Source organism: Ovis canadensis, chromosome 8, assembly GCF_042477335.2.
Source record: "Ovis canadensis isolate MfBH-ARS-UI-01 breed Bighorn chromosome 8, ARS-UI_OviCan_v2, whole genome shotgun sequence".
In the NCBI taxonomy this organism is placed as follows: Eukaryota; Metazoa; Chordata; class Mammalia; order Artiodactyla; family Bovidae; genus Ovis; species Ovis canadensis.
Genome location: NC_091252.1, coordinates 56,290,011 through 56,362,099, shown reverse-complemented (window position 1 = coordinate 56,362,099; position 72,089 = coordinate 56,290,011).

Sequence of the window (72,089 nt, the reverse complement as noted above, 5' to 3'; positions counted from 1 at the left end):
CAATGATACCCTTTGTTATCAAAAACTTTATTCAGTATAGAATCGTTTTCCATGACTGGGCTTCTTGCCCATCTCACTTTGAGGGCTAAGCTAAAGCTACCTAAAGGGCCTATCTCCCTGAGATGTGGTTCTCCCAGGCAGAGGTTTGTATATATATATATATATATATATATATATATATATATATATATATATATATATATAAAATTATGCATTTATTCACTTATTTGGGGCTGTGTTGGGTCTTTACTGCTGAATGGATGTTATTCTAGTTGTGATGAGATGGGGGCTACTCTTTGTTGCAGTGAGGAGCTTCTGACTGTGGTGGCTTCTCTTGCTGCAGAGCATGGGCTCTAGGGCACGTACCGTCAGTAGATGTGGTGTGTGGTCTCAGTAGTTGCAGTTACCAAGGTCTATAGCACAGGTTCAATAGTTGTGACTCATGGGCTTAGTTGCTGTGCAGGAAGTGGGAGCTTCCCACATCAGAGATTGAACCCATGTCTTCTGCATTGGCAAGCAGATTCTTTACCACTGAGCTACCCCGGAGGTTCAGTCAGAGGCTATCGCACATGTGGTGGGTGTCTCTGTGCGACCTGAGAGTTTACGCTCTGATGCCAATCTGCTCAGGTTCAAATGTGACTCTGGCACTTAGTAGTCCTGAGAGAAAAAAGACCAGTTCCTTAACCTTTCTGTGTCTCAGTTTTTTCAATGGAGGATAATACTGAATCTATCTTGAAAGGCTGTTATAAGGAATAAATCACATAGTATAAATGAAGGACTTCAACTCTGAGTAACACTTAACTGAAAGTATTTACACACTATAGGTGTGTGCACTTATATATATATATATATATGCATGCATACACACATAAACATATGCATATATGTATATATGTCTGTGAACAAGTGTGATGCTGCTAGTGACAAAGCTTTTTTATTTATAGAGGGTATTTTATGCATCTGGCATGTGAGAAAGTGGCCTAATAAAGAAATCTGTGTTCTTGAGAATATCTGGAATACATAGAGCACATCGTAAGTAGTACCATTTCCCCTTGTTTGCTCTTAGTTACTATTGTGCTGTTCCGGTGCCAAGGAGAGCCACATTTTATCACTATTCCAGGCTGAAATTGTTCAAAGAGCTTTGCTCCCTATGATTTTCTAACCTAGGTATCATTATTTCTAGATAATTGGAAAAGTATAGGCTACATTTCAGATGATGAGCAGGATTTTGCCTTCTTATGAGTCACTTTCAGAATCATTAAGACATTTAGAGATGGAGATGATATTTTATCAGACAAATATTAATCAATTTCTTGTACTTATATTTTTTTAATGAAAACCCTTCTCACTATTTTCTGTCACTCTTCTTTTAAAGGCTCTACAAATATTTATTGAGGATCGACTAAGATACAATCATTCTGATGGATAATGAAAGTTCACAGATGAAACACTTGGTCTCTTCCATCTCTGAGATGTAGAGAGCAATAACATAACGCAGTGATTATTGCAGTGTGACTGTGTTCCTTAGAGTACTGATCACATGATGCCTGAGAAATAAGTCTCAGCACCACATTACTTAAAACACTAGAAAGTATCCAGTGGAACATGATCAGCTGTGCACTTATAAATAAGAGTGCTTTGGAATAACCCTGTACAATATGTGATACCAAAGTACCTGTGGTAAAATAAGTTGCCAAACTTCTGTTTAGATAATCTTGTGATTACTTATTCATAGAAGTTAACAATGATCAATTAATTTATATTTGTTTTCATCTCCTAAAACTTGCTTTCACTGAATGAATAGCAACATATCTCTTATACTTAGAGGTTGGATTTTTTAAGAGACCATGTTCACAAACATATCGCCACTCCCTTTTCAGGTAAGGTATTAGACAGGAAAATAATTTTTGATCCTGCAATGTTTCTGTTCTATTTTAAATTGTCTATTTTGCGAACTCTCATTTTTTTCAACTTTTAAAATAATAGTTTCCTATAGGAAATCTCATTTACTTTTTGAAAAACTGCTCTATGAACATTGAAAGGCTGTTGTGTATTTAGTACAAAACTGAAAATATACACAAGGGCAATTGCTAAGTTTCATTACTTTCCCTGCTTCACGATTTAGTGACTCTGTAAAATGGATCTCTACCAACAGTTTTTTTGTTCATCATTTTAGAAATCATCTAGGAAATAACTCACATACACACAAAATTATTAAGCATAGCTGATCAGAGTGTGTGCGTGCTCAGTAGTGTCTGACTCCCTGTGATCTCATGGACTGTAGCCCACTAAGGCTCCTCTTTCCATGGAATTTTCAAGGCAAGAATACTGGAGAGGGTTGTTATTTCCTTCTTCATGGGATCTTCCCAACTCAGGGATTGAACCTGCCTCTCATGGGTCTCCCACATTGCAGGAGGATTCTTTTCCAATGAGCCACTTGGGAAGCCCCAAAACATAGTTGGTAGTATATTTTAAATATGATTCTACATTTTTGTACTGAATAATATGAAAATTTGTCCATGAGTTAGAATAAGAGAGAGTACCTCATTCATTTTAAAGTTCACACAGTGTAGGAGGACATACCTTAGGCTGATCCTGGATAAACGATGCCCTCATGCCATCTACTGTGCTTGACTATAGGCAGAACTTGCCTCTAACCAATAGAATATGTAAATGTGATGGGATGAAACTGCCTTGGTCAGGTTCCATTATGTGGCAAAGGTGAAGGAATGGTGCACCCATAGTTAAATCCCTTAGTATAAGATTGTCTCTCAGAAGGCTGAAGTGAGAGAGAGTTCGTCTTCTGGCTCTGAGATGTAAGCTGTGATGCTGTGAAAGGCTTGCGGAGGAGGGTACATGATAAGGACCTGAGAGCAGTCCTAGGACCCTGGCGAGGTCTCTGACAACAGATAGCAAAAGCAATGGGCCCCACTGCTGCAGCTGTGAGAAAACTACTTCCGCCCATGATGCAAATGAACTTGGAAGCAGATTATTTCCCATCAAGCCTCCAGATAAGAACAAGGCTCTTGGGCCTCAGCACCCTCCTGGGAAAGAACACTTCCACAGGAAGAGTTCAGATCAGATCAGATCAGATCAGTCACTCAGTTGTGTCCGACTGTTTGTGACCCCATGAATTGCAGCACGCCAGGCCTCCCTGTCCATCACCAGCTCCCGGGGTTCACTCAAAAAGAGTTGATAAACCATAAAGCTGGAGCCAAGCTTGAGTCCTAAGTCTCAGAGCAGCAAAAGAAAGACAAGAAAACAAACCAACCAACCTGGTGAGTAACATAGACAATGGGGAAGGTTATGCAGATTTAAGGGCAGGGAGTATGTGGGAAATCTCAGTACTTTTCTCTTAATTTTCTGCTAAACTTAACATTGATCTTTAAAAAAAATCTAATTTTAAGTGTGGCTATTGACTGAATAGTCTTGAAGTAACTTTCTGAAAGATTGAAATTTTTGTATCTCCATGCTAAAACAAAACTCACTGAATTGTGTGTTAAGGTCTATGCATTTGTTTATATGTAATTTTATCCTTAAATAAATGATGAAAATAGGGAAGCTGAAAAAACAAAGAAACAAACAAACAAAAACACAACTTTGCAGACATTTTGACTGTAGCCTTGTGAGACCCTAAGCAGAGAATTCAGCAAAGCCATGTGTGCACTCCTGACTCACAGAAACTGTAAGATAAGAAATCAGTTTTAAGCCACTGAATGTGCATCATATTTTTACAGCAATGGCTTTAATATATTTAGTGTGTTATCAATTGATTTTTTTATCTTTTTGAACTTTGAGGGCAAGCAGAAAGTTGAATTAATGAAACTCCTTGTTTTATGGAATGCTATGACCATTGGTCCAAGGTCCTCTTCCTTTTATATTGGTAAATTTCTTTAAACCATAGCCCTCATTCACATTCTTCTCCCACCAATAGACAACTATTTAAATGAGTTTGATATAGACCTATTTTTGTTAGATTGTATTTCTGCCAGTTGTGTACATGCATTTGAAATTGATGTTAGATGTTTGTTGACTATAGGTCTCAAGTCACTGTTCCAAGTAAACATGTTTTATACCACTTCACTTCAGAGCTAAGAGTTAATTTGAGCAGCTCATGTTCAAAAAATAAATCAAATACAAGGTCAAGGTTCAGGTTAAGAGGCAGAAAACAATGAGAGTGAGGTTGTGAGCTGGAGAATTCTACAGGAGCCAAAGTCCTGCTGTTTTGTCTTCAGAGTGGAGCTAGGATACAGGTCAGTCTGCCTGGGAGTGGGAAATGATCCATTTAAAACATGAAAGCTATTATTTCCTCAGTGGCTGAAGGATTTCCAAAAATGTCAACTTGGACCTAATTTTGATGCTGCTAGAATGAAAACTACAATACTACAATGCTACACATAAAGAGGAGAGAAAAATTAAGGTTAAGTATGAGCAAGAATTGAGTGACTTTATGGAAATGTCCTCCATATAAAGTTCTGCTCTTTGTACCTAGAAAGTGGACAGAGGGTAGACCACATGAAAAAGGTTGGGATCTAGGTTTGAAGATATGAGATTCAGTCCCAACAGCCCTCTAAATGGCTATGATGCCTTGGAGCATGTAGTTTGATCTAAATTTCATTTCCCTTCTGCTTATCTGGTAGCTCAGTGACAAAGAATTTGCTTGCCAATGCAGGAAACTCAAGTTTAATCCCTGGGTCAGGAAGATCTCCCGGAGAAGGAAATGTCAAGCCACTCTAGTATTCTTGCCTGGGAAATTCCATGGATAGAGAAGCCTGGTGGGCTACCATCCGAGGGGCTGCAAAAGAGTCGGACATGACTTAGCAACCAAGAAACAGCTCATTTTCCTCAGAAGTAAAATTAGAGTTAACCAGATATCGATTTTACAATATCATGTAAGAAATTATTCATATAGTTTCTAGTTATAATCATCTCTATTTGTTCTGACATTTTTTTTTAATTTTTATCTTGCATTAAATATAACATATATGAATTTACTGCTGTAGGGGAACACAAGATTCATAATATAAGCAGCATATTTCCTAGGCTGTAATCACTACAAGGAATAAAATGTCCATGGATAGATAGTAGCAGAGTAAATGAATTCAAGTCCTTCTTACCAGACTCTGTTTTGAAGTCTAATCCAAAGATTTCTTGGTAGCATTAAATTTTTTTTAAGTGTTTCTTTTTTCCATTCAATTATTTATTCAACAGTAAGCTTATACTTTTCTCAGGCCTCACAAGCCATGCATATAAACGAAGGTCACCTTTGCCAATACCTTCCTGATTTACTTTTCCTTTTGGAAAGTTCATTCTTATACTAGTTTCTTTTTGCTATGTAATTTTTGGAAACCCCAAAGGAACACTTACATTTTCCAGAAATCTGTATTGGTCATTAGTTTTCAATTCTGCAAAATATTCTAGCAATAGTTGTAGAAATGTTAAAGCTACCTCCAGTTTCATTACCTACTCCTGCAGGCAACTCTGTTTCTGCTTACTGATATGTTTCAAATACAGTCATACTTACTGTTTCCAGTGCAAATAAAATCAGACTGTATTATTTTTTTAAATTTACCAATTGACTTAAAGTAAAACATTACAGCCCAGAAAAGCATCTGCAAACTGCTCTTAGATATGACTAAGATTAGAGTTTATAGAGCTCTCTTTTGGTCTGTCCCCCAGACCACCACTATTGTGCAATGTCTTTGCCTACCAGTCCAGAAAGAGATCCTTCCATTTTGGACCCCAAAACTTTTTCCATTTACAGAACAGTGAGACTTTTCTGCAGATGTATGTATTTTCCCATATCATGAGGTAGAAACCTATGTATATCTTCAGAGTGAGCACTATTCTGTCCCCCATATTTTTAGAAATATTTGAATCCAGAATCTTCTCAGAACACTGTGGTACAATCACCATTAACGAGAACATACTCTGAGATCCTAGGATTATTCCTGTTACTGTTTATGTGCTCAGTCGTGTCTGACTCTTTGTGACCCTATGGACTGTAGCACACCAGGCTTCCCTGTCCTTCACCATCTCCCAGAGCTTGCTCAAGCACATATCTTTAAGTCAATGATATCATCCAACCATCTCATCCTTTTTCATCCCCATATCTTTCTAGGATCATTATGTGCTCAAATTCCTCACATTAGAGATTCTGAGTCACCTCTCCTGCTCTTTGCATGCGTGCTTAGTCACATCAGTCATGTCCAACTCTCTGCGACCCCATAGGCCACGGCCTGCCAGACTCCTCTGTCCACGGGATTCTCCAGGCAAGAATACTGGAGTGGATTGCCATTTCCTTCTCCAGTGATAAAGTAGGAAGTGAGTGAAGTGAGCTGTCCATATTTTATTTAGAAAGACAGACATGAGCACAGATGAAGGCCAAGCAACATGTGACTCTGGAAAAGAAACAGTTGTGCTCAGAGGAAAAACTAACTATCCTCAGGGTGTCAGGAATAAAATCCATGCCTGCAAAACATGTGCTTTTGGAAAGATGTAAATTTATTTTAGCCAAGGGTAAATGAGATATCACAAGCCAAGAGAATATCTTGAATAAAATTACAAAGTGTATGTTGCAATTCATGATTTGGGGAAAATGATAATTTGATGCAACATTTTGTGTTTAGAAAGTGGCAGCAGAGTCAGTTTAGGGAGACAAAATGGAGGATCTTCTAAGTTACACTTAGGAGCTTGGCTTGTGAACTATAGCTAATGGGAAGATGGACCACAGTCTGCTTGAGTTCAGATGTTACATGCTTGCTATGTAACAATGATATTGCAATCAATGATATTTGATGAGAATAAACCATAACACTTTTATTTCTTATATTGATTGTCATAGATAAGTGAGGGAAGACTATGTTGGAGCTATAAGAAATTGCATTGTTTGTTTTTTAAATTATTATAACATATTTGAGACACAAGAATACAAAGAGTAAATAGATAAAAACTATAAGAAATACAACATTACAAACATAATATCCTTCAAATGCCTGCTTTATCCCTCCTTGATAACACTTTCTTCAATCCTCATCCTGAGATTATAACTAATGTCACTAATTTAAAATTTAAGCTAACTTGAATTTGGTATTTTTTTCCCAACATTTATTGACCCTTCCATATATACAAATATATATATATATGCAGCTGCACACATAAATATGTACATAGATACATATATAATCTGTGGATGGTTTTATAAGCCACCAAGCTTCCCAGGTGGTGCAGTGGTAAAGAATCCTCCTGCCAATTCAAGAGACGCAGGTTTAATCCCTGGGTCGAGAAGATTCCCTGAAGAAGGAAATGGCAACCCACTCTGGTATTCTTGTCTGGAAAATTCCATGGAAAGAGGAGTCTGGCTATCTACAGTCCAAGGGGGTCACAAAGAGTCGAACATGACTGAGCAACTGAGCATACATTACATGTTTTCAAAGTTTTGAGTTACGTTCTTCTACAAACTCTTTTTTGAATTTTCTCAGTATTCTTTAATATGATTCGTCCATTTGGATAAATGGGTACATAACATTTTATGTGCATAAATGGTATGGTACCTAATGGATAAATTGTATATAATAGCTTATTAATTTTCATAGTATGCCATAGTATGATTATTACAAGTTATTTATCTTTTCTCTTGTTTGTAGAAATTTGTTTCCTTCCAGTCAGCCACAAAGTTGCTGTGAACATTCTTGAAGAGATTTCTTTGCACTGCTGGCTGTATTATTTTTTTGCTACATCTTATCAAAATGTATGGATCCTATATAGTGGGTGACTATTTTTAAATCCAATGCACTATAATGCTAGAACAGGAAGACCAATATTTTTCTTAAAATTGTGTATTCACATTCATCCATGTCCACAAAGCCTGGAACAAAAATTAGAGATATTGAACAATGGCTTTTAAAGCTACCAAGAGGTTATAATCAAAATTCTATTTTAATTTCATTGAGTAAAATGAGTCACAAGTCCACTTCCCACAGTGTAGCTGAAAGCTTATCTTTTTATGAAGCTTACACTTATTTATTTCTAGGATCATTATTTACAATGTTCTTAAGCAGTTACTACCTAATTCTATAGTCAATGAAGTCTAAAGACAGTTAAATGCTTACTGTTTCAGTGGTAACTGATAAATTTATAAGACAAGTCTCATCACACATCAAAATTCAAGCTAGTGAGCTTGTAAATTACACATTTATGGTCTATAAAGCCTAAGATGATACAGATTTCAGGGTGTTTTTTATTAAAATATTTTTACAATATCTTTCTACATATATCTAGCCTTTAACTATTATGATGACCATCTGAAATGCCTTCTCTGAAGAATAACAACTGCCTGTTATCATTTTTTTCTAAGTAGCATTATGAGAACAGGGTGAAATATCACAAAGATCTTCTTCAAATATCTACCGCAGGAGATAATTTGACACATGCCACATTTTGGGAAGCATTAATCTTTTCTTTCATATCCCAGAGGGAAAGAAGCTAATGGAAATATTATGACTAACCTCATCCAAAATGCTCATTTGATTTTCAGGCACCCACAGTTAAACCACAGAGAGTTAAGCATAAAATGCAGGATTAACTAATTCAAAGTCAATAAATATTTAATGAGCAACTTCTTTGCACAAAACTCTATTTTAGGAACCCAGAACACAGGATTATAAAATAAAATCTGGCCACATGGAGCTTATATTCAAGAATACTGCCTTTCATGGCATGATGTAATCTTAGATAATATTCTAGGATCCTGTCTTATGTACTATGATAGTTTTAGAAAAAATATATATTTTTTTCACATAAATAAGAGCATATGTGAAGGTAAATATTTTTCAAAAAATGTTCTACAAAATGTATCATCTGTCATTGCATTTAAAGTATAGTAATGGTTGCTGAAAATACTGACAATATGTAAAATAATAGGTAACCTAGAAACCTCAAATAGACATAACAACAGATTTAACAACACTCAATTTTAAAATTCCAAAACTATATACAAATATGTCAGAAAATACATCCCATAAAACTTTGTTTTAAAATGGTTTAGTTACAATTGAAAACATTATGATGACTCCTAAGAGAACTTAAACATAGAGTTATCATGTGACCCAGCCATTGCCCTTTTAATTATGGCTCCAAAAGATTTAAAAGTGGAACTCAAACAGAATATTTGTACATCCTTGTTGAGTGGCTTATTCACAATAGTCAAAACGTGAAAAGAATCTGAGTATTCATCGATGGATGAATGAGGGGAAAAAAAGGTAGATAAATACTGGAATATAAGTAAGCATCAAACAGCAATGAAATTCTAATACAAAATTCAACATGGATGAAACCTGAAGACATTATGCAAACTGAAAAAAGTTAGAGATAAAAGGACAAACGTTGTTTGATTCCACTTGCATGAGTTACCTAGAATTGTCAAAACCAAAGATATAGAATGTAGAATAGTAGCAGTCAGGGGCTAAAGAAAAGAAATGTAGGGAGTAATCATTTAAAGGGTCCAGCCTTTCGGTTTAGGATGAAAAAAAGTTCTGGAGATTGTTAGGGATAATAGTTGTACCAGCAGTATGAATGTACTTAATGCCGCTACACTGAAAATTTAAAGATGGTGGCTCAGACAGTAAAGCGTCTGTCTACAATGCAGGAGAGCCAGGTTCGATCCCTGGGTGGGGAAGATCCCCTGGAGAAGGAAATGGCAATCCACTCCAGTACTATTGCCTGGAAAATCCCATAGACAGAGGAGTCTGGTAGGCTACACTCCATGGGGTCGCAAAGAGTCTTACACGACTGAGCGACTTCACTTCACTTTAAGATAGCCTATTTTATGTATAGCTTAGCACCAAAAACAAACAGACCATGAGAAACTACAGAAAGAAAATCTTGGTAAAAAAAAATGGAGAGAGAAAAAGATCTAGAAGACAATGAGTAGTCAAAAGAGGTTTGTAAAATCAGCAGATGTTTGGAGCATCCAGAGAACAGGGAGATATTGATGGTGAAAAAAAGAAAATAAGTAACGACCATTAGAGCAGAGTCTGTGTGTGTTTGTGGGGCGGGGGGTGGGGGTGCTGGAAGGAATGGGAAAATAAAACCGTATTTGGGGAAGTATAAATAGGCAGCACAACTATAAAAATATAAGGGACAATTAATGTGAGAGTAGTTGATATGAAAGTCAAGATAGTGTGCCTCATCACTGAAAGAGGGATGTGATACATAAGGAACATCAGGGTGACTGCTCTGTTTAAGTGATAGTAGACTTTTGATAAAGTGATGAGTGTACACTTTAAAATTACTTTCCATATTTATTTATGTACATGCTCTATTTGATACTATCAAAAGTCAAATAAATTACAACAAATAAAAAAGAGGGCTAATATTCCAAGCCTATGTGGAGTACTTATAGATAAATAAGGGAAAGATGAATAGCCTGTTTTTTTTTAATAGGAAAATTATGTGAATAGCAAAATCATAAGAGAAGAAACACAATTGATCACCAAACATATATTATAATGGGCTTCCCAGGTGATGCTAGTGATAAAGAACCAACCTGCAAATGCAGGAGACATGAGATACAGGTTCAATCCTTGGGTTGGGAAGATCCCCTTGGAGGAGGGATTAGCAACCCACTCCAGTATTCTTGCCTGGAGAATCCCATGGACAGAGAAGCCTGGTGCTGCTCCAGTCCATAGACACAAAGAGTTGGATATGACTGGAGAAACTTAGCATGCAAGCACAGTATGACGTTCAGCCTTACTAATCATCTCAAATGCTAATTAAAATGAAAAATTGTACCTTTTTAAAATGAAGAGCATAAATTTTAAAAGATTGATACTTTTACAAGTGGTTGACCAGTTTTCCCAGCACCACTTGTTAAAGTGATTGCCTTTAATCCATTGCATATTTTTGTCTCCTTTGTCAAAGATAAGGTGTCCATAGGTGCATGGATTTATCTCTGGGCTTTCTATTTTGTTCCATTGATCTATATTTCTTTGTGCCAGTACCACATTGTCTTGATGACTGTGGCTTTGTAGTAGAGCCTGAAGTCAGGCAGGTTGATTCCTCCAGTTCCATTCTTCTTTCTCAAGATCACTTTGGCTATTCGAGGTTTTTTGTATTTCCATACAAATTGTAAAATTATTTGTTCTAGCTGTTTGAAAAATACCATTGGTATCTTGATAGGGATTGCATTGAATCTATAGACTGCTTTGGGTAGTATACTCATTTTCACTGTATTGATTCTTCAGACCCATGAACATGGTATATTTCTCCATCTATTAGTGTCCTCTTTGATTTCTTTCACCAGTGTTTTATAGTTTTCTATATATAGGTCTTTAGAATGAAACTAGAATACTTTCTAACACCATACACAAAAATAAACTCAAAATGGATTAAAGATCTAAATGTAAGACCAGAAACTATTAAACTCCTGGAGGAGAACATAGGCAAAACACTCTCCGACATAAATCACAGCAGGATCCTCTATGACCCACCTCCCAGAATACTGGAAATAAAAGCAAAAGTAAACAAATGGGATCTAATTAAAATTAAAAGCTTCTGCACAACCAAGGAAACTATAAGCAAGGTGAAAAGACAGCCTTCTGAATGGGAGAAAATAATAGCAAATGAAGCAACTGACAAACAACTAATCTCAAAAATATACAAGCAACTTATGCAACTCAATTCCAGAAAAATAAACGACCCAATCAAAAAAATAGGCCAAAGAACTAAATAGACATTTCTCCAAAGAAGACGTATAGATGTCTAACAAACACATAAAAAGATGCTCAACATCACTCATTATCAGAGAAATGCAAATCAAAACCACAATGAGGTACCATTTTACACCAGTCAGAATGGCTGTAATCCAAAAGTCTACAAGCAATAAATGCTGGAGAGGGTGTGGAGAAAAGGGAACCCTCTTACACTGTTGGTGGGAATGCAAACTAGTATAGCCACTATGGAGAATAGTGTGGCGATTCCTTAAAAAATTGCAAATAGAACTACCTTATGACCCAGCAATCCCACTGCTGGGCATACACACTGAGGAAACCAGACTTGAAAGAGACACATGTACCCCAATGTTCATCGCAGCACTGTTTATAATAGCCAGGACATGGAAGCAACCTAGATGTCCATCACCAGATGAATGGATAAAAGCTGTGGTACATATACACAATGGAGTATTACTCAGCCATTAAAAAGAATACATTTGAATCAGTTCTAATGAGGTGGATGAAACTGGAGCCTATTCTACAGAGTGAAGTAAGCCAGAAAGAAAAACACCAATACAGTATACTAACACATATATATGGAATTTAGAAAGATGGTAACGATAACCCTGTAAGCGAGACAGCAAAAGAGACACAGATGTATAGAACAGACTTTTGGACTCTGTGGGAGATGGTGAGGGTGGGATGATTTGGGAGAATGACATTGAAACATGTATAATATCATATATGAAATGAATCAGCAGTCCAGGATAGATGCATGATACTGGATGCTTGGGGCTGGTGCACTGGGACGACCCAGAGGGATGGTACAGGGAAGGAGGAGGGTGGGAGGTTCAGGATGGAGAACACATGTATACCTGTGGCGGACTCATGTTGATGTATGGCAAAACCAATACAATATTGTAAAGTAATTAACCTCCAATTAAATAAATAAATTCATATTAAAACAAAAGATGGATACTTTTCCAGGCTGGTGAATATTAAAGAACAGGACATTTTCTTTTAATGGTAGATGTGAATTCTGTTCTGATTAAAAATGAACAAAAAATGTGATCAAGCTATTCTACTTACAGGGATTTATTCTGCAGTAAGTAAGAAATTATCTTACAAATGTGCAAGGGTTTTCACTGCAGAATTATTACACAGCAAAACAAACAAACAACAACTGAAAAGAACCAATCTACATATCCAAAAGAGTAAACTGATTAATTATGGTTTGTATACAGAAGAATCCAAAAAATAAGTAGACTATATCTCTGTGTTAAGATATATTCATACATATTTAGCAGAAAATCTGTAGTCTAATTTTAGTTAACAAATTGTGCATCTATGGATCCATTTGTGCGTGCAGCATAAAGGGTGGAAAATATATATCTGAAGACACAAAAAACTACAAATATTTATAAGTTCTAAGGATTATAACTCCCCAGGGTGGAAGATTAACTTCTACCTCAATTCTATTACCTATCATCTACGGATGTACCTCTCCCTCTCTACCCATCAAGATACTAATCAAATACGTGAACTGAAGAAACTATTGAGGAATTGTACCTTCTTTTTGTGTTGGTTAATATGTTTCAAATATTATAAAACAGAAAAGTAGTTGAGAATTTGTATGTATTTAGACACTGCCTCTTTTGTTCTCTTTTTCTTCACTTATTTGAAAGACTAGTACTGCAATTTTTAAAGATTCCAATTTCTGGATTTAAGTTCAAATACACTATTTTTATAATGCTATTTATATTGTTTTAATTTTCCTCTGAAATTAAAGATAAGAATCCAAAGTTATTTATCTTTCTTTCTTAAAATCTAGAGTTAATTTTAATGTCCAAGATAAAGAAAATCCCTCTAAATTAGTTAGCAATGTTTCTTAAGTGGCTGAGAGAATTGTAGACAATTCTATTAAGAAAATAAATTATCTATTTCTAAACAGTTTTCTTGAATTTGCTTTGGAAGGTACTAATTTTATTGATTGTTCAGGTGCTGATTACAAATAAAATTTTTAAAAGACACAGTAAACAATGGCCAAATAAAACAGTGCAATCAGAAGTGACAATTTACCTCTGAGAATATTGAGAGGATAAAATTCTCAATGTGTTATGCTTTGAGTGCTTCCTTAAATTATATTAAAAAATTATGTTTCAAAAGCCTGATTATTAAACAACCTGCTGATTATTTATATAAGGATAATACTATTAAAATTAGAGCAAAATTTTCCAAATTTCTCTGAAGCTTGCCTGTATTCATGATTAAATCACCTATTCTGATGATCAGCTCAGTAAAACATGAAACTGATTTGATTACTAAATCAAATTAACTATTCTGATGGTTGTTCTCATCTTCTGGCTTACTTTCTAGATTATCAGAATGTTGCTCTGCAGCATCAAAAATGTTCCTTAACCTGATTTTAGGAATACAGCTTTCACTATTTCTGAAGAGACTTGGAAAATTGCATTAGGAGTAGCAAACTGTGGTTCAGTGCAGAATACTAGATGTAGTGACTTTGTAATGTGTATCTTTGGCTAGGCTCATCTTCATTTCCCAGAATTTCCTTTTCTGTACGTTTCCAATTAGGGTGGACCATAAAAAGGATTCTGGTGAGAGGTTTAGAGAGAAAAGAGGAAGCAGCAACTGTTTTTTAGTTCACACATTTTGTCAGTAAGTGTTAACTCACCTTCTTGGCTATAGCCAGGCCTGTAAACACTCAATCTTGGCTTCAGTTTCTTTGGTACCTGGGCCAGGTGTATATTGCATAGTTCAGTGATAAAGGGCTTCAGCTTCTGCGGGAAACCTGTACCATCAAAGTCAGAGGCAACAAATGTTAAAGTGGTATTAGTCTGTCCTAATGGGCCTCAGAGCATTCTTGAGGGCTCTAGCTTTCTCTTATTTTCCTCCAATTCATATCTATCTTCTCAACTCAACTACCCGCATTGGAATGTCAAGATTCATCTTCAGATACAAAGGCAGCAGCTTTGTAGAGACTGTTTCACAACTATCCCAACGTCATGAGGTCAAATCCCTCATCCGTCTCACAAATATAAATCCATAGATAGATAGACAGATGGATAGATAGGTAGATCTCTGAATGGTTCTGCCTTTTTAAATGAACCCAGACTAATAAATATTTTAACTTTGATCTCAATTTTTCATCATAAAAATGATTTTAATATATTTAATAAATTATTCATGAACATTCAATTTTAAACTAGGCAAAAATAACTAATACCTGTATTCTTTCTGAGCTCATGCTCAGTTTTGTCTCACTCTTTGTGACCCTTTGGACTGTAGCCCACCAGACTCCTCTGTCTGTGGGATTTCCCAGGCAAGAATACTGGAGTGGGTTGCCATTTTCCTCTCCAGGGGATCTTCCCCATCCAGGGATTGAACCAATGTCTTCTGTGTCTCCTGCATTGCAGACAGATCCTTTACCCACTGAACCATTGGAGAGACACTTATTTGGTACTAAGTGCTGAGTAGCATCAAATGTGTGTGGAAGAAAAGGGCAAGTTCAAAAACAATACTGAAAATAAAAGCCCACAAAATCATTTTGCTCTGTTCCAAAAAATATCTGTTCTAATAACTGGGGAAAATGGCACAATTTAAAATTTGCTTGAAACTGTCACTTTCAGACTCACTGTATCAAGGACCAGGACATTGTTTCTAGATGTTCAATGAGAGTATCATTCAATAGCTGTTGCTCTAACCCCCTCCCATCCATACAGATAACTTTATCATATTAGGTGGCTCACAATTTGTAGTATCAGAATTCTGACTCTAAGTGTTTAGAGGAAATGGTTTATAGTTTAGTGAATTTGGGGCATACAAGCAATGAGCCCCAGATGGTAGAAGCCGGCCTGTGACTGTGGGTTGAGAAGGACAGGTTCCTGGTGATGGTGCCATTAGAGGGGTACATGGGACAGAGAGCTTGAGAGCCAGGAGTCCGTATCACAGCAAACATTCCTTAGCAGAGCCAATGGTAGTTTGAAAGTACTTTGTCTGCAAGATTACCGAAATCCAAGAGTCCAGAACATAAAGAAAATATTTGAAGATTTGAGTAGATTTTATACCATTAATAATTTTTGAAAACACATTTATTATATCTTTATTATGCTTATAATTTCTTATTTTGTGCATATTTTACTAAGCACATAGAAGTGTGATATAACCAAAATTTAAGATATAATTTTTTATTAATTTCATATATCACTATGCATATAATTAATTGGGAATGTGTTCCATAATCTTTAATCTTTTTCTCTACAAGTTTAAGATATACTGGTTTTGAGTTTTTGATGAGGCCTCATTTTTCTTTGATGATCTCTGTAGTCTCCTAAAGCATTGCACAGTAGGTTATATATAGATATGGCACAGTGATAAAGAATCTGCTTGCCAATGCAAGAGATGCAAGTGATGCAGGGTTTGATTTTTTGGTCAGGAAGATCTCCTGGAGTAGGAAATGGCAACCTGCTCCAGTGTTCTTGCCTGGAAAATTCCATGGACAGAGGACCCTGTTGGGCTACAGTCCATGAGGTCTCAAAGACATGGATACCACTGAGTGCGTGCGCACGCGCACACACACACACACATACACACATACAAACATACACTAAACATTCAGCTCAGTTCAGTTCAGTCACTCAGTCATGTCCGACTCTTTGCATCCCCATAAATCGCAGCATGCCAGGCCTCCCTGTCCATCATCAACTCCTGGAGTTCACTCAAACTCATGTCCATTGAGTTGGTGATGCCATCCAGCCAACTCATCCTCTGTCATCCTGCCCCCAATCCCTCCCAGCATCAGAGTCTTTTCCAGTGAGTCAATTCTTCACATGAGGTGGCCAAAGTACTGGAGTTTCAGCATTAGCATCATTCCTTCCAAAGAACACCCAGGGTTGATCTCCTGTAGAATGAATTGGATGGATCTCCTTGCAGTCCAAGGGACTCTCAAGAGTCTTCCCCAACACCACACACAGTTCAAAAGCATCAATTCTTCGGTGCTCAGCTTTCTTCACAGTCCAACTCTCACTTCCATACATGACCACAATCAATAAATATATAAAATGAGTAATTTTTATATGTGTTGCTAAAAAGCACCCATGTTATTCAAATATTTTACTGTCACAATAATTCTATTAGTAAAATACTAAAAAAGGACACTAGAATGCCTTCAGGAAGGCGAAGAGTTTTTTCCCCATTTTGTTGTATCCTAAATGCCTAGAACAGTGCCTGGAATATTGTATCTGACAGAGTCAGTGTTGAATGTTGCAGCATCAAAGTTTACAACATATTTTATTTTGCCAATCAGCTACTTTCTTTAATTTTCTTTCTGTTTGGTCTAGTCATCTCCAGTTATATATTGATAAAGTGAAAGGGAAAACAACAACAACAGGAACACTGGACTTAGATGGTTTGGCGCACAGGATGGAGTCTCCCTACTACCAAATTTTGAGGATGATAGAAAGCATTTTCAGAAAGTTTATTCAGAGCCTATTACAAATAGACAGCAAGGTTTTGGTGGGATAAGAACTCTAAAATTCAATTTGGGGCTGCAGAAATGTCCCAAAATAGCTGGCACAAAAGATAAGAAAAATGGCGAGCATAAGAGGAAACAGATACATGAAATATAAGACCCAGAGCATCTTGATTTTCAATAGGAATAAAGGGATAGAAAGAGATATAATGAATATAAATGAATACTTGAGGAAAAAAAAAAACACCAAAATGCTCATACAGTCGAGTAAATAGATATGGAATACATTTCCAAGACAAAATATAAGGAGAAACCTCAGAAGTTACTACTGTCAGAGAAAAATAAAGCAGGTCATCTCCAAAGGAAAAATGCTGGGGTCCAGCCCTGGTGGATCCAGGGAATTCGAAGGGGAGACAGAGTAGGGGAGAAAAAAGTTACTTATTTAGAAATGTAAAGAGAGATTAGGAAAGAATAGTATAGTAGGAAAATTGGTGGAGAAAAGATTCTGAATAACTTGGTTTACGCGGAAAGCTAATAAAACCTCAAGACAAGAGGTCTGCACCATCTACGTAGGCCACCAGCACCTGCTTGAATAGCGGAGGGTGCCCTGCCTTGGGTTGCCTCTTGCGTGGGTCTTAGAAGCCAGGGCAAGTAAGTAGACGTGGTAGGCCTCCACGCTCCAGATGGGAATTCAGCCTGAAAAGAACAGAAGGAAAAAAGACCACACAGGGGAAACCAGTCTTTCCAGTGACTGGCCCATCCTTTATTGTCCAGGAAAGCATTTTATACTTTTGGTTGTACATAGAGATCAATGGATAATACAAAGTTATGCAGTGTCAGAAGCCCTGACTCTTATCGAGACCAGGTTTTCTCTCTGCTTACCTAGCTGTATGCACAAGCCTTAGGTGATTTACATCATCTTCTGGCCAGAAGGCCAATTAACATTTTACGGCCCTTTTCTGATGAGGGTCTGTCAACCAGAAAACTTATTTACCTTAATAGTGTTGTTCTTCCCAAAGTCTGGTGCCACTCTCAGAAAGTACTAAATAAAGTTACATTCTTACATAATAAGGACACAACAACTTATAACAAAGAAAGAGGAGTACAGTGATTTATAACAAAGAGAAAATTAATTAACTCAGAAGTCTAGTGTTGCCAACATCAAAACTACTACATTCCTTTTTCTATATCCCAATTACATTGATTAATATCCTTCAGGTGCCTAAAAGATAAAGAACATGGAGGCCTGGCAGCAAACATTAACTCAACAATGAATACCTTCACCAAACTAATTCTTAAAAGCTCTAAGAAGCTCTATATCTTTAAGGTGTTTTAAGCTTCCTGCCTCTCATGGTTGGGGGGCTGTAAACCATCACAAGTTGTAAATGTCCGGGGAACCTGTCAGGCAAGTTAGAGAGCCATCAGAGGGATTTGAGCTGAAACATTCTTTTCATATGCAGGAAACCAGTTGGAGCTCTAAGTTAACTTTTTCCAGAGAAAGTTGGTCGGGGATAGCACCCTGTAATGTCAGAAGTGTATAGTATAGCAGACAGTAAACAGACAGATTTTGGTTTCAGGGTAGATGCTCAGGCAGAGGACCCCTTGAGACCTGACTCTCCTTGCCCATCAGGTCTCTCCACATGACCTTGTCATGGGTGGAATCTCCCGTGCTGGCTCCCGGGAGAAAAACACTCACTGACCACAGACTTAATAGCAATGCTGGATGTAGAAAGATAAAGGAATGTCGTCTTCAAAGTGCTGAACCAAGAATTTTCAAACTGGTCAAGATCATTCAAGAGTGAGAACAACAACAACAACTAAATCAGCTAAATAAAAAACCAGGAAATTTTCCTCACTAAGAACATTTTTTAGAAAAAAAAATCACTAAGGCAAAATAATCAGTAGTACATTTTCTTCAAATAAATATTACTGAAACTAATTGAGAGTGACATTGAAATGGGCATCCCAGATGGCCCTAGTCGTAAAGAACCTGCTTGCCAATGCTGGAGACATGAGACAAACCAACTGAAGTAAGAGTCAAATACAACTGAAATGACTTAGCATGTATACATGCAGCATTGACATACATGCACTACTATGCATAAGATAGATAGCTAGTGGGAACCTGCCCTATACCACAGGGATCTCATCTCCATGCTCTGTGAAGACCTAGAGGGGTGGGATGGGAGGGAGGCGCAAAAGGGACAGGATATACATATACATATAACTGATTCACATTGTTGTACAGCATTGTAAAGCAACAATTATACTAGAATTGAAAAATAAACATCAATTGCAAAAAAGTACATTCAAAATGAGACTACACAGTTGAATTCAAGATAATTTAAATGTAGCAGATAGGAAGAAGCCTAAAGAGTAGAGAGAAATAAAATCTAAATTAAATGTTTTCAAATATTAGGAAACAGTATGTTTAAGTATGTTACTGAATATTTCATAGGAAATCACTAGAATATAAAAAAGAAAGAATAATTTTCAAAAAAGCAGAACTGATAGAAAACAGGACCTAAAAAAGAAATCTTTAGCTCATATAATTTTATAGAGAGAGAGAGAGAAAAAAAAAAAAAAAAAAAAACCTTGTTTACTTCCTTGGCCAATATATCTCCATTCATACCTGAAATTTCCTTCTTGTAGTAAGAAAAATCACAGACTCTGCCCCAAAGAGGGCAGGCATTTGTACATTACATAAACTTTGGAGCAATAAATCTTTTCCTGTTCTCTTTTCATAATGAGGGAGACCAATTAGCATACTCTCTACCTTGACACATACTGAAAACATGCCACCAAAGAGCAATCAGTGGAAAATCAGGATGTAATGTAAAAGAATGGAGATAACTTTAAAATACAGTTATCTTGTTTCTGATAGGGACATTTTAACTTACAAATATTGCTTCTGAAACCCCCATTTCTCAAAATCATTCAAATCACACTGCAGTTGTCACACTTCGTTGAGCCACTTCACTGAACCCATTCCTGCCCTGACTCTTTTAATATATAAATGAAAATTCAAAACTAGAAATTTAGATTTGCAATAATAAAGAAAGAAGCAAGGAAAGCAATTTTTAAGAAAATAAACATGCTAGGATTTTTTCCTGAATGTGTCTCATAATGTAAAATATAAATATATGGGATCACACTGCTATTTGATATAATACTTCGATATTAACAAATATGGCTGTGAAATATTTGTAGCCTTGAGCAAAATAATATGAGCTACCATTTTAAATTCCACAGGAAAAGATGACTTTAAGCATTTTGAATATTGAGCTAGAACCATTTATATACTTCTAAATCTGTTTGTAATTGGGCATTTTTCCAAATCTATTAATTTGGCCTTTCTCAGTGTCAAGAATTGCAGGGAAGATAAGTCTAAATAAGAGACTGTGGCATTAGAGTCAGTGTTTCAAATGCAGATGTAACGTTTATTTGAGTCTGCTAATAATGTCAGAAAAGACCTTAATGAGTTATTTGAAATGGGATATGTGTAATATTAAAATTTCAGAATGTTAAAAGTTGATCAACAGGAAATGCTGACATAAGCAAAATCATTTCTACTTAGACTAAGAAGAGACAAGGACCTTGTTTTCTTTTTCTCTGCACTGTACCCTTTTCTGTTTATCTTTTAATTGTTGATAGTACTGAGAGGCAAAATATTAGTAAGTGAAAGTCTTTCAGGTGTGTCTAATCCTGAAATCCCATGCAATCCCATGGACTATACAGTCCATGAAATTCTCTAGGCAGAATACTGGAGTGGGTACCCTTCTCCAGGGTATCTTCCCTACCAGGGAAAGAACCCAGGTCTCCTGCATTGCAAGTGGATTCTTTACCAGCTGAGCCACAAGGGATGCCCAAAATATTAGTTATTAGCTAATTGTTGAGCTCTTAGAGAAGTAAATGGCAACCCACTCGAATATTCTTGCCTGGGAAATCCCATGGACATAGGAATCTCATGGGCTACAGTCTATAGGATCACAAAGAGTTGGACACAACAAACAACTGAGCACCCACACGCACACACTTGAGCACTTCTGGGCTATGCATTCTGCTAAGGATTTTATATTGACGAATTCATTTCAGAGTTCTATCTTTGCCTCAATTTGCCTTAGGAGGAAGCAGTGTACTCTGCTGCCTTCTAAAACATCCACAAGAATGGCAGAGATCACACTGAAGGGGAAGTGTGGGATTGGGAGTTCTCATGGACCACTGGTGAGAATGTGGATGCTTCCACTGTCACCAGTTTAGAACACAGAGCATCTGCTTCTGGGTTTGTCTGTCCCTAAGGAATTCTCAAGAAATTTCAGAGCAGGGCCTTATGAAGTTGTTCACTGCAACATCATTTGAAGTGCCAGATTTTACATTTAACCTTGTTTCAGCACTAGAAAACTTTGTGGATAAAGGTGATGAAATTTCACTGTGGAGCACAGCAAGTTGAAGAATGAATGATAAAAACAGACATAAATATTCATAGGTCATAAAAGTATAATGCTAAGTAGAAAAGAAACAAAGTATCTTGAAAGAGCATGCAACAAAAACCCCACAAACACAAAATAAACACATTAGAATTGTCTAATTAGAAAGGGAAATGGGTGGAAGAATGGGGAAAGGAAACATTCAATTTAAATTTTAATTTGGAAAAAGAGAATCAAGGAATTCACATGGTCCAAGGAAGATAGAATGCCATACCAGAAAATTAACCAGTGTTTTGAACTTAAGCCCTAACATGAAAATATATATATAAACCAAAATACTCTATTCCAACGTTATTGAAAAACATTGTCTCTCACTTTAGAAAGAAAGATAACTCCACATGGGCTAGGGAGTGAGGCAATAAACTGTCAAAAATTCTGGAAGAGATGGGAATAACAGACCACCTGATCTGCCTCTTGAGAAACCTATATGCAGGTCAGGAAGCAACAGTTAGAACTGGACATGGAACAACAAACTGGTTCCAAATAGGAAAAGGAATGCGTTCAAGGCTGTATATTGTCAACCTGGTTATTTAACTTATATGCAGAGTACATCATGAGAAACACTGGGCTGGAAGAAACACAAGCTGGAATCAAGATTGCTGGGAGAAATGTCAATAACCTCAGATATGCAGATGACACCACCGATGGCAGAGAGTGAAGAGAAATTAAAAAGCCTCTTGATGAAAGTGAAAGAGGAGAGTGAAAAAGTTGGCTTAAAGCTCAACATTCAGAAAACGAAGATCATGGCATCTGGTCCCATCACTTCATGGGAAATAGATGGGGAAACCTTGGAAACACTGTCAGACTTTATTTTGGGGGGGCTCCAAAATCACTGCAGATGGTGACTGCAGCCATGAAATTAAAGACGGTTACTCCTTGGAAGAAAAGTTATGACCAACCTAGATAGCATATTAAAAAGCAGAGACATTACTTTGCCAACAAAGGTCCATCTATTCAAGGCTATAGTTTTTCCAGTAGTCATGTATGGATGTGAGAGTTGGACTGTGAAGAAAGCTGAGTGCTGAAGAATTGATGCTTTTGAACTGTGGTGTTGGAGAAGACTCTTGAGAGTCCCTTGGATTGCAAGGAGATCCAACCAGTCCATTCTGAAGATCAGCCCTGGGATTTCTTTGGAGGGGATGATGCTGAAGCTGAAACTCCAGTACTTTGGCCACCTGATGCGAAGAGTTGACTCATTGGAAAAGACTCTGATGCTGGGAGGGATTGGGGGCAGGATGAGAAGGGGATGACAGAGGATGAGATGGCTGGATGGCATCACTGACTCGATGGACACAAGTCTGAGTGAACTGTGGGAGTTGGTGATGGACAAGAAGGCCTGGCATGCTGTGATTCATGGGGTCACAAAGATTCGGACACGACTGAGTGACTGAACTGAACTGAACTGAACTCAAAGTTGTACAACCATTCTTGGAAGAAATTTTGTAAACACACATTCTCTTTGTCTAGCAATTTATCTTCAAGGAGTTTATAGCAAATAAGTGATTAGAAAAGTAACCAAAGATATATGAGAATGAATTGAAAAAGCTATAGAAAGAATAGCAGTTGATATCAGGTATATTTGAAAGATTGTAGACAAATCAGATATATGATAGTCAGGCTATTGATTTGCACATTATATGAAGCAAGGCAATTCCTCACACATAAAAGGTGTTGGAAAAATGGATAATTATAGTTCAAATTTTAGATAAGCATTTCACATTTGTTCTTTGGAATAGATTAGCATAATGAAAACTATCACTATATTGAGGTGAAATAGATTCGTTTTTTGCAGCTTGCATAATTTCCATCTCAAAATCCATCCATGTTTGTGTTGCCTCTGTTATTATTAAACTACAAATGGTGAAAAATTCAATAAATTGATAGAGTGATTTTATAAATACATACACAAACACAAGATATAAACAAATGTACTTCAAAAATGTGAAAAAACAATTATACTTTCTAGTGAAATTATTTTTTGTCAGTTTTACTTCTCTGTGTTTTCTAATTTTTTCTACAAAGAGCATAAATAGTCTGTGTAATATAATACGCTATGTTAATTTTGATTCTTTGAGGACATGGGGACTTTGGGTAGATAAAGGGTAAATAAGAATGAAGTAAGAATGAAGATCTTTCTCAGTACCAGGGAATTTTCTAATGAGTCTTCTGTTTGCTGGGAACGATCAAGAGCAGAAGGAGAAGAGGATGTCAGAGTATGAGATAGCTGGCAGTCAGAGGATGAGATGGCTGGACGGCATCATCAATACAATGAACATAAACCTGGGCAAACTCTCGGAGATGGTGAGGGACAGGGAGGACTGGCATGCTGTAGTTCATGAGGTGGAAATGAGCCAGACATGGCTGAGCAACTGAACAACAAGAATGAAGATAGGGATTTTCCTTACAAAGAGTCACAGTTCACTAAATTCATGAATTTCCCTCTGAATTAAGCTGCAAAGTTTCTAAATTAGAGCCTTCTAACACCACCACTTCGTTAGTTCAGTTCAGTTCAGTCGCTCAGTCGTGTCCGACTCTTTGTGACCCCATGAACTGCAGTATGCCAGGCCTCCCTGTCCCTTACCAACTCCTGGAGTCTACTCAAATCCATGTCCATTGAGTTAGTGATGCCATCCAACCATCTCATCCTCTGTTGACCCTTGTCCTCCTGCCCTCAATTTTTCCCAGCATCAGGGTCTTTTCCAATGAGTTACCTCTTTGCATCAGGTGGCCAAAGTATTGGAGTTTCAGCCTCAGGAGCAATCTTTCCAAAAAACACCCAGGACTGATCTCCTTCAGAATGGACTGGTTGGATCTCCTTGCGGTCCAAGGGACTCTCAAGAGTCTTCTCCAACACCACAGTTCAAAAGCATCAATTCTTCGGCACTCAAGTTTCTTCATAGTTCAACTCTCACATCCATACATGACTACTGGAAAAACCATAGCCTTGAATAGATGGACCTTGTTGGCAAAGTAATGTCTCTGCTTTTTAATATGCTATCTAGGTTGGTCATAACTTTTCTTCCAAGGAGTAAGTGTCTTTTAATTTCATGGCTGAAGTCACCATCTGCAGTGATTTTGGAGCCCAAAAACATAAAGTCTGACACTGTTTCCACTGTTTCCCCATCTATTTCCCATGAAGTGATGGGACCAGATGCCATGATCTTTGTTTTCTGAATGTTGAGCTTTAAGCCAACATTTTCACTCTCTTCTTTCACTTTCATCAAGAGGCTTTTTAGTTCCTCTTCACTTTCTGCCATAAAGGTGGTGTCATCTGCATATTTGAGGTTATTGATATTTCTCCCAGCAATCTTGATTCCAGCTGGTGTTTCCTCCAGCCTAGCATTTCTCATGATGTATTCTGCATATAAGTTAAATAACCAGGGTGACAATATACAGCCTTGAACGTACTCCTTTTCCTATTTGGAACCAGTCTGTTGTTCCATGTCCAGTTCTAACTGTTGCTTCCTGCCCTGCATACAGGTTTCTTAAGAGGCACCACCTCATAGGCACCACTTCTTATTAAACACATTCTTTTCCAACAGTGGTCATATCTCAGTATTTCTCCCTGAGAGAGGAGACAAATGGACAGCTTTTTTTTTTTCCCTCAAGTAACAGACAAGTCAGAGAAAATGGACTACAAGTGTTCATCAGTTCAGTAATGTACAATACTATTGATTAAAGTTAGTTAAATGTTAAATCGCTCAGTCGTGTCTGACTATTCATGACTCCATGGACTGTAGCCTACCAGGCTCCTCTGTCCATGGGACTTTCCAGGCAAGAGTACTGGAGTGGGTTGCCATTTCCTTCTCAACTGTTGACTGAGAAAATGTAAATCTTAATTTCTCTTTTTTATTTACCATTTTATCTAAGCTTTGAAAGAAAAGGATTTAGAGAATTATTTGATTTTTTAAGTTATAGAACTGGATTTAAATCAGTGGTCATTGCTGGAGCAAGAAAGAAGTGTGTATCTAAGCAGAAGAAAGATTATATTTACCAGTAAATATAATCAGTAATGGGCTTCCCAGGAAGCTCAGTGGTGAAGAATCTGCCTGCAGTCCATAAGACATAGGAGATGTGGGGAACCCCTGAACCTGGTGGGCTACAGTCTATGGGTTCAAAAAGAGTTGGACACAACTGAGGCAACTTAGCATGCATAATCAATATAAATATATATATATTTACATTTTATTTATTTATTTATTTATTGCCGATTCATGGGTTTTTTTTTTTAATTTTTATTTTTACTTTATTTTGCTTTACAGTACTGTATTGGTTTTGCCATACATTGACATGAATCAGCCACGGGTGTACATGAGTTCCCAATCCTGAGCCCCCCTCCCACCTTCCACCCCATATCATCTCTCTGGATCATCCCCATGCACCAGCCCCAAGCATCCTATATCCTGTATCAAACATAGACTGGTGATTCCTTTCTTACATGACAGTATAAATGTTTTAATGCCATTCTCCCAAATCATCCCACCCTCTCCCTCTCCCAGAGTCCAAAAGTCTGTTCTATACATCTGTGTCTCTTTTGCTGTCTCACATACAGGGTTATCATTACCATCTTTCTAAATTCCATATATATGTGTTAGTATACTGTATTGGTGTTTTTCTTTCTGGCTTACTTCACTCTGTAGAATAGGCTCCAGTTTCATCCACCTCATTAGAACTGATTCAAATGTATTCTTTTTAATGGCTGAGTAATACTCCATTGTGTATATGTACCACAGCGTTCTTATCCATTCATCTGCTGATGAACATCTAGGTTGCTTCCATGTCCTGGCTATTATAAACAGTGCTGCGATGAACATTGGGGTACACGTGTCTCTTTCAGTTCTGGTTTCCTTGGTGTGTATGCCAAGCAGTGGGATTGCTGGGTCATAAGGCAATTCTATTTCCAGTTTTTTAAGGAATCTCCACACTGTTCTCCATAGTGGCTGTACTAGTTTGCATTCCCACCAACAGTGTAAGAGGGTTCCCTTTTCTCCACATCCTCTCCAGCATTTATTGCTTGTAGACTTTTGGATTACAGCCATTCTGACTGGTGTGAAATGGTACCTCATTGTGGTTTTGATTTGCATTTCTCTGATAATGAGTGATGTTGAGCATCTTTTCATGTGTTTGTTAGCCATCTGTATGTCTTCTTTGGAGAAATGTCTACTTAGTTCTTTGGCCCATTTTTTGATTGGGTCGTTTATTTTTCTGGAATTGAGTTGCATAAGTTGCTTGTATATTTTTGAGATTAGTTGTTTGTCAGTTGCTTCATTTGCTATTATTTTCTCCCATTCAGAAGGCTGTCTTTTCACCTTGCTTAAAGTTTCCTTTGTTGTGCAGAAGCTTTTAATTTTAATTAGATCCCATTTGTTTATTTTTGCTTTTATACATATATTTTAGAATGCAGATTTATTTTATTTACCTAACATTTTACTAAGAAATATGACAAACACAGAGAAAAGTTTAAAAAGCATGACTGTAAACAGCCATATTCCCCATATTCCTACCATTTAGATCCCATAACTAATATTTTACTACACCTAATTTATCACCTATCTATTGAACACTCTAATCTATTGTTTATGTTACTTTTTAGTTTCTCAAGGTTGCAGACATTATTATACATCTATCTAAAAATATTTTAATATGCACGTGCACATGTGTGCTTCAGTTGTGTCTGACTCTGCAACCCGTGGACTGTAGCCTGCCAGGCTCCTCTGTCCATGGGATTTTCTAGGAAAGAATATTGGAGTAGGTTGCCATTTCCCACTCCAGGAGATCCTCCCGACCCAGGGATTGAACCTCCGTCTATTGCTTCTCCAACACTGGCAGGTGGCTTCTTTACCAGTGAGCCACTTGTGCGTATCATTAACTAATTTGAATATTTTTTACAAGCTGTTTTTTTTGTTTTTCCTTGTAAGTTAAAATTTTAAAATTATTTCCTCCTAAAATAATTGTCACTTTGCAATTTGGGGATTGAGTAGCTAATTATTCACCCTAAACAATTTCTGAGCTAATGTTCCAGAGGATTTTTTAAGGGCACTCCCAACTTCAGGTCCATTATTTTGCTTTGCATTCCAAATAGGACAATTTAGAAAAGATGTCATCAGAAGGAATCACCTCCATTATCCATCAGTAAATCTACAAACTAACTATATCTGTACTCATCTTCTCTATTCCTCTTGTTTTAACCTAGTTTCCTAGAATTTTGCCAGATGTGTGTGTGTGTTTTGCAGGAGGTGGTTCATTAAATTTATGAAGAATAAGCCTGCTTCAAGAAATTAAAAAAAAAATCTAAGAGAAAAGGAGAGTGCACAACTGTATTTATTCTTAGAAACCTTCAGTAGTTGGGATAAGATTGCAAAACATACCAAAAGGCAAAATTATAATCTGTGTTACCAAAACTGATATTATTAGATAACATATGCCTGTATAGATTGGGATATGGTACAGTCCACAGCTAAAGAATTTCTGAAGTGCAGAATAAGAATTCTCTGACAAATTATGCAGCATCATATTTTACTGGCTTTCTTCTGGCCCAAAGACTTTTGAAAGTTTCCATAGACATAGTCAATGAAGGCCAAGTGGATATAACCAGATATGATGGGTTTATAGTATAGAAACTCTGGTGGTCATAAAGGGATCATCATGGATATTCGGCTATTTGCCAAAATTATCACAGAAAATATTGTTTTACTCCTAATGGTGTTTTTTTTTTCCATCCCTCACAGTATCAAGTGATTCTCTGGTTATGATTTTCAAAGTGAAGATTTCACTGTAGAAATCTATTGTAAGCACATCATGGAACAGAATATTGTGAATTACTGCTTTATCTCTGTGAAAAAGATAAACATCTTTACAAGAATGAATTCCCTCTACAGTAAGGAACAATGTAACTCTATAGATATGATATGGTTGGCTGAAAAAAAAAAATCTCATGCTGTACACAGACCCATGTTCCATTTTATGAGAAGAAACCTGGGGAAAATATTAAAAGAGGTAGAATTATTCTAAACTCTCTAACTCAGAACAAAGGTTAAGTAGCTCAACAGAAGGCAAGCTACCTCAGAGTGCAGGTATGATAGGGTATGATAACTGAACCAAGCCATCATAGTTTCCTAAGATTTTTCAGATTAAAAATAAAATACATTGACCAATAAAAAGTCATTTATTTTTCAAGCCCATTCCTTATAAATGAAGTAATCCTTTTCCTCCATAGTCTCGTCAAGGCATCCTGTCTCCTTATAAGTCCTCCCTTTTTCTATACCATCAGCCTCTTCCACTTTTCTTAAAGAGATGGGAATACCAGACCACCTGACCTGCCTCTTGAGAAATCTGTATGCAGGTCAGGAAGCAACAGTTAGAACTGAACATGGAACAACTGACTAGTTCCAAATAGGAAAAGGCTGTATATTGTCACCCTGCTTATTTAAGTTATGTGCAGAGTACATCATGAGAAATGCTAGGCTGGAAGAAGCACAAGCTGGAATCAAGATTGCTGGGAGAAATATCAAGAATCTCAGATATGCAGATGACACCACCCTTATGCCAGAAAGTGAAGAACTAAAGAGCCTCCTGATGAAAGTGAAAGAGGAGAGTGAAAAAGTTGGCTTAAAGATCACATTCAGAAAACTAAGATCATGGAATCTGGTCCCACCACTTCATGGCAAATAGGTGGGGAAACAGTGAAAACAGTGACAGGCTTTATCTTTGGGGGGCTCCAAAATCACTGCAGATGGTGACTGAGCCATGAAATTAAAAGACACTTATTTCTTGGAAGAAAAGTTATGACCAATCTAGACAGCATATTAAAAAGCAGAGACATTACTTTGCCAACAAAGGTCCATCTAGTCAACACTATGGTTTTTCCAGTGGTCATGTATGGATGTGAGAGTTGGACTGTCAAGAAAGCTGAATGCTGAAGAATTGATGGCTTTGAACTGTGGTGTTAGAGAAGACTCTTGAGAGTCCTTTGGACTGCAAAAAGATCAAGCCATTACATCCTAAAGGAAATCAGTCTTGAATATTCATTGGAAGGACTGATGTTGAAGCTGAAAATCCAATACTTTGGCCTCCTGATGCAAAGAACTGACATTTGAAAAGCCCCTGATGCTGGGAAAGATAAACAGGGGGAGGAGAAGGGGACGACAGAGGATGAGGTTAAATGGCATCACTGACTTAATGGACATGAGTCTAAGTAAGCTCTGGGTGTTGGTGATGGACAAGGAGGCCTGGCGTGCTGCAGTCCATGGGGTCACAAAGAGTCGGACATGACTGAGTGACTGAACTGAACTGAACTGAACTTCCACTTTACTGCATTCTTCTCACTATTTAATCAACATGTTCTTCTATACCCTATGCTAACTTTTATCATCCTTCAGTTCAGTTTAGTTCAGTCACTCAGTCATGACTTTGCGACCCCATGAATCGCAGCATGCCAGGCCTCCCTGTCCATCACCAACTCCCAGAGTTCACTCAAACTCATGTCCATCGAGTCGGTGATGCCATCTAGCCATCTCATCCTCTGTTGTCCCCTTCTCCTCCTGCCCCCAATCTCTCCCAGCATCAGAGTCTTTTCCAATGAGTCAACTCTTTGCATGAGGTGGCCAAAGTATTGGAGTTTCAGCTTTATCATCAGTCCTTCCAATGAACACCCAGGACTGGTCTCCTTTAGGATGGATGACTTGGATGTCCTTGCAGTCCAAGGAGCTCTCAAGAGTCTTCCCCAACACCACAGTTCAATAGCATCAGTTCTTCAGTGCTGAGCTTTCTTCACAGTCCAACTCTCACATTCATACATGACCACTGGAAAAACCATAGCCTTGACTAGACGGACCTTTGTTGGCAAAGTAATATCTCTGCTTTTTAATATGCTGTCTAGGTTGGTCATAACTTTCCTTCCAAGTTCCTTCTCTATCATCCTTAAGTCCTTATAAAAGCCAAATCTCAGAGAGGAGCATATTCACTTTTTTCTCTACTTTCTCATTTCACATGAATTTTAAATGCAAATTTTCTGATACCATTTCAATAAATTTGAACTTATTCCATGTGAGTGCTTAGTCCCTCAGCCCTCCAGGCTTCTTCGTCCATGGAACTTTCCAGATATGACTACTAGGTGGGGAGGGGGGGAGTTGCCATTTCCACTCCAAGGGATCTTCCCTACCCTAAGATCAAACTTGCATTTCAGGTGTCTCCTGCATTGTCAGGAAGATTTTTTACCACTAGTGCCACATGGGGCATCCCTCATGCTTGCTGTCAAAACAAAATGCCAGAAACACTTTTCTGTCTTCATATGACTTTATTTCTTAGCTCTGTGTGATTTAGTTAGTTCTTCACTCCTCAATCCTCAATACCTTCTTGATTTCCTCCTTGATCTTCAGGCCATAGGTAACTAGTACTAAAATATAGACTCGGACCAAGTACACAGGGAAGGGTAAAGACTAAGAATTAAGTAGTCTCTGGTCATTATAATAGTTATGAATGTTGAACTTGAAGGTAATTCAGTATTTATTGTGCTAACTTATAGCCTGTTATGTATAACAATGGATAGAAAAAATTGGAATCTTTCATTAGACCTTAAATTGTTTTTCATATTTAATTCTCCAAAATTTAGGTGTATTCCTTTATTCAGTACAATTTATTTGCAAGATTCTGTCCCAGTGCATTTACTGGACAAAAATTAAAGTTTAAATAGCTACTTAAATTAGATAGTTATGCTTCAGAACTACAACAAAATATTATATGCTTTTCTTATATTTAGCAATATAATGTTACAAAATATCTGCAACACATTAATGTTAAAGTGCAAAAAAGTCATTTATTTTATCACAGAGACCATTTTTAACACATTATCTGATATATTCTGGTTGTATTAACAGCTTGTACTATAATAAGAAGTTGCTATAGCAACGTATCTTAATCCTTTAAGAATCACTTTTACAATTTACTACTGGCTTTAAACATAGAGATATACAAATGACTATTTTCAATCTACATTATTATTAAAATGAATAGTGCATCAACCCTATACCTAAAGATTTTTTCCAGAATACAAAATGAAACCAGCAATATTTAGCTTTATTTACCTTGAGTATCTCTCCACATCACTTCTATTCAAAATGAGATTTTCACATTAGGTGTCCCAAACCCACACTGAAAACTCACTATCTGGAAGCGTCAGCGTCATTAAGAAAATGATAAACCAGACCATGATCAGCTCACTGTCATTTGGTGGTCTGAGTTCTCATAGAACACAGTGCTTTGTATTTTGTTTTGCTCTGTTTTTTTTTCTTTTTTTTTAAAATCTGGCTATAATGTGTCTCTTATTTGTAATTTGTTAATCTGTTGAGAAGTTCATTGAGAAGGGCATAACTATGGACAAATCAATATTACTATTTTTAGGATTTCTTGACCCAAATTGGAAGACATGACCCATCTTTACTGAAAATTCACAATTAATATTTTATTCCAATATAAAAACAGTAAATTTCTAAGAACTTTAAAACTAAAGTGACTTAGAAGGAAAAAAACATTTTATTCTGGATTTTCAGGATTATCAGAGTTAATAGTTGGGTGTAGACACAGAACAATTAAATTTACACTGTACCTACTGTGAATAACCTGCTATTTTAACCTAAAAACAAATCATAAACTTATCTGTATATTCTTTCCAAAGTTTTGATAGAATATAGTTAATTTACAGTATTGTGTTAGTTTCTAATTTACAGCAAATAGAATCAGTTACACATATACATGGTTCAATTCTCTTTTACATTCTTTTCCCATATAAACCATTACAAAATGTTGATATAATATAGAATGTTGATATGCAGAATGTAGCATAGTTCTCTGTGCTATACAGTAGGTCCTTATTAGTTATCTATTGTATATATAGTAGTAACTGTATACTCTTAACTATTATATAATGGAATCGCATTTATCAATTCCATGGTATTTGATCTCAAGGATGCACATTTCTGAGCCAATTCCTTTTGTGGTTCATTAGGACTTTTTCAATAGCTTGCTCTAACAAGTAATATACCACCACCGTATTTATACACTCAGTTCAGTTCAGTTGCTCAGTCGTGTCCTACTCTTTGCGACCCCATTAGTCTGTATTTACTGTTTTATTTACTCAAATTTCTAGGTCAGCCAACAAGCAGAGGTTTTTACTCTGCATTTTTGTATTTGAAGCAGTTTTAATTAAATGTTAAGAATATGGGCTTTAACCAGTAATGCTGAAGAAGTTGAAGTTGAACGGTTCTATGAAGACCTACAAGACTTTTTAGAACTAACACCCAAAAAAGATGTCTTTCTCATTATAGGAGACTGGAATGCAAAAGTAGGAGGTCAAGAAACACCTGTAGTAACAGGCAAATTTGGCCTTGGAATAAGGAATGAAACAGGGCAAAGGCTAATAGAGTTTTGCCAAGAGAACGCACTGGTCATAGCAAACACCCTCTTCCAAAAATACAAGAGAAGACTCTACACATGGACATCACCAGATGGTCAACATCAAAATCAGATTGATTATATTCTTTGCAGCCAAAGATGGAGAAGCTCTATACAGTCAACAAAAGCAAGACTGGGACGTGGCTCAGATCATGAGCTCCTTATTGCCAAATTCAGACTTAAATTGAAGAAAGTAGGGAAAACCACTAAACTATTCAGATATAACCTAACTCAAATCCCTTATGATTATACAGTGGAAGTCAGAAATAGATTTAAGGGACTAGATCGGATAGATAGAGTGCCTGATGAACCATGGACGGAGGTTCGTGACATTGTACAGGAGTCAGGGATCAAGACCATCCTCATGGAAAAGAAATGCAAAAAAGCAAAATGGGTAATACTCCATTGTGTATATGTACCACAGCTTTCTTATCCATTCATCTGCTGATGGACATCTAGGTTGTTTCCATGTCCTGGCTATTTGAATCAGTTCTGATGAGATGGATGAAACTGGAGCCAATTATACAGAGTGAAGTAAGCCAGAAAGAAAAACACCAATACAGTATACTAACACATATATATGGAATTTAGGAAGATGGCAATGACGACCCTGTATGCAAGACAGGAAAAAAGACACAGATGTGTATAACGGGCTTTTGGACTCAGAGGGAGAGGGAAAGGGTGGGATGATTTGGGAGAATGGGAATTCTAACATGTATACTATCATGTAAGAATTGAATCGCCAGTCTATGACTGACGCAGGGTGCAGCATGCTTGGGGCTGGTGCATGGGGATGACCCAGAGAGATGTTATGGGGAGGGAGGTGGGAGGGGGGTTCATGTTTGGGAATGCATGTAAGAATTAAAGATTTCAAAATTTTAAAAACAAAAAACTAAATTTAAAAAAAAAAAAAAGCAAAATGGGCTGTCTGGGGAGGCCTTACAAATAGCTGTGAAAAGAAGAGAAGCAAAAAGCAAAGGAGAAAAGGAAAGATATAAGTATCTGAATGCAGATTTCCAAAGAATAGCAAGAAGAGATGAGAAAGCCTTCCTCAGTGATAAATGCAAGGAAATAGAGGGAAAAAAAAAACAGAATGGGAAAGACTAGAGATCTTTTCAAGAAAATTAGAGATACCAAGGGAACATTCATGCAAAGATGGGTTCGATAAAGGACAGAAATGGTATGGACCTAACAGAAGCAGAAGATAGTAAGAAGAGGTGGCAAGTATACAAAGAAAAACTGTACAAAAAAGATCTTCACCACCAAGATAATCATGATGGTATGATCACTCACCTAGAGCCAGACATCCTGGAATGTGAAGTCAAGTGGGCCTTAGAGAGCATCACTATGAACAAAGCTAGTGGAGGTGATGGAATTCCAGTTGAGCTATTTCAAATCCTTAAAGATGATGCTGTGAAAGTGCTGCACTCAATATACCAACAAATTTAGAAAACTCAGCAGTGGGCACAAGACTGGAAAAGGTCAGTTTTCATTTCAATCCCAAAGAAAGGCAATGCCAAAGAATGCTCAAACTACCGCACAATTGCACTCATCTCACAAGCTAGTACAGTAATGCTTAAAATTGTCCAAGCCACCCTTCAGCAATATGTGAACCGTGAACTTCCAAATGTTCAAGTTGGTTTTAGAAAAGGCAGAGGAACCAGAGATCAAACTATCAACATCCACTGGATCATAGAAAAAGCAAGAGAGGTCCAGGAAAACATCTATTTCTGCTTTATTGACAATGCCAAAGCCTTTGACTGTGTGGATCACAAGAAACTGTGGAAAATTCTCAAAGAGATGGGAATACCAGACCACCTGACCTGCCTCTTGAGAATCCTATATGCAGGTCAAGAAGCAACAGTTAGAACTGGACATGGAATAACAGACTGGTTCCAAATAGGAAGGGGAATATGTCAAGGCTGTATATTGTCACCCTGGTTATTTAACTTATATGCAGAGTATATCATGAGAAACACTGGGCTGGAAGAAGCACAAGCTGGAATCAGGATTGCTGGGAGAAATATCAATAACCTCAGATATACAGATGACACCACCCTTATGGCAGAGAGTGAAGAGGAACTAAAAAGCCTCTTGATGAAAGCAAAAGAGGAGAGTGAAAAAGCTGGCTTAAAGCTCAACATTCAGAAAACGAAGATCATGGCATCTGGTCCATTCACTTCATGGGAAATAGATGGGGAAACAGTGGAAACAGTGTCAGACTTTATTTTTTGGGGTTCCAAAGTCACTGCAGATGGTGATTGCAGCCATGAAATTAAAAGATGCTTGCTCCTTGGAAGAAAAGTTATGACCAACCTAGATAGCATATTAAAAAGCAGAGACATTACTTTGCCAACAAAGGTCCATCTAGTCAAGGCTATGGTTTTTCCAATGGTCATGTCTGGATGTGAGAGCTGGACTGTGAAGAAAGCTGACAGCCTAAGAATTGATGCTTTTGAACTGTGGTGTTGGAGAAAACTCTTGAGAGTCCCTTGGACTGCAAGGAGATCCAACCAGTCCATTCTGAAGGAGATCAGCCCTGGGTGTTCTTTGAAAGGAATGATGCTAAAGGTGAAACTCCAGTACTTTGGCCACCTCATGCAGAGAGTTAACTCATTGGAAGACTCTGATGCTGGGAGGGTTTGGAGGCAGGAGGAAAAGGGGATGACAGAGGATGAGATGGCTGGATGGCATCACTGACTCGATGGACACAAATCTGAGTGAACTCTGGGAGTTGGTGATGGACAGGGATGCCTGGCGTGCTGCGATTCACAGGGTCACAAAGAGTCGGACACGACTGAGCGACTGAACTGAACTGAACTTTTTTATTTACTCAAATTTCTAGGTCAGCCAACAAGCAGAGGTTTTTACTCTACATTCGTGTATTTGAAGGAGTTTTAATTAAATGTTAAGAACATGGGCTTTAATGTCAGACCTCGTGACTGAAATTAGATTTGACACATTATAGCTCTGTAGCTGTGAAAAGTTACTTAACCTTCCTTTGCATCCACTTTCTTATCTATATAAGGAGAGTGTGTAACTACTATCTCAGAATACTGCAATTTTTAAATAATGAGTACTTTGCCGACTAAGGTCTGTCTAGTCAAGGGTATGGTTTTTCCAATAGTCATGTATGGATGTCAGAGTTGGACTATGAAGAAGGCTGAGCACCGAAGAATTGATGCTTTTGAACTGTAGTGTTGGAGAAGACTCTTGAGAGTCCTTTGGACTGCAAGGAGATCCAACCGGTCCATTCTGAAGGAGATCAACCCTGGCGTCTTTTTGGAAGGAATGATTCTAAAGCTGAAACTCCAGTACTTTGGCCACCTCATGCGAAGAGTTGACTCATTGGAAAAGACTTTGATGCTGGGAGGGATTGGGGGCAGGAGGAAAAGGGGACAACAGAGGATGAGATGGCTGGATGGCATCACTGACTCGATGGACGTGAGTTTGAGTGAACTCCAGGAGTTGGTGATGGACAGGGAGGCCAGGAGTGCTGCGATTCATGTGGTTACAAAGAGTCGGACATGACTGAGTGACTGAACTGAACTGAACTGAAGCATAACAGATTGAAAAAAGTCTCTATCAATAACTAGTAGAGTGTAAACACTCTATTATTAAAACAATAATATTGATTACTATTACTTGCTGTATAAACTATCAGAATTTATGAACTAATTTATACTCTAAAATTATGTATTTATATATTTATGCCCTTACAATATAATTGCTAGCATATAATAATACTTTTATATACTTCTAGATTTAATAGTCAATTTCAATGATTTTTTGAGCATCTCTAAATTTTTTTTTTGTTTTAAAGGTTTAAAAATATTTTATAGTTACTTTATAAATTAGATGACAAAATAACATTTGAAATATTTTTAACTCACCATGAAAACTTTGTTTATAAACTTTGCTTTTTTAAAAAGTCAATAAGATGACTTTTTTTCATAGTAAACAATTTGAGAAAACATTATCTTTCATGTTTATCCAAAGCATAATTATAGCATTGAAAACTGTCTGCATTGAAAGGTATATTGATTATTATTTAGTTTTTCTAAATAATGTAAGTTCCAATAATTTAAAATTTATCTAAACAAATATGACTGATTAAAGTAAGAATAAGATAAAACTAACTACTGTAAACTTACAAGATAGTCCTTTTGTTAAACCATAGTAATTACACTGAAATAAGCAGAAAATTTATGTTTTGTTTTATAAGTAATCAAGGTTCTGCTATATCTGAAATGTTCTGTGAGAGCCAGATACCTATAATTTAAAAAATGGTCAGGGGTACAGGCTTTACATTTTTTAAAAAATTAACAGTAAGAATGCTGATCTGAAAATGAATATAGGGAGCAATATGATTTTCTGATTCTTAAAAAGATATCTATATAATTAAAATAAACTCTATCACAAAATAGTCAATAATATAAATGCTAGAGTCCTCCCCTAAGTCTTATCTATAGAATAAATACAAAGATATACTGCATGGCATAGAAAATAATAAGCTCATGTAATTTATAATACCAAAGGATCCTCAGGTCAGTTCAAATGCTCAGTCATTTCCAACTCTTTGTGACCCTGTGGACTGCAGCACACCAGGCTTCCCTGTCCATCACCAACTCCCGGAGCTTGCTCAAACTCATGTCTGATGAGTCAGTGAAACCATCCAACCATGTCATCCTTCTGTCATCCCCTTCTCCTCCTGACTTCAATCTTTCAGAGCATCAGGGTCTTTTCAAATAAGTCAGTTCTTCACATCAGGTGGCCAAGGTATTGGAGCCTCAGCTTCAGCACCAGTCCTTCCAATGAATATTCAGGACTGATTTTCTTTAGGAATGTCTGGTTTGATCCTTTTGCAGTCCAAGGGACTCTCAAGAGTCTTCTCCAACACCACAGTTCAAAACCATCAATTCTTCAGCACTTAGCTTTCTTTATGGTCCAACTCTCCCATCCATACATGACTACTGGAAAAACCATAGCTTTTACTAGATGGACCTTTGTTGGCAAAGTAATGTCTCTGCCTTTTAATATGCTGTCTAGCTTGGTCATAACTTTCCTTCCAAAGAGCAAGTGTCTTTTAATTTCATGGCTGCAGTCACCATCTGCAGTGATTTTAGAGCCCAAGAAAATAAAGTCTGTTGCTATTTCCTTTGTTTCCTCATCTATTTGCCTAGAAGTGATGGGATCACATGATCTTAGTTTTTTGAATGTGGAGCTTTAAGCCAGTTTTTTCACTCTCCTCTTTCACTTTCATCAAGAGTGAAAAAAGGATCTAGGATCATAGACTGACTGAAAATATGGATTCAAGAAAATATTCAATACATAAATGGTAGGTCCTTCACAGATAAAAGTATGATAGGGAAGTGTTCTTAATGTTTGATGTTTTCTGTGTTGGGACCTAACCTGAGCCATGACAGGCTCAACAGGCCACACCAGGCCTAAGCCTCAGGTTCTTGTAAGCATGAGTCATAATTCTAGGAAGCCCCACCCTAGGAGAGTTCCAGCTGGCAGCCAAACCGGATTAAAACCTGAGTCATGATTCCAGGGAACCACACCCTGGGAAAGTCCCTGATGGCACCAAACCTGAGCCAATCCGGATAGGGATGCGGGATTTGGAAATCGTGTGGGCTACAGCTCAGCCAATCATTACCCGCCACCTGTACTAAGAACCGCCTGTATAAAAGCAGCTGTGAGTCAGACCTCACGGCTCTTTCGTCAAGACTCCACTGTGCTGATGGGATGGGAGCCCTAGCTCAAGCTAGCAATAAACCCCTTTATACTTTTGCATTGCTGTGGATGTCTTTTTCTGTCAGTTTTGGGGACTCGGACACTGGGCATAACATTTGGGGGCTCGTCCGGGATCCCTTTAACTGGGAAGAGTAACACTCTCCCGGTAGAAGGGGTTTCCTCACTAGGAGGAGAGATATCTGAACACCGGTGTTAGTTCTGGTTAAGACCAGCATAAGGCCAAGGCCCAGCATCGTGCTGGGGAGGCGGCTGGCTCTGTAAGGAGGTCGACCTAATCGGCGTAAGGCTGAGGCCCAGCATTTTGCTGGGAAGGCGGCTGGCTCTGTGGATGCCTTGTTGGTTGACAACATTGGACCTTGGGTGCACTGTGACCACATGTGCCGTGCCATTCCAGAGGAACAAGAGAAGGCCCAGGAAAAATGGAAGGTGACACCGCATCCCTCCCATCCTTTAAGAATGAAGCTCATCCGCCGGCAGGTCCTGGACGAATCACTCTGACTCTCCTGTTGGTGGCCGTCTTCCTCGACCCTAGGACAGCCAGCGCTAGCCCACACCAACCCGCCAAAATCACCTGAAAGCTTCGGAAAGGACTGACTCGAGAGGTACTCAATTCAACCACCGGAATTCACCCCCCCAATATTTGGTGGCCGGATCTGTACTTTAACCTGGGGAAACTGATCGACAGTGGTTGGGAGGGGACATGGCTGAGGGTCTATGGATTCTATGCATGCCTGGGACATGTGAAAAACAGTTGGGGGACTTGTGGGGGCCTACAACAGTACTTCTGTAAGTCTTGGAGCTGTGTGATCTCCAATGATGGGACAGCAAAATGGGAGGTGGGGAACCAGGACTTGGTCAATTTCTCATTTGTCTATCCCCTGTCCAACCCCCTAGACATAATCGAAGGCAAAGTAAGGGAAGGGCTAGCCCAACGAAAAAGAGAAGGAGAGGCCCAACAAAATGGTTTGAGTCCTGGTTCCAACAGTCCCCATGGTTAACAATGCTGATCTTTTGAGACATAATTAAGATTAAATGAGAGCATAAGGGTGGTGTCCTTATCCAATAGGATTAGTGTTCTTATAAGAAGAGAAAGAGAGACCAGAGCTCTTCCTCTTTCTCTAAACATGCACAAGGAGCAAAGACCATGTAAGGATATAGCAAATGGGCAGACATCAGAAAGCCCACAAGAAAATTTGCATCAGTAAATGAATCAACTGGAAACTTGATCTTGGACTTTTTCAGAACTGTTAGAAAATATATTTTAACAGAAATATACAACCATTTAAGCCACCCATTCCCATATTTTTTATAGCAACCTAAGCAGAAAAAAGCTGAGCACTGAAGAATTGATGCTTTTGAACTGTGGTGTTGGAGAAAGACTCTTGAGAGTCCCTTGGACTGCAAGGAGATCCAACCAGTCCATTCTGAAGGAGATCAGTCCTGGGATTTCTTTGGGAGGAATGATGCTAAAGCTGAAATTCCAGTACTTTGGCGACCTCATGCAAAGAGTTGACTCATTGGAAAAGACTTTGATGCTGGGAGGGATTGGGGGAAGGAGGAGAAGGGGACAACAGAGGATGAGATGGCTGGATGACATCACCGACTTGATGAATGTGAATCTAAGTGAACTCTGGGAGTTGGTGATGGACAGGGATGCCTGGCATGCTGCGATTCATGGGGTCACAAAGAGTCAGACACGACTGAGTGACTGAACTGAACTGAACGGAAGCAGAAAAAATCATTATGCCATACTCCAGGAGATGGTGAAGGACAGGGAAGCCTGGCATGCTGCAATCCACGGGGTCGCAACGAGTTGGACACTGCTTCATAACTGAAAATCAACAATCCTAGGATGCATCCTTAGTGTTCTTATGCTTTCCAGCTGCTATCAACTGAAGGTTGATGTCCCAAATTCATATGTTGAAATCCTACATTGTCATTAATGGTATTAAAAGGTGGGGGCTCTGGGAGGTGATTAGTGTCTGAGGGCAAAGCCATCATAAATGACAAAAGTGCCCTTAAAAAAGTGGCCCTGGAGAGCTCTCTCACCTCCTCCACACCAGTAATGCAGACAAAAGCCAAAACTTCTAAATCTGATCTTTATCAGTAATAATGACTATTTTGTAGAAACTTTGTACTGATATTGGAAAAATGGCTATGAGGGAATTTCTGGTCCATTTCACTAAATAGTTTATTGGCTTTCTGTAAATTATCTGGATAATTGTAGCCAGTTGTCAGCAAACAAATTTGGAAAAGTGCAACCTTTGGAAGAGAAGTCAGATAGATTAATAAGAAAATAAAAAGTGAAGAATTTTCTTCCAAAAAGAATACATGCATATATATGCAAAGAATTATCTATAAATTTAAATTAGGAAGACATCCACAAAGTCTTCTAACATTTGATAAGCCTATGAACTTTCATAGGTTGTTTACTCATTGATAGATTCTTATTTTCTCACCCAATCTCTTTTAGAACTGTGAAGGTAAAGATAAACAAATACTCCTATTGAAGTAAATTAGTTGAAAACTCATTCATATATCTGAGAAAAAAACAGTATTTAAAGTAACCAGCTATCAGATTATATTTATAATTCAGGTCATTTGTGTTTTTCAACTATTAGTTGAGGGTAATTATTTAACAATTTGAGATACGTGTGTAAGAGATAAAATTACAACTAAAAAAAAATCTTTTAAGTATATGTTGGGTATGATGGTAGTTAAAGTTAAATTATATAAGGAAATAGGAAGTGTTCTCTGTCAGTGTGCCTTCAAGGAGCAGAGGGTTTTATGACTTGGTTTTTAATGACCCTCATGATTCCTGAGGGGAGTCATAATTTTTTAATCAGGCACAGCTGCCATTTAATAAAAGCCAGCTTTGCTAGACTAGGTCAGTGACAGTGTGTGTGATGGCTTCGTTGATAGTTTTGTACATGCTTTCTCAAGTTTATCCATATTTCTGGACATTTGATTTTTTTAACTGATCTAATTGAGCAAAGTCATAGAATCCACAGGTCATAACAAAGATTTTGGCAATAGATACTTCTAGACTTTCAGACCCAAAGCAAGTAGGAATCTATTTTAGTAACTTTTTCATCATTTCCAAATAAACTATATAGATAATGGGTTAAAAATACCATAGTATGAGCCAATGTTTTATTATGAAGTATTTGAAATTGCTATTTAAATTTAGGGAAGTTTATTTAAGAATTTTGTCAAGATGTCTGGCTATGAATAGTGATACTGTCTTTTTCCCTCCACTTCCAACAACAGTTTATGTCCTAGGGTTCTAAAGCGTATCAATTCGTCATCATTTGATATCATTTCTGTGTTATGCCTTTCAATAAATGGCTATAGCATATTTGCTAAGAAAAAAAATTTGTCTTGAATCTTGCTAACCAGTATTTTTTCTCTGAAATTTAATCATAATTTCTCCCCTCCTTTAACTATACTCTTAAATTTACCTCAAGTACCCTTTCACAGTGATACCTTTAGGAAGGCATTTGGAAAGATGTTTAAGAAAAAATGTTGAAATATCAGGTGTATTATTATAGTTTCACAGCTTGGAAAATTGGAGAAGGAAATGGCAACCCACTTCAGTGGTCTTGCCTGGAGAATCCCAGGGGTGTCGGAGCCTGGTGGGCTGCCGTCTATGGGGTTGCACAGAGTCGGACACGACTGAAGTGACTCAGCAGCAGCTTGGACAATATCACTTCATCACTCTGTGCTGTTTTCCTCCTGGGTAGCACTGCTGCTGAGCACTAGTGTTTCAGATTCTGTTCTCCAGATACATTGTATTTACTCACCCCTGTGAAGTCATAGATGTAACTTGCTTTCCTATTAAAAATGGCCAAAAGTGGAGCATGCCATTTCTAGGCTTGCTTGTTTAATTTCCAATGCAGGGCTCTCAAATGCTCCCTCCACTGACAATCACAGAGGCTTTTAGTGAAAGGGCCACATCTAAAGATGGTGAAGCCTCTGTCTGCCCAAATCTTGGGTGTCTTTGATAAGAAGAATGTCTCTTCTGAACCTGTATGTTACATCTAGATTAATCAAGGAAAAAAAAAACTTTTTTATTGTCTGAAAGTCACTGAGACGAGGTTGGTTGCTCTCTTCTCTGTCTTGGCTGATCCACACCCTAATTTTCATTCATTCCTAATCAACCTAATTATGTAAATTATTCTATTTATAAAATAAATGGCTATATATGGTTGTTCATAAAATTTGTATAAGTGAGTTAAATTGCATATATCAGTCTTACTGACATGGAAAGTGTATTTCCACTTTAACTGTAAATAAGGAAGCTATTTCCTTTGGACTAGTATGCTAAATTATGAAAAACTGATTTCATGTACTAAACTCTCATCAAAATGACACTTTCCATGTCACTCTAGATGGCAGTACTGATAAGGAATGAAGGCTGGGAACTTAATCTAATTTACTGAACTTACTGTGCAGAGAATTATATAGCTCTAACCTTTACACCCTTGTTCCCGTGTCCTATTCTACCACCTGCAGCCCTATAAACAGAACAGCCTTGCCGGATGGGAGCCATCTGTAAAATAACTCATCTCTTCAAAGGGCAGCTGGATTCAAGTGCTATCATGTCTTCTAATATGCAGTATATTTTAGTTATTGCTTTTAAATAATCTTCAGTTTTCTCTTTTGCATATTGGTAAAGACATTAAATAGCAGATGTCAAAATCACTTGATTCTTTTGCTTATTGACTTCCCAGAAATGTTAAGTATGAAGATCTCCTTCCACAGCATAGTTTCTATGAAATAATGTAATTCAATCAAGTTTCTTCTATAGACAGCATTGGGCCATGGGTGAGAAAAATTCTGAATGCATTACCCAGAAATTAGCTTAGATATTTTTGTTATTATATTTAGCTCCTTCAGGATAAACAAAAATTCGTGCCACTGTTGTTGATGCCCTAATTCTTACTCTAACCTGCTGTGCATGCAAAATACACACTGGTAGGGGAGCACAAACAGTAGTAATAGTACAAAGATTCCTTATTTCAATATTTACCTTTTGTGGGCAGATTTGGGAATTTTCTTTTTCCTTTAATGAGAATTGAAGATAAGCTGGCTTCACTGTGATAATACAAATGTTAAAATTATGATGAGTGCTATGCCATATGGTGCTCAGATAATGGTAGAAATAGGTTGTTGATCCAGATACATTCTCATTAGAATCTCACCATTTTTAGCATCCAACAGACACAGTTTGTTCTAAGAATGGTTTTCTTGGCTGAACATAGGAGGTTTTAGAGTCATGAATTGCTGCCGTAGCACTGTGTATCAACTGAATGAAACATCAATTGTATTTTCCAAGGTGTGTGCTTCCTAATCCTTTCAGATATTTTAACATTTATTTAGTCTATATCAGAAATTAATGCTAACAGTAAAGGACATGGTATACTTTTTAAAGACATGTCTTTGCACTACTGTCTCTTATGGAGCAGGTAATCCCCAGCTTCTCAAGTTTAAAATAACTCACATTGATGGTGGCTGAGAAGAAAAGTGTTTGTTGGCATCTCACCTAGAAAGATAATGTTGTGATGAAATGCAAGTGTAATTTGACTACTAAACCTCAGAAATAAGATTAATATGAGAAGAAACCCAAAACAAAATTACATGTCTTAAACATTTGGCTGACTAGAATTCCATGCAAATTCACAGTATAAAATAGAAGCTTGTGACCCAGCAATCTCACTCCTGAGATAAACTGAACTTACTCTGCAGAGAATTATATAGCGCTAATCTTTCCACATAAGGGTAGACAAATACTCAGACAAATCTATAGTTCAAAAAGATGTATGCACCCCATTGTTCATTGCAGTACTAATTACAATAGTCAGGGCAAGACAAGCAACTTAAATGTCCATCAGCAGAGGAATGGGTAGAAAAGATATGGTACATATATGCAATGGAATATTACTCAGACATAAAAAGGAATGAAACTGTGCCATTTGCAGAGAAGTGACTAGGCCTAGAGACTGTTACACAGAGTGAAGTAAGTCATAAAGAGAAAACAAGTGCCAATCTAGAAATGATACCGATGAACTTATTTGAAAAACAAGAATAGAGATACAAATATAGAGAACAAACATGGACACAATCAGGGGATGGGGATAGATGAATTGGGAGACTGGGATTGACATATATACTATTATGTATAAAATAGATAACAAATCAGAAGTTACCATGTAACAGAGAACTCTATTCAGTACTCTGTGGTGACCTAAATGGGAAAGAAATCCAACAAATGGGGAATATATGTATAGGTACAGCTGATTCAGTTTGCTATACAATGGAGACTGACAGAACACTGTAAAGAAACTATACTCCAATAAAACATTTTAAAAGATTTCCAATATTTAAAAAATTACAACCAAAAATATTAAAAATAGTTTAATACAAATATAGGAAACAGTTTGACTTGTGACATAGTTCTTTACAGGCTCAAATATATCCAAACTAAGATTCAGTCAGTTCAGTCACTCATTTGTGTCTGACTCTCTGCAACCCCATGAATTGAAGCATGCCAGGCCTCCCTGTCCATCACCAACTCCTGGAGTTCACTCAGACTCATGTCCATCAAGTCAGTGAAGCCATCCTGCCATCTCATCCTCTGTTGTCCCCTTCTCCTCCTGCCCCCAATCCCTCCCAGCATCAGAGTCTTTTCCAATGAACCAACTCTTCGCATGAGGTGGCCAAAGTACTGGAGTTTCAAGTTTACCATCATTCCTTCCAATGAAATCCCAGGGCTGATCTCCCACAGAATGGACTGGTTGGATCTCCTTGCAGTCCAAGGGACTCTCAAGAGTCTTCTCCAAACCACAGTTCAAAGCATCAATTCTTTGGTGCTCAGCCTTCTTCACAGTGCAACTCTCATATCCATAAATGACCACTGGAAAAACCATAATCTTGACTAGACGACCGTTGTTGGCAAAGTAATGTCTCTCCTTTTCAATATGCTATATAATGGTGCACAAAAAAAGGAGAATTTTATACTACCACAATGTTTTATTCAATATCAGTATCATCAGAAAAATGCTGTAATTCTTTTGTGTGAGTATGTATAAAAATATTTTTTGGCAAGGACTTCTGTTTTAGATGCTAGAATACTGCAGCTTGTTTGAACACATCTGTGATTTATATGTGTCTCACAACCAATAGGGGCTTCCCTGAAAGCTCAGTTGGTAAAGAATCCACCTCTAATGAAGGAGACCCTAGTTCGATTCCCGGGTCAGGGAGAGCCCCTGGAGAATAGAACGACTAGCCGAGAATTCCATGCACAGAGGAGCCTGGTGGGCTATGGTCCATGGAGTCACAAAGAGATAGACATGACTGAAGCGACAGCACAGTGCAGCCTGTGCAGCACCTAATTTCAGCACTCATGGTTTATCAGCAAGTGCCTTGACACTATTGTCTTGAAAGGGAGAAGGCAACTACTCTGCATATGGAACAACTGGAAAATGAGTGGCAGGATATCACTGTTTGCTCTTTATATTTATCCACATATAAAAATGAAAACTATGTCCATTATACATGTGTTTAATTCACTATTAGAGGAAGTAATTGCAGGGCTGGAAATACAAAGCAGAGATCTACCAAAACTATCTCATCTATGTTAAAGCAAATTTTACTAATAATATTCAGCTTTAAAAAACAGAAAGAAAATTCTAAATCAGGATGTCAGGATAGTCCACATCAATTATAACTCTTCCAAGCCAACAGGGAATGGATGTATGATCACTCTGCTTTTCAGCCACAAGTCTGCTGCCCTCTTCATGCACAAGTCAACTGTTGACATCACTTACAAATTCTCTACTGAATGCTTCCATTTGACTTCAGTTATTCAATTTTCTTCGGCTTTCTTCAAGTATTTATATATTCAGTTCATTAGAGATGGATGGATTGACATTTACTTTGTATATTTTCCCATTATATATTCTTAGTTAAATCTTTTCTGTTTGTATTTGTCCTGTTACCCTCACTGGACTCACTCTCTGTATTCTTAAGGACTATAGCCTCTTTTGTAAATCTCAGCACATAAATATTGTTGATTTACTAACTACATGGCTCTAATTTAATGTTTACTTGAAATTAATTTACATTTAATGAATATACCATTTAATGTTAAACATTTAATGAACTAACAATTCACTTCTTATAAAGTTCCCTTATGCCAGGATTGGAGTTAAAGCAAAACCCAGTATTTTTTCTGGGCCATTTACAATCTAAGACTTATGCTTTATGTTGCCAAGTCTATTTTTAAGATGGCCCATTTATTCATTTGAAGTGACAGCTACTATAGATATTTTCCTAATATTTTTTGATAGTTTTAGGTCCAGTTAGCTTAAGCTGTTTAGAATTCTCAATAGTTTCCCTTCAAACACAAATGTCGTATTAAAAATGAAAACAAAGACTGAAGTACTCAAGTCATTCCCTATTCTTAATCCTCTTAGACAGAATTTTTATTCACTTACTGGTGATTTATTTTTAATTCACTTTTTAAATGATTAATTAGAAACTTTTCAATTAGATCATTCTTTTACAAATATCACTGGGATTAAAGTATAGCCACAACTGTAAAACTTTCTTGATAGCATACAATTATCAGAAAACATAAATAAATAAATAAAAGAGCACAAAATGCCAATATAGGCATATTTATTTCCTCATAAATCATACACAAGACATACTATACTAATGTATTACAGGTGCAGAAACTTAGTCGTCTACCTGACAGAAAACTTTTTTCCTTGTTAGCAGAAAACCCATTTCACTTGGGTGATTTATCTAGTCCTTGGGCACGAAACACACATATGCTCAGTAGACCACGGCTGTTCTCTTTGCTGCTGCCAGCAGTTTGGTCCAAACATAATCATGAAAATCTCTCAGGACCAAGCAAACACAAGAAGATATCTGCTAGAAATTTCCAGAGATTTTCTTCATTGAAAAAAAAGAGTGTTTCTACCAAGGAGAACTGCCTTTTTGTGTTGACCATCTCTGTGCTATCCTTGGAGACAGCAGGTTAAGGACATGACGCAGCTATCATGGAGGCGGCACATGTCAGAACAGTGAGAACAGGGGAATTGCTGAATAGATTCCTGAGGAAGTTATCTGAGCTATTGGACTAACTGGCTTCCCCATCAGCCTAGCAGTAAAGGATCCGCTTGCAAAGCAGGAGATGCAGGAGTTCCCAGTTCAGTCCTTGAGTCTGGAAGACCCCATGGAGGGAAAGAAAGTGAAAGTGAAGTCACTCAGTCGTGTCCGACTCTTTGCGACCCCATGGACAGTAGCCTGCACCAGGCTCCTCTGTCCATGGGATTTTCTAGAAGAGTACTGGAGTGGGTTGCCATTTCCTTCTCCAGGGAATATTCCCGACCCAGGGATTGAACCCAGGTCTCCCACGTTGTAGACAGATGCTTTACCGTCTGGAAGACCCCATGGAGGAGGAAGTAGAAAATCACCCCAGTATTCTTGTCTGGAAAATCCCATGGACAGAGGGGCCTGGTGGGCTGCAGTCCACAGGGTGGCAAAGAATCGGACATGACTGAGAGTACACAAACACATACACACACGTAATGCACACACATACTGAACTAACTGTAGCACTGCCTAACTCTAGACTTCTTTCAAAATGTATATGTTACTTTCTTAATCATTGTTAAGTCTATTTATCTCAGGTTGTAGAATTTTGATATATTAATAACTGTGCATTATAGAAGATTAAAAACAAATTTAGGGTAATTGAAACTAATAGTGCTTTTTAAAATTTCAGTTACATGTATTTATAAATTGTTCAATAATGTTTTTATTCTCCCTAAAATGTATTTGGTGAGCACAACATGAATATGCTTTAAGATTTTTGAAAATATTGGTTTAATGTTTTGTGATATAACTCTGTGATCATATAATTCTAAGTTCCATTTGTTTGAAGACTTGTTTTAAAGGCTGTCAAAAGGGGAAAAAAAAAAGATTTATTACTAGGGTATGTGGATCCAAATCAAAGAAGTAGATTATTGGCTATCCTGTTAAATCCAATTACTCAATGATTGGTTAGTTCCAACTACCTGATACACAAAGTACAAGGCTTTTTTTTTTTCTTGAAATTTGATTTAGAATTGTCCATGTTACTACTATCCTTGCAAACTAGTTGAAGGTAACTGCAAGTTCATATTTATAATGAATCAATCAAACCTTACTATAGTTTTTCATTTTGAAAATAGAGTATGAAATTCTCTCTTTAATTTAAAATATGGCATAAAATAAATTTTATAGGTGACATACTTGTTTTTGATCAAAATTATTTAATTATGGAAACATTTTGAAACACAATTAAAAAATCCTCTCTCTGGAGCATCATTTTTTTCCTTTTTTCTTTTCTACTGAAAGCAGTTACTTTCTGATTCTCTGTTAAACTATCAGTTTTGCCTATAAGCACTAGATTAAATATTAATTCATTCATTCATTTGTCTTTCTTTCTTGGGTATAGTGCTGTCTGGTAGATAGCGGGTTATTGACTCACTTACCTCACACACACACACACACACACACAAAGTTCACAAATTTGAAACACTTGTCTTCTTAATAAAAGGAAAATACATAACTATGCAATTCTTCCAAGTATTTTTCCATGAGGTAACATGAGAACTTCTGCATAATACAAAAGATATTCTTTCACTTTTAATCTATTACAAAGCATTTTTTAAAAAGATACTACATTTTAAATGTCTTTTTTTTTTTTAATGAAAAATTGACCTCATGCAGTACTTTGACCGTTTTTGGAAAAACTTTTCCACTGAAATAACTTGCCCATGAATAATGCAGTGAATAATTTTCATGTGTGGTGCTATTTTTATGACTTATGAGAAATTGTGTTTTAAGTCAAAGCAGTCATTCCATCAATATTAAAAGGAAATTTTGCAAAAAACAACACAAACAAACAAACAAGAAAAAAACCTTTTTTTTTTGCTCTAATGAAAGGAACAGATTTTTAAGACATTTTCTTCACCTGTTCTGAGTCTTTCACTACTGTAATCAGAAAAGCAGTTCACAAAAAGTTAGCTATTCACTGTAATTTTTAAAAAGTCTCATAAATTGAGTCATTCTGGAAATATCTATACATTCAGTGGAACTATGCAGCTAAACTTTCACTTCTGGTCAATGTTTTCATCCTTGCTGTCATTTATCAGTACTTCTTTCCTTTCTTATGATCTGTCATTATATTCATTTGTTCATGTCCTTATCACATTTATCTTTATTATTATCTTCCAAAAATACTTAAGAACAAAGAAATGAGATTGGTTCATTAACAAGACATTTGCCATGTATTATCTTCGACATTTTGAACAGAGCAGGAAGAATAAGGTTTTATTCAGTGTTATTTGGTGGTCGGGTTTACTTCTCTTCTCTCTTGCTTTTGACTATTAAATAAGAAAGTTTTATGTTCATTAAGCTTAATGAAATTGTGTTAAATGCTCATTTCAATTCCACATAATGTTTTTTAAAAAATATACTCTTTTTTTTTTTTTTCTTTGCATTCTGGGCCCCTATTTCCAAAAAGCTTTCCTAGTTGCTTTGTGCCTTCAAAGCATCACTATCTAATCACTCAAGGTACAACGTGCATTTAAGGGAAATTTTACCACTAACAATAGTGGATGGAAACCTAAATTTCAAAGTATCTTCTTGATGGTTTAAAAAATCTTCGTCAGATTTTTGCCAGAGGTGCTTAATTCTGATTGTTTTACTTCAAAACCTGGTTGACAAAGAGCTCGTGTTAGGGAGAGATGTGTCGGTTCTGCAGATATCTTTATTGCTTTGTTTACAAAGGCATTATTCAACATTTTCTGTGGCTTTTTTTCAAGGAAGTTTTCTCAGACACTTGGTTATTTGATGAGCATGGAAGTCAATGAAACTAGATAATATAATCCACATTTATAGTCATGCATAAATTGCAACATATCACAACATCCTGCAGGTATATGACCACATTTGGGTGTTCCTATCATGCTCCACACATTACAGAATGTTCAGCCTTCTCTCAAGATAACTCATATACCCTAAGGAATTATCTGACCTATCAGCCTGATGAGCATGAATATCTATGCAAATATCAAATAGTTAAAATTACAGGTATAAGTTATAATAATTCATTCCCATAACCAAATTCTTGCTCTTGATCATTTCCTGGACATTCACTTTCCTCACCTCCATTCAAGAGGCAGACTTAAGTTTCACACATTCTTCTGGTCCAATGAGTTATTAGCATATGAACTCATTCATGACAAGTGTATATAAAGAAGGTCATTGGTATCATATGTTGATGTTCATGAAGAAAAAATCAATTCCATTCTAGCAAAATTTATGCTATCTTCTAAAGAATCTGGACCGCTTGTGAATCTGGGATGCATTCTAGAAGAAAGTCAATGTAACATGGTAGGAAAGCTCCCACCTATAAGATCAACTGCCCTAGTTCAGGGGAATTCCATGAATATTTGTTGTTTTCTCTTGTTAACAGCTTTGTAGACATATGATTCACACACTGTACAGATCACCCATTTAAAGTGAATAGAATCTTTTCATTCATAAATTCATAAGATTAAACAATAATCACCAGTCTAACTTTATAACATTTGTCCTCTCCCAAAACATCCTAGGCAGAAACTGGTCTTTTTGTCTCTGTAGATTTGTCTATTCTGAACATGTAATATAAATGAACAATATGAAGTCCTTTCTGACATATTTTGACATATTTTCTAACACCATGATTTCCAAAGTATATTCACATTGTAATATATTTCTTTCCTTATCATCAAATGATATTCCATTGTATACATATAAGACATTTCATGTATTCATTCATCAGTTGATGACATTGATTTATTTCATATACTATTGTATATTATACAATACAATATCAAATAGATTTTCAGGATGCTACCTTACTGTCCATAATCAATTGGTTTAAAATGAGTTTCTTATAAAATTTCTAAAAACTAGACCCCTCTCATGATTTTTGCAAATTTTTTATATGTGACATATAGGGTTTTGGCTGCCACATTTCCCAACACGTTAAGAAGCTGCTGACCTTACAGAGAAGAGAGATAAAAGATTAACTAAGAACCTTAGAGGTAGCTTTTTCCTGATTTCCATCTTTAGGAGGTTAGAGCATCCTGCTTTTCCATTGTTTTGTTGTTATCTCTTCCTTGAGTTGGAGAAGAGTCTTGAGAGTCCCTTGGACTGCAAGGAGATCCAACCAGTCCATCCTAAAAAAAATCAGTCCAGAATACTCTTTGGAAGGACTGATGCTGAAGCTGAAACTCCAATACTTTGGCCACCTGATGTGAAGAACTGACTCATTGGAAAAGACCCTGGTGCTGGGAATGATTGAAGGCAGGAGGAGAAAGGGATGACAGAGAATGAGATGGTTGGATGGCATCACTGACTCAGTGGACATGAGTTTAAGTAAGCTCAGGGAGTTTTTGATGGACAGGGAAGTCTGGCATGCTGCAGTCCATGGGGTTGCAAAGAGTCGGACACGAATGAGTGACTGAACTGAACTTCCTTGAGTTCTTCTAGTCAATATGTTCCTCCTTCTTCCACTAAAGGAATAACCATGAGGAGTAAGTTTTTCCTAGGAACTTGGTGAAATAATCTCATAGGAAGAATAACCTGCGCTTCAGTGTGGAATAACAGGATGTGAAGTGAGCTTTACACTGTTACTCTAATTGCCCACTTTGACAAACCCAGGGAGGGTTAGCCTGAAAGCACCCTAGAAAGAACAGAAAAGCATTGTTACTAGGCCTCTTGAGATTTTAAAGCATTGCATACATACACACGTATACTATCTACATGAATAAACAACAAATGGCACTTCTACCTCCTTCTTCCTCAGTTGGTATAATAAGATGGTAGCATGCAGTTAGAGCTGAATTAGATGTGCAAGCTTGAAAGTGAGTACTGTGGCTTTTTTTTTTTTTTGCTTTTATTTGCAATGCTACAGCTTCCTCCCATAAATATGAAATTCCAAGAGATTTTCTTATAGAGATTAAAGGGAGTCTGTTGTAACTGAGACTGACACCCCAAGTCCTGGCTGGGCATCTGCCTACACGGTAAACTTTCCTACTTGTTGACTGGGCTTTTGTGCACAAGGGAAGTGTAAGGAAGGCAGATAATTGAAAAGAGAGAAAACAGGGCAGAGAAGAGGATCCAAGAAGAAAACTGAGCTTGTAGAGACTGAAGAAAACACTATAAGCATTAGCCTAGCTTGAACCAGCTTGTTGCTATGTGACCCAAGAGATCTGACTCCAGCAACAAACATCTCCTCCTCCCAGAGCAGGAGTGAAGGGCATCAGAAAAATTTAATTCAGAGCGGGTCTCTCTTCAGAGGTACAAGCACAGTGGGGCCTTCAGGGCCCCTAGGTGACCCACACATGAACTTGCCTGAGACCCAGCACTGTGACATAAGCTGCAAAGGGGATCCTGAGACAGCAGTCTTGGCCACAGAAGCAGTGGTGAGCAAAGAAAATTACAGCAGCAAACATGGTTTCCTTTCAGACTCTGAAGTCCTCACTCCAATCAGAGAAGGAAGAAAACATGTGTAAAATGGAAAGGAAGAGGGGGACTTCCTTGGCGGACCAGTGGTTAGGACTTCACACTTCCAATGAAGGGTGTGTGGGTTTGATCCTTAGTCAGGGAACTAAGGTCCCATATGCCACATGGCATGGCCAAAACTAACAATAAAAAATAACAATATAAATAATGGAATTTTTTTTTTTAATGGGGAGGAAGACTGGTCCACATCCCTCTGGCCAATGCCCATGTGGGATTGAGCATTTAGGAAGCAGAGGAGACATCAACTAGACATGCAAGTGAATGTTCATTCTAGATACAACTGTTATACTTAAAAGTGACCAGAGAATTAAAGAAAATATCACTTAAAGTTTCAGTTGATCTCTGAAATGAAAGAACATTTTCCCAATATTTGCAGTAATTGTAAAGGTAAAATGTGTGTTTGTGTGTGTGTGTATGTTTGGAAGGAAAAGGACAGCTTTCACCAAAGCAAATAAGATCACATGCCATGAGATCTAATGGAGCTCAGAGATAATATAGTCTGAATACTCATGCATGTGTGGTAATTAGAAAACAAACTCAGGTAATATGGCCTGCTAAAGCCACGTGGCTTTCTAAGAGCCATGAGCAGACATTCCCAATGGCTTAGTGCTCATTCTGCATTAGGGCCTTCAGTCATTGCTTTCTTTTTTTCCTGAGGGTTTCTTACAGTTTGTTCATTTTCTGAGAAACCTCTGACATGTAAGTATGAAATAAGCACTCTTTCCGGTTTAGCATGGATCATGACATGCCTTTATTTCTCCCAGCTAGGAAAATGTTTAGGTAATCAAGGACACTATTATTACCACTAGCAAATATTCACATGTTCTCAGAGGTCAAGGCTAAATACTTTGAATGTTACTATATCCAGATAACAGGAAATGTCATTTGGCCTTGCTTAAGTATCTTACTTTGTATGTGATTTATCCCTGATGACGATTTATCTCTCATCTAAGAGATTTTTCAAACTTCTCCAAGCCCTCATTCAGGACTGACCCTATGATCACTTTTTCTCCTCCTATTAACATTCATTCCTTCTTAGGTAGGATTAGGGTTGGAAACTGTGGGGAAACAGAAGGGAGAGAACACATTTCTGAGCCATTCATATCAGATATTTATTACAACATGTAAGTGTGAAAGAGTTGTTGAATGAAGTATTTGTGTCATGAGAAAGAATATCTAAACTTATAATTGTTCACAAGCTTTTTAGGTGCTTTTTAAAAATAATATACAGGATATTTTTGTCATTTGAAATACTGCCCTTAATCTATATTCTCTTATAAAAGGCCACACTTTAAAATATGAGGGCAGCATCTGTATTACTATATCATGTGGTATAGAATTAACTTATAAATGATTCAGCTTAGGTAGCATAAAAGAGAATTATAGCAAAAGTCTTTGTAAGTGTATGTTAACGTTATGGCCATGGCTACTGCAGGCTCCTTGATACTCTGATCCTCTTAAGAGCCTTCCTGGCTTCAACTCTGAGATGTTATCCATTTGATTCTAAATTAGACAACGTTTTATACTTAAAATCCCATTACAGTTATTATTAGAAAGGCCACAAAGCAAAACAGAGCACATGCTTTAAGTCAGACATCTCTGTATTTAGCCCTCAGAATCTCCAGGTCATAGTCAAAGGAGGATGAGGAAAAGAGTAAAGGGGGCTGTACCAACTGAAGAACAGTATGGTGATTCCTTAAAAAATAAAAAAATAGAGCTACCATTTGATCAAGTCATCCCACTCTTGGACATACATCCAGAGAAAACTCTATTGGAAAAGATAAGTGCTCTCCAATGTTCATTGCAGCACTATTTACAATAGTCGAACATAGAAGCAACCTAAATGCCCAACGACAGAGAAATAGATAAAGATGCTGTAGTAATATATACAGTGGAATATTTTTCAGCCATTAAAAGGAATGAATTAAGCCATTGGCAGCAACATGGATGGATCCAGAGATTGTCAGACTGCGTGAAGTAAGACAGAGAACTATGGTATTATATTCCTTATGTGCAAATTTCAAAAGAAATTATACAAATGAACTTATTTACAAAACAGAAATAGACTCACAGTCTTAGACAATGAACTTATGAGGGAGAAATGGTGGGGGGCAGAGTAGAAATGTTGTTTATTCACTCAGTCATGTCCAACTCTTTGTGACCCCATGGACTGCAGCATGCCAGGATTCCCTATTCTTCAACAGCTCTCGGAGCTTGCTCAAACTCATGTCCATTGGGAGGTGATGCCATTCAAACATCTTGTCTTCAGTCCTCCCCTTCTCCTCCTGCCTTCAATCTTTACAATTATCATAGACTTTTCTAGTGAGTTGGCTTTTCCCATCAGGTGGCTAAAATATTGGAGTTTCAGCTTCAGCATCAGTCCTTCATAAATATTTAGAATTGACTAGTTTGATCTCCTTGCTGTCCAAGGGACTCTCAAGAGTTTTCTCCAAAACCACAGTTCAAAATCATCATTTTATGGACCATAAAAAGCCTTTCATATGGTCCAAATCTTACATCCACACCTGACTACTGGAAAAAACCATAGCTTTGACTAGGCAGACTTTTGTTGGCAAAGCAATGTCTCTGCTGTTTAATATGCAGTCTAGGTTTGTCATAGTTTTTCTTCCTAGGAGCAAGGGTCTTTTAATTTCATGGCTGCAGTCACCCTCTGAAGTGATTTTGGAACCCAAGAAAATAAAGCCTGTCACTGTTTTGTTCCCCCAACTATTTGCCAGTACGTTAAGGCTGTATATTGTCACCCTGATTATTTAACTTATATGTAGAGTATATCATGAGAAACGCTGGACTGTAAGAAACACAAGCTGGAATCAAGATTGCCAGGAGAAATATCAATAACCTCAGATATGCAGATGACACCACACTTATGGCAGAAAGTGAAGAGAAGCTAAAAAAGCCTCTTGATGAAAGTGAAAGAGGAGAGTGAAAAAGTTGGCTTAAAGCTCAACATTCAGAAAACGAAGATCATGGCATCTGGTCCATTCACTTCATGGGAAATAGATGGGGAAACAGTGCAAACAGTGTCAGACTTTATTTTGGGGGGCTCCAAAATCACTGCAGATGGTGACTGCAGCCATGAAATTAAAGATGCTTACTCCTTGGAAGAAAAGTTTTGACCAACCTAGATAGCATATTCAAAAGCAGAGACATTATTTTGCAGACTAATGTCCGTCTAGTCAAGGCTATGGTTTTTCCAGTAGTCATGTATGGATGTGAGAATTGGACTGTGAAGAAGGCTGAGCACCGAAGAATTGATGCTTTTGAACTGTGGTGTTGGAAAAGACTCTTGAGAGTCCCTTGGACTGCAAGGAGATCCAACCAGTCCATTCTGAAGGAGATCAGCCCTGGGATTTCGTTGGAAGGAATGATGCTAAAGCTGAAACTCCAGTACTTTGGCCACCTGATGCGAAGAGTTGACTCATTGGAAAAGACTCTGATGCTGGGAGGGATTGGGGGCAGGAGGAGAAGGGGACAACAGGGGATGAGATGGCTGGATGGCATCACGGACTCGATGGACGTGAGTTTGAGTGAACTCCGGGAGTTGGTGATGGACAGGGAGGCCTGGCATACTGCGATTCATGGGATCGCAAAGAGTTGGACACGACTGAGAGACTGAACTGAACTGAACTGAACTGATGGGACAGGATGCCATGATATTGGTTTTTTGAATGTAGAGTTTTATTCACTCTCCTCTTTAACCTTCATCAAGAGCCCTTTTAGTTCTTTGTTTTCTGCCATTCAAATGGTATCATCTGCATATCTGAGGTTATTGGTATTTCTCCTGGCAATCTGGATTCCAGCTTGTGCTTCATCCAGCTCAGCATTTCACATAATGTAGTCTGCATATAAGTAAAATAAGCAGAGTAACAATATATAGCCTTGATGTGCTCCTTTCCCACTTAGGAACCAGTTCATTGTTCCATGTCTGGTTTGAACTGATGCTTCTTGACTTGCATGCAGTTTTCTCAGGAGGCAGGTAAGATGGTCTGGTATTCCCATCTCTTTAATAATTTTCCATAGTTTGTTGTGATCCACACTGTCAAAGGCTTTAACGTAGTCAATAAAGCAGAAGTAGATGCTTTTCTGAAATTCTCTTGCTTTTCCTATGATCTAACAGATATTGACAATTTGATCTATGGTTTCTCTGTCTTTTCTAAATCCAGTTTATACACCTGGAAATTCTTGGTTCATGTACTGTTGAAGCCTAGCTTGGAGAATTTTTAGCATTACTTTGCTATCATGTGAAATAAGTGAAATTTTGCTGTACATTCTTTGGCATTGCCTTTCTTTGGGATTGGAATAAAAACCAAACTTTTCCAGTCCTGTGACCACTGCTGAATTTTCCAAATTTGCTAGCATATTGAGTGCAGCATGTTCACAGCATCATCTTTTAGGATTTGAAATAGCTCAGCTGAAATTTCAACAGCTCCACTAGCTTTGTTCATAGGGCTATTACTTAAGGCCAACTTGACTTCACATTCTAGGATGTCCAGGTGAATGATCACATCATTGTAATCGTCTGAGTCATTAAGATCTCTTTTGTCTAGTTTTGTGTATTCTTGCCACCTCTTCTTAGTATCTTCTGCTTCTGTTAGTTCCATCCTGCTTCTGTCCATTATTGTGCCCATCTTTGTATGAAAGGTTTCCTTGGTGTCTCTGACTTTCTTGATGAGGTCTCTAGTCTTTCCCTTTCTTGTTTTCCTCTATGTCTTTGCATTGATAGCTTAGGAAGGCTCTCATATCTCTCCTTGCTATTCTTTGGAACTCTGCATTCAAATGGATATATCTTTCTCCTTTGCTTTTCACTTCTCTTCTTTTCTCAGCTATTTGTAGGCCTCCTCAGACAACCATTTTGCCTTTTTGCATTTCGTTTTCTTGGGGATGGTTTGGATCACTGCCTCCCCTACAATGTTATGAACCTTCATCTATAATTCTTCAGGTAATCTGTCTATCAGATCTAATCCATTTCAGCAATTTTTCACTTCCATTGTATAATCACAAGGGATTTAATGTAGGTCGTATCTGAATGGCTAGTGTTTACCCTACTTTGTTAGGTTTAAGTCTCAGTTTTGCAATAATAATGCCAAGCTGTGCCTGTCTGGTGGTCAAGGTAAAGTCTGATGCTGTAAAGAACAACAGGGTTCCTTGCACAAGAACCTGGAATATTAGGTCCAAGATTCAAGGTAAATTGGAAGTGGTCAAACAGGAGATAGCCAGAATGAACATTAACATTTTAACAATCAGTGAACTAAAATGGACTAGAATGGATGAATTTAATTCAGGTGACCATTATATCTACTACTATGAGCAAGAATCCCTTAGAAGAAATACAGTAGCCTTCATAGTCAACAAAAGGGTCTGAAATGTGGTTCAGTTCAATTCAGTCACTCAGTCGTGTCCGACTCTTTGTGACCCCATGAATCACAGCACTCCAGGCTTCCCTGTCCATCACCAGCTCCCAGAGTTCACTCAGATTCACGTCCATCGAGTCCGTGATGCCATCTAGTCATCTCATCCTCTGTCGTCCCCTTCTCCTCCTGCCCCCTAATCCCTCCCAGCATCAGTCTTTTCTGGTGAGTCAACTCTTCGCATCAGGTGGCCAAAGTACTGGAGCTTCAGCTTTAGCATCATTCCTTCCAAAGAAATCCCAGAGCTGATCTCCTTCAGAAAGGACTGGTTGGATCTTCTTGCAGTCCAAGGGACTCTCAAGAGTCTTCTCCAGCACCACAGTTCAAAAGTATCAATTATTCAGTGCTCAGCATTCTTCACAGTCCAACTCACATCCATACATGACTACTGGAAAAACCATAGCCTTGAAAACGACAGAATAATCTCTATTTATTTCTGAGGCAAACCATTCAATATTACAGTAATCCAAGTCTATGTCCCAACCACTTATGCCAAAGAATCTGAAAATTAACAGTTCTGTGAAGACCTACAAGACCTTCTTCTAGAACTAACACCAGAAAAAGATGTCCTTTTCAATATGGGGACTGGAGTGCAAAAGTAGGAAGTCAAGAAATACCTAGAGTAACAGACAAGTTTAGTCTTGGAGTACAAAATGAAGCAGGGCAAAACTAACAGAGTTTCGCCAAGAGAACACACTGATCATAGCAAACACCCTCTTCCAACAATACAAGAGACTACTCTACACACGGACATCATCAGAAGGCCAATGACAAAATCAGATTGATTACATTCTTTGTAGCCGAAGATGGAGAAGCTCTCTCTATATGGTCAGCAAAGCAAGACTGGGAGGTGACTGTGGCTCAGATCACGAACTCATTATTGCAAAATTCAGATGTAAATTGAAGAAAGTGGGGAAAACCACTAGACAATTCATGTACCAGTTCAGTACAGTCACTCAGTCATGTCCGACTCTTAGTGACCCCATGAATCGCAGTACGCCAGGCCACCGGGTCCATCACCAATCCTGGAGTTTACCCAAACTCATGTCCATCAAATCGTGATGCCATCCAACCTTCTCATCCTCTATTGTCCCCTTCTCCTCCTGCTCCCAATCACTCCCAACAGCGGGGTCTTTTCCAATCAGTCAACTCTTCGCACGGGGTGGACAAAGTATTGGAGTTTCAGCCTCAGCATCAGTCCTTCCAAAGGATATTCTGGACTAATCTCCTTTAGGATGGACTGGTTGGAACTCCTTGCGGTGCAAGGGACTCTCAAGAGTCTTCTTCAACACCACAGTTCAAAAGCATCAATTCTTCGGCACTCAGCTTTCTTCACAGTCCAAATCTCATATCCATACATGACCACTGGAAAAACCATAGCCTTGACTAGATGGACCTTTGTTGGCAAAGTAATGTCTCTGCTTTTGAATATGCTATCTAGGTTGGTCATAACTTTCCTTCCAAGGAGTAAGTGTCTTTTAACTTCATGGTTGCAATCACCATCTGCAGTAATTTTGGAGCCCCAAAAAATAAAGTCTGACACTGTTTCCACTGTTTCCCCATCTATTTCCCATGAAGTGATAGGACCAGATGCCATGATCTTCATTTTCTGAATGTTGAGCTTTTAGCCAACTTTTTCACTCTCCTCTTTTGCTTTCATCAAGAGGCTTTTCAGTTCCTCTTCACTCTCTACCATAAGGGTGGTGTCATCTGCATATCTGAGGTTATTGATATTTCTCCCAGCAATCTTGATTCCAGCTTGTGTTTCTTCCAGCCCAGCGTTTCTCATGATGTACTCTGCATAGAAGTTAAATCAGCAGGGTGACAATGTACAGCCTTGACGTACTCCTTTTCCTATTTGGAAGCAGTCTGTTGTTCCATTTCCAGTTCTAACTGTGCCTTCCTGACCTGCATATAGGATTCTCAAGAGGCAGGTCAGGTGGTCTGGTATTCCCATCTCTTTCTGAATTTTCCAGTTTATTGTGATCCACACAGTCAAAGGCTTTGGCATAGTAAATAAAGCAAAAATAGATGTTTTTCTGGAACTCTCTTGCTTTTTCCATGATCCAGTAGATGTTGGCAATTTGATCTCTGGTTCCTCTGCCTTTTCTAAAACCAGCTTGAATATCAGGATGTTCACAGTTCACGTATTGCTGAAGCCTGGCTTGGATAATTTTGAGCATTTCTTTACTAGCGTGTGAGATGAGTGCAATTGCGCAGTAGTCTGAGCATTCTTTGGCATTTCCTTTCTTTGGGACTGGGATGAAAATGGACATTTTCCAGTCCTGTGGCCACTGCTGAGTTTTCCAAATTTGCTGGCATATTGAGTGTAGCACTTTCACAGCATCATCTTCCAGGATCTGAAACAGTTCAATTGGAATTCCATCACCTCCACTAGCTTTGTTCATAGTGATGGCCCACTTGACTTCACATTCCAGGATGTCTGGCTCTAGGTGAGTGATCATGCCATCATGATTATCTGGGTCATGGAAATCTTTTTTGTACAGTTCTTCAGTGTATTTTTGCCACCTCTTCTTAATATCTTCTGCTTCTGTTAGGTGCATACCATTTCTATCCTTTATTGAGCCCATCTTTGCATGAAATTTTCCCTTGGTATCTCTAATTTTCTTGAAGAGATCTCTAGTCTTTCCTATTGTAATGTTTTCTCTATTTCTTTTCATTGATCACTGAGGAGAGCTTTCTTGTCTCTCCTTGTTATTCTTTGGAACTCTGCCTTCAAATGAGTATATGTTTCCTATTTTTCTTTGCTTTTTGTTTCTCTTCTTTTCACAGCTATTTGTAAGGCATGCTCAGACAGCCATTTTGCCTTTTTGCATTTCTTTTCCATGGGGATGGTCTTGACACCTGTCTCCTGTACAGTGTCACAAACCTCCATCCATAGTTCATCAGGCACTCTGTCTATCACATCTAGTCCCTTAAATCTATTTCTCACTTCCACTGCATAATCATAACAGATTTGATTTATATCTTGACTGAATGGTCTAGTGGTTTTCCCTACTTTCTTCAATTTAAGCCTGAAATTGGCCATAAGGAGTTCATAATCTGAGCCACAGTCAGCTCCCCGTCTTGTTTTTGCTGACTGTATAGAGCTTCTCCATCTTTGGCTGCAGAGAATATGATCAATCTGATTTCAGTGTTGACCATCTAGTGATGTCCATGTGTAGAGTCTTCTCTTGTGTTGTTGGAAGAGGGTGTTTGCTATGACCAGTGCGTTCTCTTGGCAAAACTCTGTTAGCCTTTGCCCTGCTTTATTCTATACTCCAAGGCCAAATTTGCCTGTTACTCCAGGTGTTTCTTGACTTCCTACTTCTGCATTCCAGTCCCCTGTAATGAAAAGGACATCTTTTTTGGTTGATAGTTCTAAAAGGTCTTGTAGTTCTTCATAGAACCATTCAAGTTCAGCTTTTCAGCATTACTGGTTGGGGCTTAGACTTGGATTACCGTGATGTTGAATGGTTTGCCTTGGAAATGAACAGAGATCATTCAGTCATTTTTGAGATTGCATCCAAGTACTGTATTTCAGACTCTTTTGTTGGCCATGATGGCTACTCCATTTCTTCTAAGGGATTCCTGCCACAGTAGTAGATACAGTGGCACAGGAGAGGCCAAGAGGAGCTGCCCCACATTCAAGGTCAGGAAGGGTGACTCGTCCAAAGTAAGGAGCAGTGGCTGCACTTTGCCGGAACAGCTGTGAAAAGATACCCCATATCCAAGGTAACAGAATTCCAAGTAAGACGGTAGGCACTGAGAAAGTGTGTCAGAGGGCAGACAGACAGAAACCACAATCACAGACAACTAGCAAATCTGATCACATGGACCACAGCCTTGTCTAACTCAATGAAACTAAGCGATGCCATGTGGGGCCACCCAAGATGGGCAGGTCATGGTGGAGAGTTCTGACAGAATGTGGTCCACTGGAGAAGGGAATGGCAAACCACTTCAGTATTCTTGCCTTGAGAACCTCATGAACAGTATGAAAAGGCAAAATGATAGGATACTGAAAGAGGAACTCCCCAGGTTGGTAGGTGCCCTATATGCTACTGGAGATCAATGGAGAAATAACTCCAAAAAGAATGAAGGGATGGAGCCAAAGCAAAAACAACACCCAGTTGTGAATGTTACTGGTGATAGAAGCAAGGTCTGATGCTGTAAAGAGCAATATTACATAGGAACCTGGAATGTTAGGTCCATGAATCAAGGCAAATTGGAAGTGGTCAAACAGGTGATGGCAAGAGTGAATGTCGACATTCTAGGAATCAGCGAACTAAAATGGACTGGAATGGGTGAATTTAATTCAGATGACCATTCATGTATGACATAAATCAAATTCATGACAATTAAGGGAGAATGGACACATGTATATTTATGGCTGAGTTTCTCTGCTGTCCACCTGAAAGTATCACAACATTGTTAACTGGCTATACTCCAATATAAATCAGAGAAAATAAATACATAAAAAAAGAGTAAAGGGCGTAATAGGAGGCAGTTAAGTGAAGAAGTGTGAAGCAGAGAGAAAGAAAAAGAGAAAGGCAAATGAGAGGAGGAGTTGCTGGGAGGAGGACTAGTAAGCCTGAGAAAAGAAAAGGTCAAGAATAAGGAGCAATAGAAAAGAGAGAAAGGAAGATAGGCGGAAGGCAATGGAATGATGCATAGTCTCCTGGGAAGATCTCAACACTTCCCAAGCTTATTCTCTCCACAGAGAGCAAGATTTTATTTTTTGAATATTTTAAAATAAAATTTTATTGAAGCATAGTTGATTTACAATGTTTTGTTAACTTATGCTGCACAGTGAAGTAAATCAGTTATACATATACATATACATATACATATATCCACTCTTTTTAAATTTTAATTATTTTAATTAGAGGCTAATTACTTTACAATATTGTAGTGGGTTTTTCCATACATTGACATGAATCAGCCATGGGTGTACACGTGTTCCCCATATACAGGTCATTACAGAGTATTGAATAAGTTCCCTGTGCTATACAGTAGGTTCTTAATAGTTGTAGGCTAGGATAGTAATTAGGAGAAAGCAATGGCAACCCACTCCAGTACTCTTGCTTGGAAAATCCCTTGGACGGAGGAGCCTGGTAGGCTGCAGTCTATGGGGTCGCTAAGAGTGAGTCACACGACTGAGTGACTCCACTTTCACTTTTCACTTTCATGTATGGGAGAAGGAAATGTCAACCCACTCCAGTGTTCTTGCCTGGAGAATCCCAAGGATGGCGGAGCCTTGTGGGCTGCCGTCTATGGGGTCACACAGAGTCGGACACGACTGAAGCGACTTAGCAGCAGCAGCAGCAGGACATTAATTGAGAGAGTAAAAGTGAAGCTTTTGGAAAGATTAAGTATACATACACTCTGGGTTTAAAAAATAAAATATATTTCATGGTATAGTATTTTAAAACTCCACGTGCAAAAAATTTGAAATTTTTAATATTTATATAGATTAGACTATACATTTTAAGACTATGCTTCTTAAAAATACATGGGATATGATTTTAAAAATAAAATGAGATCAGAGCATACAAAGTGAGATCAAAGCAACTCTATTTTCCAAGTAAATAGTATTTAATTTGTTTTTCCATTGCATTATACATTCCTTTAATAACAGTTGATGCAAAATATTCCAGTGCACTGGAATACACTGCATCATTGTTGACGTGTTCTAGTGCCACGATGGTATTTTCTTGGAAGGCATTTGCTGTTTCCAAATACCTTTTTGTATTGTAAACTGGCTAATACTTAAAATCCTCCATATGTATTTCTGTGTGAATATTATTTATTGCTTCTTTTTACCACCAATTATGTGATGTGATCCTGTGTTAATGAATTTGTGAATTTTTAGTCTTCTGTGATTCATTACCAAATCATCCTTCGGAAAGTTACTGAGTTACTGTCCTTCTAGCGGTATTTGAAAAACCCCACAAATAGATGTTTCTACGTTTCTCTGTAATTAGTGAAATGTTGAATTATTTTACTTACCTGAATAATATGCAATTGGAAAAAATGTGCTGAAGATTAAAGGAGGCTATAATAAGTTAAACTAGATCAAAGAATAAAGAAATTTTCTCCACGGATGATTTTCTTTAAATTCCTTAAATAATGCTCTAAAGGCATTGTAATTGGAAAGGAAGAACTGATTATTAACACCAAAGGAAGGCCTATAGACTTAACAATCAGCTGCTATTTGATTAAAGGACTAGCTTTTCCTTTTTTCTTTCCATTTCTGTGTGCACATTATAAACAATTACTTGTGGAGTTATATGGATGATCATCTTCTGCTAAAATTATCCAAATTAGCTCTTTGATATACTCTGCTGTAAATTCTGTGTATACCAGCTTCAGCTGACACAAGGTACATTCTAAGCTCTTTCCAGTGCAGAAGAATTCATTTATTTGAATTTCACATTCAATTCATAAATTATTTTCACGTACTTATTTCATAAGAAATGCTAAAGTTATAGTAAATATTAGAGCATGTGAACAATTAAAATATGATCAAACAAACTGTATTTTAAGGTTATGAAATGGTAACTCCAAACATAATCATTTTAATTGATTTCTGAGGGTGTCTTTTTGCCTAAACAAGATATAGAGAAGGAGAATCTAGATTTAGATAAATGATTAAATAAAAATTATCATTTACAAAGCAGAATTTTAATTGTTATTTATTTCTTAAGATCAATCCTAAACAACTTTTTACGAGTTATAGATAAATATGTTGTCTTTAAATAGTTTTGAGATCTGCTGCTAAGTCCCTTCAGTTGTGTTCGACTCTGTGTGACCCCGTGGATGGCAGCCCACCAGGCTCCCCTATTCCTGGGATTCTCCAGGCAAGAACACTGGAGTGAGTTGCCATTTCCTTCTCCAATGCATGAAAGTGAAAAGTGAAAGTGAAGTCGCTCAGTCGTGTCCGACTCTTAGAGACCCCGTGGACTGCAGCTACTAGGCTCCTCCATCCATGGGATTGTCCAGGCAAGAGTACTGGAGTGGGGTGCCATTGCCTTCTGGACAGCTCAAAAAATATCATCGAATAACTTTGATAGAAATTATGTTTTTTATATATTACTCAGATTTACCTTGCTCTTTAAGGCTTTTTCCCAGCCCATTCCTCCTATCTATTTCTCAGAATTTCTTTTTCCAGTAGCTTCATAGTCCAAGTCCGAAATATTAGCTTGCTTCTAATAAATCATGTCTCAAAATGGTATTTACTCAGAAAAAAAATCTGGATTTTAGGAAGCATACATTCTATAGAGGGAAAAAAAGAGAAAGATCTAATCTGAAGATGAGACTGTCTTTAAAAGCATTCAGCCTAAGACAGAAGAACTGTTAGAGTGAAAATATATATATATTTTCTACTAAGAGACTATTAGAAGCTGATGAAAAATTTTAGGGAGAATAGTTAAAATAATTACATCAGCCAAATTTAATGTAAAGGAATGGGAACAGCCAAAAGCGAGAAGAATTTTCAGATTGCTCATAATTAGATAAGACAGATTGAGAACCTTTGTGAGCTGAGTAGGATTCCTTTTCCTTTACTGTTTAAACATATAATTTTGGATGTTAAAAATTTTAAAAGAAAGATAATTTTAATGTTTTTAACTGATATTCATTTGTAATCATGCTGTGTTTTGATGAATGGATGGACTTTTTACTGCTGGTTTACGAGAACTGAATTTCAATTATATCAGGAAATAATATATCTTCATTTAGAAGGCATTTCATGTAGAAAAAATTAAGTTTTCCCTGATATATATCTAGGCATATTTTTTTTTTCTATTTGTATATAGATAAGATTCTCTGAGGCACTCATGAATATTTTGGTGGCTCCCATGGGGGTCTGACATTTCAATATTTCCTGTCACGCTTGAGAAGGAAGCATTTTGCAAAATTAAAGGCACTGATAAGCAAATCCTTCATTAATAAAACAGACTATTAAGTTTGCAGCTCCTGTACTTAAAATTTCCCCATTTTATCTAAAATTAATTTGCAGGTACCATGGAACTTTTTGAAGTCTGGAGAAAAGAGAGATGAAGTTAAGGGCAAGATTGAAAAAAAATGGCTTCATCTATAGTACATCTCTGCTCCACAGATCATTTTCTTCTTTATTTAATAATTAATGCCAGCTACACCAGCATGTTTAAATCCTCAACAGATAAGAAATAATTAAGTTAACACCACTCAAAATGATATGTAACATCTCAATCAGTGAGAATTTTTAAGTGGTAACAAGGAGAATGAAAGTATTAGAAGCTGCTCTGCAGGATATATTATTTTTTTCCAGTGAAAGTCAAAGGCACATTCATATAGATGCAAGACACACCACACTTTAGGGAAGTCGTTGCATCGTCTGCTAAAATAAGTGGTGCAGCTGCCAGCAGTCTAATGAACACTCAGTGACACACAGACACCACTTCTTTGGCTTTCACAGTTGGTTGCCTACAAACCCCAAAATATATTCCAAATTTTAAAAAGTAGACATCTCCCTGGATGTTGACCCTCCCTTCATTCTCCTCCTTCTTCCAGTCTCACAAAGCTAAACAGCTTGGCTCAAAGAAAGAGGGTTAATAGTCCCCACCTTCCTCTTTAAGATCAGGGAATACAATAGACATGAATAGCAAAAGTCTCATTCTCTCTCTCTCCCTTTTATTCCTCCCTCTGTCTTCTCCCTCAGTTTGCTGGAGCAGCTATGTTCTAGTCTCCATCTCTGGAAAACCACCCAGGTGCCATTGCCTGTGAAAGCCATAGACACCACAAGAGTCATGCGAAGTAGAGAAAACACACCAAAAACATGCAATCTTTCCATAAGTACACACTGGCAAACATATTCTTTGCATTATTTTTGGACCACCATCTAACACTGAGTTGACCAGAAAATTTGCACATCTTACTTAATTTGGCTTCCCTTAATTTTTATGTGCCTTATCTGAGAAATGGGGAAAATGACATGAGACACAAAAGTCCGCTGAAAGCAATGGCAGAGAGAAATTATTTCCTCTTTAAGCTGTGATTGTCTTCATCACCCCACCCTCATCATTAACATCATCATCATGATTACATTCCATGAAAGCTGACTGCATGTCAGGCAGATTGTTAAATTATTTCCAAAGAATGATGGCCCTTTGGTTTTCCAATTTAGAAAAGGCATGGGAATCCCCCTGCCTCCCCTGCTAGTCCAGTGGTTGAATTTGTTCAATGCCATGTAATGTAGTTACTCCCCTCTGTCCCCAGGCTAAAACTTAAAAGGACACATTAACCCAAAGTCACTGCACCGCATTGTAACCTTTGTCTCAAGCCATTCATGCTATTCCCAAGCAAAATTCCCCATCTAAACTGAGTGACCCAAGAAATACCTTGGTCAATTGTAAAGAGGCGGGCTAACAGGTGAATGGCAGCAAATGTCTGCTGTCTCAGTTTGAGGGCAAGGAGGAGGTGAAGGACTGAGGCTTTCACATGTTACTAACAGCAGGACTGGCTGGCAGTCCTGGTCACGTCAGTCTAAGGATTGAGTCAGGTCACGTCTAGACCTGGTCACGTCAGTCTGAAGACTGAGTCACAAACAAGATAGGAACAGCCCTGCTGCCTCCCATCACCAATTTGTCCACAATTCCGAAGAGCAATGGCACCCCACTCCAGTACTCTTGCCTGGGAAATTCCATGGACGGAGGAGCGTGGTAGGCTGCAGTCCATGGGGTCGCTAAGAGTCGGACACGACTGAGCGGCTTCACTTTCACTTTTCACTTTCATGCATTGGAGAAGGAAATGGCAACCCACTCCAGTGTTCTTGCCTGGAGAATCCCAGGGATGGGGAGCCTGGTGGGCTGCCATCTATGGGGTCACACAGAGTCGGACACGACTGACGTGACTTAGCAGCAGCAGCAGCCAACCCCTTGACTTAGGACTTAATAACATTAGCAGAAGTAAGTCAGGCTGAGGAGAGAGCTTTTTTCCAATTTGTTTAATTTCATTCCCTTCTCATGACCCAGTCTTTAGCACATTTAATTTAGGTAATTTCCTTGAATGGTCAATGGTTTATTTTCTTGAAATAACCACAGGGCACTCTATTACACAAAGAGCCAGTATGTATCATTCCATGCTATTTGTAACATGGTGTTTATTTATTCATCCCTGCAGGGCATTGACCATGGCCTCATGACTACCCCAGAATCACCTGCCTTTGAATTTACCAGGCATTTACCATGTAATATACAGCATTCCTCCCATTTAGAGAAGGGATTCTGTTATTGACTTTCTTTTTCTCAGCTCCTAGAACGAAGTTTAGCCCAGGGTTGGCACTCCCCAAATATGTTTTGAAAAAAATTAAACTAAGGCAGTGCATCTCATTTACATATATATATATGTATATATATATATATATATATATATATTATTTTCCATAGGTATTCATTTTAGTCCATTAATGATGACATCTGAAGTCAAGGATAGTTCCACTCTTTTCCTTGATACTTCTGAGGGAGTAGACAACATGAAACCATTCCCTGAGGAGTGAGGGCTTAAACTTCCCTCAAGTGGCATAGAATCTTTGGAAATACTGACAGTCCTATTTGTATAATAGGGTCCTAGAATCAGTGGAAGTAAAGTATCTGTCAGGATTTTCCAAAAACAATAGAAGCCATGTGCTTGTGTGTGTGTGTGTATGTGTGTGTGTGTGTGTTTACGTATAGATAAGTGATTCTGGGGGTAGTCATGAGGCCATGGTCAATGTCCTGCAGGGATGAATAAATAAACACCATGCTACAGATAGCATGGGATGGTACACTGGTACACACTGGCTCTTTGTGTAATAGAGTGCCCTGTGGTTATTTCAAGAAAATAAGCCATATATATATACATACACACACACACACACATATATATATATATATATATATATATATATGTAGGTATACAATAGATAGAGAGAGAGATTCAAGCCCAAAGACAGTTCAGAGGCAAAGTTCATTCTTTCTTGTGAGACCTCATTTTATTCTTAAGATCTTCAACTGATTAGATGAGACCCATTATGGAGGGCAATTTCAAAATTTATTGATTTAAATGTTGATCTCATCTAGAACATACCTTGACAGCAGCATCTGCACTGATGTTTGATCAAATATCTGGATATCATGGCCTTGAAAGGTTGCCACATAAAAAAAACTATCTTATTAAATATTATAACAATATGATAATTTCTGGAAAAATTATTCGAATATCCTCAGTATGGCGGTAAAGCCTCTATCTACAATGCTGGAGACCTGGGTTCGATCCCTGGGTCAAGAAGTTCCCTGGAGAAGGAAAAGGCAACCCACTCCAGTACTCTTGTCTAGAAAATCCCATGGAAGGAGGAGCCTGGTGTTCATGGGGTCACAAAGAGTCGGACACGACTGAGCGACTTCACTTTTACTTTCAGCATGGCATAGAAAAAGCTCTGAAAAAAAAGATTAAACACCCAAAGATAAAAACTTCACATGACAACTTGCACTAACTGAAGTTTTGCCAAAAGGTACTAACTTTTTCTATATCAATTCTCTGTAGAATTTAAATTTATGAGCTTAGGAAATGTTGGAAGTTGCATGCTTTAGCAAGGAAGTAAAAATCTTCTCTTCAATTTTCTAACTGCTATCATTTCTTTACATGCACTCTAAGTAACTGTAAAGCAATGATTAAAAAGAAAAAGCAGTTACCTTTTGTGTCTCTCTAATTTTGCAAAAATTCTTGGCTCATCTATTAAAATTCCAATAGGAAATCAAGATTCTGTTCAAATATGACTTCTAGGAAGTCTTCCATATCTTGCATGTGGAATAAGTTGTTTCCTGCCTTCATCTATGTGTCTATAGTATATGGTATATAACTTTTAAAAAGCAATCTGATTTTATTCAACTTATTTAGATGTAATTCTTTCTTATTTAAAAATGTGTGAGCTCTCCCATATAAGAGGGCAAGGTACTAGTTCTTTGAAAGTCTCTGTGGCCGCCTACTCAGCAGTATCAACATCACCTGAGAGTTTGTTAGGAATAGAATCTTGGGTCCATCTCTCACTGTTTGAGAAATTGTCTATTTTATCATGACTCGGGATGACTTCTTAATATTAAAATGTATTAAGTACAGTTCCAGGTGTTGGTATTAACAAACATGACTAAGACAAGATTTGTGCATGAAAGGAACCTGTGTTTTACTAAGGAGATCATTATCAGTTTTTAGAACAGGATGTCATTTTGAGTTTGTAAGAGCTGCAACATATGCTTTGGATATTTAACTTTGCCCTTGACTCTCCCCTCTGTTGGCTTCCCAGGTGGCTCAGTGGTAAAAGAATCCACCTGCCAATGCAGGAGACACCAGTTTGATCCCTGGTTTGGGAAGGTCCCTGGAGTAGGAAATGGCAACCCACTCCAGTATTCTTGTCTGGAAAATCCATGGAAAGAAGAGCCTTGTGAGCTACAGTCCATGGGGTTGCAAAGAGCTGGACATGACTGAGCGTGCACATGCACAGACGCACACATTCCCATCTCTTTTATTCTTGAACTCACCCTGTTTCCCAGATCACTTTACATCAATTCTGGGTGCAATTCAAAATAAAATATTTATTAAGCTATACAAATAAGTATAAGGAAATTCAATACTTTTCTTGTGCACCCCCAACTGTCACTCCCAACTAATCAGTTATCTTAACATTCAAAGTTCTTGTTAGTGTTATTTTGTTTTGTTTTCCAATGTTCACACCTAGCGTCTCATTACTTGCTAAGTCTGCCAAGCCTGTTCCTATTGACTAGAACACTGTCAATTCTTAAAACACAAGATTGGGTGGGGTGTCCCTTTTTGTACCTCCATGAAACTAGAATGGTGCATTGTCATTTCTGCTTGCTTCTCTAGTTAATCTGCTGTTAACTTAAAATTCAGAATGACTGCTATACAATGTTATACTTCCAGTGTCTTATTCAGATCCTGGTGCCTCTTGGGTCATCAACAAATATTTGTTGATTTTGTGGAGAGGAAACATTTTTCAGTCTGCTCTGTAAGGTTCATTGGTTGATCTAACAATAAAACTGACACAAGACAGATTAACAGGAGACAAAGAAATTTAATTATATACATTACAAGACCCCAAAAGATG